Below are 72,089 nucleotides of genomic sequence, written 5' to 3'. Positions count from 1 at the left end.
TTCACACAAATACACGACCACATAATATCATTCCTATTCCTAGGATGCATGCGATGCAAGTTGACAAACAGAGCTTATCTCTAAGTCCATATCTCTTGTTTATGCAAGCCTAATCTTGCTCTTTCGAGTCCAGATTCTAACCTAGCTCTATCGAGACATTAGGTTCTTTCTTTAGATTCTCTCTTGAGTAACTCTAAAGGGGTAATTTGCACAACATAAAACAAGACAACCATAAGCAAAGAAATTCCTAGATCATGTTAGCTTAGTTCCTCTCAACCCATTCAACTAGTTTAGCTATTCATGCGTATTAAGAGAGTGAGCAGATGTAGAAATAGAACTTCCATTGAGTAGATATAAGATGAAGTACAGAATAACAATGCAAATATAATAAAGAGCCTGAAGCAATTTCTTGCTGACAGGCGTTACACTTTTTCTACTCGTGCTCTAAAGATATTCTCGCTTTCGCGAGAGTCAGCCCGCTCTCAGAACAGAGGCATGAACTTGTAAAGGTGATGAAGTAATCGACTGCTTAACCTCTTCTCTGAAGAATGCACTTGGTATTTATAGGGCATCAAAGGTGAAAGGTGGCTTCTCTCTCCTGGTTGTACAAATGGGACAACTTTAATTCCTGACTGACGCGCCGGTTAATTGTCACCGATAAAGCTGGATGTACTTTGTGACCGTTATCGGCTGTCAACTTAATTTGGATCCGACTGCCGTCAGCTTTCTGTCCCATTGATCTTGATTGTCCTTTCGGTCGGATGCGCCCACCATGTTGCGCCGACCAAGTTTCGGTGATTCTTCTTGGGTGGATGTTTGCGAGCACGATCAATGCAAAGTCTTGCGGTGAAGTTGCGCTCGACCAATGTATTCCTTTAATCACATTCTTTGCATTGCGTTAACGCATTATTCTGCACGAAAATATAAAGATCAACTGCTCTAATGTGTTGGATGCATGCAACCGCAATATTATAGAATTTATGCGTAATGGATGTAGTTTAACATATTCTATCAACGCAATCCAATATTGTTTAAGAACTTAGCACTATGATAACGTACATTTCTGCCCGTTAACACTACCACACGCAGGATAAACGGCCAATGCCGGTTGAAAAAGGAAAATGTGAATGCCCATCCTGTTTGCTATGGAAGAAGAAGGCTAAGGCCAAGGCAAAACAAGGTATATATGATTTACTAGTTTTGAAAACTTGTTTAGTGAAGAATGATGATTCTGCCTGGATTATAGACTATGGGGCCACTAATCATGTTTGTTCTACTTTTCAAGGGATTAGATTCTGGCGGTAGCTTGAGGCTGGTGAGATGACGATGTGACTAGGCACCGGGCACGTCGTCTCAACTGTGGTAGTGAGAGGGCTCTAGTGACTTTACAGAATAAAATTATCATTTTGAATGATGTATATGTTGTTCTTGAGTTAAAGCGGAACTTAATTTTTGTAAAGTGCTTGATTGAATGTAAATATACTCTCAACTTTTCGGTGAATAAAGTGTTTATTTAGGAAGATGGTGTTGAGATTTGTTCAGCAAAACTAGAAAACATTTTGTATGTGCTAAGGCCGTTAGCAACAAATTCCCTCCATAACATAGAGATGTTTAAAACTTCTGTAACTCAAAATAAATGAATTAGGGTTTCTCCTAAGGAAAATTTCCAACTTTAGCACCTTCGATTAGGGCACATCAACCTCAATAGGATTGAGAGGTTGGTGAAGAATGGACTTCTAAGAGAGTTAGAGGAAAATTCTTTACTTGTGTGTGAGTCATGCCTTGAAGGCAAGATGACTAGAAGGCCTTTTACTGGAAAAGGTTATCGAGCCAAAGAGCCTCTAGAGTTAGTACATTTAGACATTTGTGGTCCGATAAATGTGCAAGCCAGGGGAGGCTACGAGTATTTCATCACTTTTACTGATGATTACTCCTGGTATGGGTATGTTTATTTGATGCAATGAAAGTTAGAATCCTTTGAAAAATTCAAAGAGTTCAAGGCTGAAGTTGAAAACGCATTGGATAAACGAATTAAAACACTCCTATCACATTGGGGTGGAGAGTTTTTAGATTTTGAGTTCTAGAACTATATGATAGAACATGGAATCGTTTCCCACCTCTCAGTACATGGTACACCTCAGCAGAATGGTGTATCGGAGAGGAGAAACAGAACCCTATTGGACATGGTTTGTTTGATGGTGAGTTACACTTCCATACCAGACTCGTTTTGGGGTTTTGCATTGGAGACTGAAACTTATATCCTCAATTGTGTTCCTTCCAAGAGTGTTGCCAGAACACCTTTAGAGTTGTGGAATGGGCGTAAAGCTAGTTTCGTCACTTCTGCATCTAGGGTTGCCCAGAACATGTGCTTGAGGCTAATCCTAAGAAACTGGAACCATGTTCGAGGCTGTGCCTATTTGTAGGCTACCCCAAAGGGACACGAGGGGGTTACTTTTTTTATCCTAAGAAAAACAAGGTGTTTGTGTCGGCAAAAGCTACCTTCCTTGAGGAGGATCGTATGAGGGAGCACAGTCCACGAAATAAAATCATGTTGCATGAACTTTCCAATGAAACTATTGAAACTTCAACAAGAGTTGTTGAAGAGCCTGCTACATCAATAAGAATTGTTGATGGAAGTTCATTTAGTATGTCCAATCCATCTTAATATTTGAGGGAACCTCGATGTAGTGGGAGGGTTGCAAACCCACTTGTTCGTTATATGGGTTTCACTAAAATCCTGGCTATGGTAGCTGATGGCGAGGTTGAGGATCCGTTGTCTTATAAGAAGGCAATGAAGGATGTTGACCGGAATGAATGGGTCAAAGCCATAGATCTCGAGATGGAGTCTATGTACTTCAACTCATTATGGGATCTTGTACATAAACCTGATGGGGTTAAACCTAGAGGTTGTAAATGGATCTACAAGAGGAAACGGGGTGCTAATGGGAAGGTGCAAACCTTCAAGGCTAGACTTGTAGCAAAGGGTTATACCCAAGTGGAGGGAGTAGACTATGAGGAGACTTTCTCACCTGTTTCCATGCTTAAGTCTATCCGCATCCTCCTATCCATTGCCTCATATTATGACTATGAGATATTGCAAATGGATATCAAGACTGCCTTTCTGAATGGTAATCTTCAGGAGACCATTTATATGGCGCAGCTCGAGGGATTCATAGCCTAAGGTCAAGAACAAAAGGTTTGTAAACTGAATCAGTCCATTTATGGGCTGAAATAGGCGTCTCGATTTTGGAACATAAGGTTTGATCTTGCAATCAAATCTTACGACTTTGACCAAAAAATTGATGAGCCTTGTGTCTACAAGAAAATCATCAATAATTCAGTAGTTTTCCTAGTGTTGTATGTAGACGATATCCTACTAATTGGGAATGATATAGGTTTACCAACTTTAGTTAAGAACTAGCTAGCGAACCAATTCCAAATGAAATAATTGGGAGAGGCTCAGTTTGTTCTTGGTATTCAGATCTTTCAGGATCGAAAGAACAAAGTGCTAGCACTGTTTCATTCATCGTACATTGACAAGATGTTGATCAAGTACTCGATGCAGAACTCCAAAAGGAGCCTACTGCCTTTTCGGCATGGAGTTACATTGTCTAAGGAGCAGTGTCCTAAGACACCTTAAGAAGTTGAGGAAATGAGATGGGTCCCCTATGCATCTGTCATTGGAAGTTTGATGTATGCGATGTTATTTACTAGACTTGAAATCTGTTATGCTGTGGGGATAGTCAGTAGGTATCAGTCTAATCCAGGACAGGATCACTGGACTGCCATAAAGAACGTTCTCAAGTATCTTTGGAGAACGAGGGACTACATTCGTGTATGGATTTAAGGATTTGATCCTTACTGAATACACGAACTATGATTTTCAGACTAATAAGGATTCTTAGAAATCGACTTCAGGATTAGTGTTCACTCTTAACGAAGGAGCTATAGTATGGCGGAGCACTAAGCGAGGGTACATCGTTGACTCCACGATGGAGGCTGAGTATATAGCAGCTTATGAAGCTGTTAAAGAGGCTGTTTGGTTCAAGAAGTTCCTGACTGATCTAAAAGTTGTTCCAGACATATCTACGCTCATCACCCTTTATTGTAATAATATGGTGCTGTGGCGAACTCTAGGGAGTCTAGAAGTCACAAGCGTGACAAACATATAAAGCGGAAGTATCATCTCGAGATTGTGCATCGAGGGGATGTGATAGTCACGAAAATCACTTCGAAGCACAACGTTGCTGACCTATGTATGAAGGCTCTCACAGCTACAGTTTTTTAGGGTCCCAGAGTATGGGTCTATGGGACCTTCTGCGGCTGGAATAGGGCAAGTGGGAGTAAATACTGGGCCTTAGTGCCCTACTTTATTGTTTTGTACTTGTTTTTATCTTGTACACCCACTTGCATTAGGATAAGTGAGAGATTGTTGGGGTTGATGCCCTAAATCTAGTAGGGTCTTGTAGTTTGTAAACACCTATATGAAAAACACTTGTGATGTAATATGAGATATGGTTGAGTGATGGCACCAACCTAGTTACCTTATTCGAACCTCTTAGTCATGGCACCAACCTAGTCTCATCGTATGGTTGCAAGCTTTCCAACGCCTATCCCTTTTATTGTTCACATCGTTGGCCAACACTCAACCATCGCTTGGCCTATTGTCTACGCATGACACCATCGCATGCCAAGCCTTAGGTTAAGTTAGGTCTCAAGCTAATGCCTCATTGTTTGTCTTACCATTGCCTAGCCTCTTGCATCGCCTAAACCCTTCTCAGCCAACACTTAGCTAACCTGACCTCTAAAGTAAGGCCAACACCTATCATCTCCTTGTTGCTCGCCAACAACCATAGTCGCGTGCACAAGACCAACGTATACCTAATCTCCCAAGCCACTTGTGTGCCACAAGCCCCATCAATGCATAGACACTATAGTATACGACCATCATAGCTTGACTTATCTTATAGCTTCATCGTGTAGCTCTTTCGCGCATTGCATGCTCATCGTCACATGTCTCAACGTACGCTGCCTCGCTCCATCGCATAGCTCTAGCGCGCATAGAATAGCCAGTGCCTTGCACTCATTGCCATACACTGGACAACACACGCGTCAGCCTCAATCATTTAACTTTGCGCTTATCGTCTAGTGCCTATGCTCATTGTCTAGCGCTATCATCTGGCATTATTGTGCATCCTCGCAAGCAGCTATTCGATCATCCTCATGCAACGCCCCAATGCTCAGTACCTACACTTGTGCGCAACTGAACGTATCTTGCTCGCGCCTGGACCATTCTTATTACTCGATGGCTCTTTCTTGCTGCGTGATCATGCAACCTCTTGTCATCCCAATGCATAAGTAGCCCTTTTCATGTTAATGCTTGGCCATCATGCGTCCATCATGGTTTGACCCATCGCTTGGTATCTTGGCCACACACCCTATACCAATGCATGGTCTTTCATGCGTCCACCACTTTAGCCAACATGACACCCTCCAATTTCAAGACCGATGCATAGCCAACTTTCACCATGCGCCCATGCTTCACAAGCCTCAACGCATGGTTGTCCTAGGCTTCAACACTTAGCCAAATTTCCACCTGTTCAGCTCCAGCTCTAAGCTACTTAAACGTTTACTCCAATACTCACAATTTTTCTTCCCTTCAAAATAAGATTTAACTTATACTTGGTTAATTTCCTTAATTACTTGCTTAAGTGGAGAAAATAGGATTTGAGTTTCAGAATTACCTCCCCCTTAAGAAAATTTCATCCCTGAAATTTGCTTGGACTTACTCTGGTTTAAGGTTTCACAGCAACCTGTGTCACAAACCTTTATAACCTTGTCTATTACTATGCTTCCACTGCACTACTTTGATATTAACTTCCTTGGTTTGTCCAATGGTACTTCTTCTAGCCGTCTCTTAGCTAGTCATTGAACCAAAATATCTACAAATAACTTTCCTATCTTAAATTCTAATTGAGAATAACTTAATTCATTCTTACCTTCCTCGAAGGATCTTCAGGTAACGTTGTGAGTTATAGCGCAGGTTGTCTGCTAGGTCTGCCACTTTCGCTATTCCTCTAGTTTCACTTCGACTAATTTCCAGGTTCTCCTTAAACCTATCGAATCTACTTTACCACACAACCCTCTGGTTTTCCTGAACACAAACCTTAGGTTTTCCCAGAAACTTATGCTCTGATACCAACTTATCAACCCCTTTCGAGCATACCTCTTGAACCTGAGAGAAGGCGTGAGGACGACAGATACTGCCCTTTTATGATACCTCCTGCTCATCTGAACCTCATTCCCTCATTAAACTTTATGCCAAGGGAATAAGCAACAACTGTTGGCTAAACTTATTTTATTACAAACAGTATAACGTTTTTACAACTCCCAGAGTTAACTACAAAGTTTACAACAACTTAAAACTGGAAGTGTGGTTGTAGCGTAGCAGACCTTGACCTTATCAGCACCCTGGAACTCTTCCTCTTTCGCTACTTGGGAAGAAAAACATGAAAGAAAAGAATGAGCTTCAAGAAGCTCAGTGAGCGGTAACTACTTAACAAGTCTCTTTCAACTTATAGCAATTAAAACATATCACAACTATGAGGTTAACATTTAAACCTCAGCCTTGAATGAGTTTGTTCTCAACCATACCTGCACACACGATAGATAGTTAAAACTAAACCATATCACAATCACTTACTCTCCTATGTTCCGTATGTGCACATAGATCCCCGCTTATGGGCTGAAATCTGGGCCCATCAACCCTCTGACCATCCTATACGAGGTTCCTCTCACAGGCTCAGGAACTAGGTCTAATGGCCCCTTGACCATCCTGTAAGATTCTGTTCCGGGCTCAGGAACTAGGTCTATTGACCCCCTGACCATCCCGGCCACATATTCTCATTCTTGTTCCGGCTACTCATTCACAACATAAACATATATCATACAAGATATGCTTTAAGACCTTTAAAGAATACCACTCACCTTGATTGGCAGGAACCTATCTCTCTTTCCAAGTTCCTTAGTCTCCACTGGCTTCATTTTGAATCCTAATTTCCAAATTCATTTTGAAGCTCAGATTGCTCATCATTCCAGACCTTATTTTGAGACAATTTCTTCTACAAACATGTTCTAATTGTCTCATGAGGCTTAGCTTAAAATCTCAGCTCAGAATTCCTCATGATTTGGTTGGAAACTTCAAATCATTAAGACTGGCCCAAGCTCATCCGAGAGCTCGAACCTTCTATCTTTTCTTCACTCTCCAGCCTAATGCGTCTAAGCTTCTTCTTTAGAATCCCTGCCTTGAAAACTAGACACTCAGAGTTTTCAAGTGGCTTTGAAATCACTAAAAATGCACGAGTAGTTTGGGAGAACTTTTTGTTTGAACTCAGGTTACAATCTGTTCCCAATGCCTGGATAGAACCTACACCTTTTACCTTCTTGATCAATGCATGCTCTTCATGATCAACACAAAGCTTCTTCCAAATATGCCCTTAGACACTCTTCCTAATGTCCTTTGAAGAGAGTTTGTGTTATGAACTGAAAATAAGCCTTGTGGTGGTATTTATAGGCCTTTAGCAATCGATCCTCATCATCTCTTAAGGCTCCAAAACATGACACCTCCTACTTAGGAACTTTTGGAGTCTCTTCACCTTGCTTTTCCACCACCTACTTCCATGCCACTTCCTACTTGCATGAAGTTGCGTTGTCCTCTTCATGCACAAGTCCTCTTTGCATGCCTTAATATTCATCCACCTCTTCAAAACTTAAACTCAAACTCCGCTCAGTGTAGCCACTTGTCAAGATGAATTGCTAACACAACCTTGCTCTCCAAGTTTCTTCACCTCAACACATACTTTCCATTTTGGTCGCATAGCATTCCTTGCACATCTACCTTGTCAACGCATGACTCTTACCTATATACTCGCTGATTTACCCTATTCGAACCTCCTAGTCATGACACCAACCTAGTCTCTTCGCATGGTTGCAAGCTTTCCAATGCCTATCCCCTTTTATTGTCTGCATCTTTGGCCATCACTCAACCATCACTTGGCCTATTGTCCACACATGACACCATCGCATGCCAAGCCTTGGTTAAGGTAGGTCTCAAGCAAATGCCTCATGGTTTTTCTTACCATCGCCTAGCCTCTTGTCATCGCCTAAGCCCTTCTCGGCCAACACTTAGTTTACCTAACCTCCAAAGCAAGGCCAATGCCTATCATCTCCTTGTTGGTTGTCAACATCCATAGTCGCATGCATAAGACGAACGCCTACCTAACCTCCCAAGCCACTTGTGTGCCGCAAGCCCTATCAATGCATAGACACTACATTATGCACCCATCATGGCTTGGCCCATCACATAGCTTCATCGTGTAGCTCATGCATGCACCGCATGCCCATGGTCGCATACCCAAACGCACGCTGCCTCATTCTATCGCATAGCTCTAGTGCACATCGTGTAGCCAACGCCTTGTGTTCATTGTCACACACTAGACAATACATGCGTTAGCCTCAATCATTTAGCTTTGCGCTCATCGTCTAGCGCTATCGTGTAACCTCACAAGAAGCTATATGATTGTCCTTGTGCAATGCCCCAATGCCCAACACCCACACTCGTACGCAACTGAATTCATCTTGCTCACGCCTAGCCTTTCCTCGCTACTTGATCACACAGCCTCTTGTCATCCTGATGCATGAGCAGCCCTTGTCATGCCAAGGCTTCGCCAACATGTGTCCATCATGGTTTGACCCATCGCTTTGTGTCTCGGCCGCACACCCTATACCAACACATGGTTCTTCATGCATCCACCACTTTAGCCAACATGACACCCTCCAATGTCAAGACCGACGCATAGCCAACTTACACCATGTGCCCATGCCTCACAAGCCTCAACGCATTGTTGTCTTAGGCTTCAACACTTAGTCAAATTTCCACATGTTAAACTCCAACTCTAAACTACTCAAATATTTACTCCAATACATAGAATTTTTCTTCCCTTCAACATAAGATTTAACTTATACTTGGTTAATTTCCTTAATTACTTGCTTAAGTGGAGAAAATAGGATTCAGGTTTCACAGATGAAGAGCTAAGCACGCGCGCGAGTGAGTGTCGATCCCCAACATTGTGCTTCTGTCCCTAACGCTTCTGATCGATTGCTTCAGCATTACAATGCTAATTCAAGCATTGCGACGCTATTCTTTTTTTTCTATAAATAATCTCCTTCGATTTTAGGTCAATTTATGTTGAAAATTGTATTGAAATTCAATGGAGGCTGAGAAGAGTCTGAGACTTCTTTTTCCTTTATGTTTTTATGAAGTGAATTATGGATGATATGTGGTGATGAAATTGCGTTGAGCACTCAAGTTTCCTCAACGGAATCCAAGTGTAAACTCCACCGAGTTTCCTGGTAAGTCCAGGGTTGAACTCAGGGACTTGTGAAAACAGGTTACGTTGGTAATTTTTAGGAAACATTGCGGTAACTGATAACTCAATTAATTGTTGGTTTGTTGTTGATTGCATTAATGAAAAATAAACAAATGTGGCGGATTTGAGAAAAGTCAATTGTGTGATAGATGCACTGAGTATGCAGATGAACAGGTTGAGAAGGTCTTTAGCTAGCGTTACTTGGGAATGCATTAGACTATGTGATCATGCTACAACCATGCACAGCAAGTCACTTTCCAATGCAAATGCGATGCTCCTAAGTCTAGGACGCATGTGTTGAATGCAAAAATGTCCATAGAGCTTATTCCTAAGTCTCTACTTTTTTTCCTATGTGATGATGAAAAATGCATAAAGGCAAGGTGACCGCACACAATCATATCTTATCTCTAGGATGCATGCGATGCATTAATATCAAATAGTGCTTATTCCTAAGCTTCTATCTCTTGATTATGCGTTCTAATCTGACTGTCCTGAGCCTAGATTCTGACCTGACCTTCCTAAGCCTAGATCCTATCCTTAGACTACCCTCCCAAGTATCTCTAATTAACGAATGAAGCATACATAATACAAGATAATCGCATAGAATGAAGATTCCCTAGTTGTGCTAGCTAAATGCTTCTCAACCCATTCAATAGATTTAGCTACTCATGCGTAAATAACAGAGAGTGAATAGATATAGAGAAATAAATTCCATTTCGATAAATGAGTTGAGTACAAAATAACAATGGAAGATGAAAGTATAAAGAGCCTGGTAGTAATTCCTTGCTGACCGAGGCTTTTACACTGTCAATCTCTATTCGGTTCAGAAGATATTCCTACTTCCTCATAAGATCCAAGTATAAGGCTCACTAGGTTTCCTGGTAAGTCTAGGGTCGAACACAGGGATTACTGAGTTAATATGCGACAACTAATTTTTTATTCCTTTGCTGTGGCGAAAACAAATAAGTTGGATGGTGTTTTGTTTTAAGTATATTTCCTATACGCACGGAGTCCGGATAAAGAGTTGATGAAATCGAGAATTTCAATGAGTATGCGATGAATGGGTTGAGAAGGGGTTTAGCTAACACTTCCTAAGATTGCGTTCAAATTATGCGATCATGCTACACACAAACAACAACATGTCATCTCTCAATGCAAATTCCATAATTCCTATTTCTAGGACGCATGCGATGTATACGAAAATGTTGATAGGACATAAGTCTAAGTCTCTATTATTGTCTATGCGATGATGAATGATGCACACATACACAAGGTGACCACATACTATCATATCCTATCTCTAGGGTGCAAGCGATGCGTAATAGCAAACAGAAGTTATGTCTAAGTTTCTATCTCTTGCTTATGCGGTTCTAATTTGACTCTCTCAAGCCTAGATTCTAATATGACTCTCTCAAGTTTAGATTCTTTCTTTAGACTACTCTCTCACGTATCTCTAAAGGGTGAATGATGCATACATAAGACAAGATGATTGCATAAAGTGTAACTCTTAGGTCATGCTAGCTAAGTACTTCTCAACCTATTCAGAAATTTAGCTACTCATGCGAAGTATGGAGAGATTGAATATAAGTTGAAATGAGATTTCCATTTTCTATAAAGTAAATGCATAATATAGAATAACAATAGAATGTAGAGATAAGAAGCTCGGTAGCAATGTCTTGCTTGCCGTGGTCTTTTACATTGTCTTTTCACTCCAACTCTGCCCAGATGAATATCCTGCTTTCGCAAGTGTTGGCCCTCTCTCCTTTTGTAGCGCTTTTTGGCAGTCTTTCGAGCTATCCGGGAATGATCTCTCAGCGTCTTCTTCTCTTTTCTCATCTCCGTCTTCTAAGTATAAGAATGAACAGACTAACGGCTATCTATATTCTATATATGGCGGAGATATATCTCTTTTTCAATGGTAGCCTCCGGTATTTATAGAGCTCAAGGTGAAGAAGCTTTTCTTTCTAATGATTGCAATGATGGGCAATCATTAAAACTTCTGCTCTGATGCACCGATTAATGGTCACCGAAAGTTGAGTGTACTTGCTATAGTGTGGTCTTAACAGATTGTCAACTAAATTCGGATTCAATCGTCATCAGCTTTCCGTCCCATCATGATTTATTATGTTGTCACCTTGATGCGCAGTATTTATGCGACCACCTTCTTGAGCAACTTCTCACGATCACATACGATTTCAAGACTTTACGATTGAAATCTTTCAATACGTGCGAATGCCAAATTCCTTGGATCATAATTTTACTTGCGCCAATGCATTTTTCCTACACAAAATAAGTAAATGAGCTACTTTTATGCGATGGGCGCATGCGATCGCAATTTTCTCGGTTTAACGCTTTTGGACATGATATTGTATATTTTTACCGTTGCATTCCCTAATTATTTTACTTATTTACACTGTAATAATGTGCATTTCTACTCGTTATCAAGGAGCTGTAGTGTGGCGAAGGATCAAGCAAGGATGCATCGCGGACTCCACTATGGAATCCGAATACATAGTCGCTTGTGAAGCAACTAAGTATGTTTTTTGGCTAAGGAAATTCCTTATAGATTTGAAAGTTGTTCCAAATATGTCTTTGCCGATCACACTCTATTGTGATAGCAGCGGGGCTGTGGCAAATTCATAGGAACCTCAGAGTCATCGTAGAGGCAAGCACATAGAACAGAAATATCATTTGATCTGGGAGATTGTGCATCGCGGTGATGTGATAGTCACGAAGATCGCGTCGGAGTACAACGTTGCTGATATGCTTACAAAGGCTCTCACGACTAAAGTGTTCGAGGGTTATTTGGAGAGTCTGGGTCTACGGGACATGTAACATCTTGTTTAGGACAAGTGGGAGATGATACTGAGGTATAGAGTATGTCGAAGGTTATTGTATATTGTACTTGTATTTTTCATGTATTGTACATTAGTCTCCCGAGGCATTAGGACAACTGGGAGATTATTGAGATTGGTGTCCTAATTCTCCCAAAGTCTCGTAGTTTGTAAACATTGTACACATTGTACACATTGTTATGAATAAAATAAGAGTTATTTTATTTTGCATTTACTCATATTCAATAAACAAAGATCTGTGGTTATTGTATGTAAACTTAATCATGTATATGTGATATACAAGTGGATCATGCCTTAAGTAATAACCTAAAAAGGTTTGTAGTATAAGGATAAAGGAGGGATACCTTATCCTGGTGACTACAAATACGACCCACTTTGTAGAGGTTTACAAGTGTTGTAAACTACTATAGATGGTTGATCTTGACCATTCATGTGGAAACATGCAAGCGGAGGTGTCCTATACAACGAGTTTGTATAAGACCAAACCATGAGATGTTTAATCTCTTTTTATAACGCTATTGATACTTGAGACTTACAAGTGTTGTTGTGGACGTTGTTAGATTGATCGAGGGAGTCTGAAGAATGAGCCTTCAAAGGTATGCATACTCTATCTCTTGATTATCTTGTCAGCATGCTGTAATTTTTAGTTGTATATGACCTTTAATTTTCGTTTATTGACGGTAATTGTTAGTGTTCAATTTCGAATGGAATTTGGAATGATCTTTCTGCTACTCATGGAAATCCCCATGTCTGATTTCCTTCAGTAACATGTTATCAGTAGTAGCTTCTATCAATTGTAGCCATTGAACACCTTTTTGCCCCTTTCTTGTCCTTCCCAAACATTTATAAGTCCCTTTTCTTTTCAATGATAGCTTCTATCAACAATAAACATGCTATTAGTGATAACTTCTAGGCATTCCACATATATTTTATTCTATTAGTGATAACATGATAGATTGCTATTAGTGGCTATTAACTATGAAAATGTAATCAAAGATTAAGCTATCAATGATAGAAAATATTAGTGGCTATCACTGATAGACTTTCATTTGCTATTTATATTTATTATTTGTTATAATTATCAAACTTAATGATTGGCTTGTTGGTGTTAAGTCACTTATGAGTTGAGTACTTTCAAGTCTTTTTAAAAATAAGAGAAAGAGAAGAAGCAAAAACTGAAGAAAGGAAAGAAAATTGAATAGAAAAAAAGGAAGCAAAAACCAGAGAAATGAAAGAAAAATTAAAAAAAGAAAAGAAAAAGAAAGATAAGAAGCAAAAAATCGAAGAAAGAAAAGAAAATAAAATAATAAAAAAAGAAAAGGGAAGAAGCAAAACTCGGAGAAAATAAAGAAAGAAAATAAAAATTAAAAAAAGGAATAAGCAAGACTAAAAAAAAGGTGTGCAACAATACAAGACAAGGGGGGACGAAATTGGAAATTAAAAAAATCAAAGATTGACTAATTAACTCATCCATATTTACAAATATTTTAAAGATGTAATATATTTTTAGATTTTTTTCTCTTATTCTATTATATATTACAAATATCCTAAAAATAATTTTTTACCCAAATTTAGTTACACTACATATTTTTTTTAAAAAAAAAATCTTTATGGATCTAAATCTATATATATGATAGTTTTCAAAATCCCTTCATTCTCAATTTTTTTTTCTTGTCTTGCTCTCCTCCATTCCGTCTTCTTCCCCATCATAACTAACACGACGTCGATCGTTAAATTGAGACCCACTACTATAGGCAATACTGACAACTGCATTTTTACCTTCAGATTCGGGCACCTCAAGTTTTGTTCCCCAATTTCTCTCTAAACTCATACCTCATTGCTTATTGTTTATCTTCAATTTCCTATAGAGTTTTCTTAATTTCTCTTCCAGATTGTTGACTAAAAGTTTGAGATTTTTTTTTATAATTTTTTTGTCGTTTAATCTTGTGATTTTGTTTCGACATGAACATTAGCCAGTTCCAAAAGCCCATGATTTTTTCCCTCTTTTGTTTCCAAGAAAATACTTTAAAATTATGCATCTTTTTTGGAGTTTATAATATTTCAGAATCATAAATGGTTGGTTCAAAAATCTTATAATTTTATTTCCGCATTTATGTGCTCTTTTTGAATACACATTAAGTTGTAATATATTTTTAAAATATAGTTTAGGATTTTTTTTCTGAAAATGTCTTAGATTATATTTTTTTTATTATTATGTAAGGATTCCAAATAGGTGCCATGTGTAAAGATCATGCTTGTCAAGGCGTGTTGCCATGGCTGCATACCCAATCCAACCTCTTTTTATCATGCTTTCATGTTATGTATTTCATTAGTTAAGTTAGTTAGCTTTGCTTGTACTTTTTGTTGTAAGTGACCGCTCGCCCTCTTGCATCAAGGGTGCTAGTTGACCTTTTGTTTAGAATGCACTATATGGGGATAAGACTAGTCATCATATCTTTATACTCAGAATCGTATGGTATAAAGTTGTTATTGCATATTGTTTTCTAGCCTACTACAATCTTTCTTTACTTAAATCTTGCTTTCAAACGTTTGTTATAAAGTCGTCGTTGTTGCTCATTTGCATAGCAACGTATCAACTTTCTCCATGATGTGATCGAATGCGGGTGAATAGGGATGGAAGAGGAGAAACTTGCTACCATCTGAGATTGGAAGGTGCTGACCTCTGTTACTGAATTTCGATCCTTCCTCGAATTTTCCAATTGCTATCGACAGTTGGTGGAAGGGTTCTCTAAACAAGTGGGACTACTGACGGAATTGTTGAAGAAAGAGACGAGATGAAGGTGGACTCCAAAGTGTCAAACTACTTTTGAAGGCTTGAAGAAAGTCATGATACAGAGTCGGTGCATCAGACTTTGCTTTGGAGGGAGGGGGTTCTTCTATAGGATGGGCAATCCTTTGCGTATGAGAGTCATAAGTTGAATGACGTTGAGAAGCAGTATGCCGCTTCTGAGAAAGAATTGCTAATAGTTGTTCATTGTTTAAGGGCCTGCAGACAAAAGTTTGTGGTCAAGATAGACAATAGCGCAATACGCCATTTTTGCAACCAACCCAAGTTATCATCAAAACAGGCATGATTACAAGAATGTTGGGCCAAATTTGACTTTCAGTTTGAACATAGGCTGTATAAGGCCAACCAAGCAGTAGATGCTCTCAGTCGAAAGAGCGAGCATACAACCCTGTGCATGCTCGTCCATCTAAAAGCTAACAGTTTGAATGGGAGTATTCGAGAAACGATTAAGGCACACCCCACAAATGATAAAGGGGTATAGGCAATTGTACAACTAACGGAAGAAGGGAATGTTGGGTTGTCTTGTTGGGTTATCTGCCCTAAACTTGCAGTTTGTAATATCATTTATGTTGGGATGGTTGGAGGATTTTGTTGGCTAATAATTGATTTTTTTTTTTTTTTTTTTAAAAAAAGGATGTGTTGGATTCATAAGTCTAGAATGTTAAGTTATGTAATTTGTTAGTTTGGTTTGGTTTCAATGGATTTCTAAATGATTTGTGCAATTAATTCAATAGGTTTCTTTTCTTATGTTTGTTTATTTAATATGTATCTATGTTATTTGTTCAATAGGTATCCATCAAAAGGTACAAATCAACTTTCAAAAGAAATGTCCATTGGGAGATCCATAGAATCTTAGGAATTACAAGTAAACAAAGAAGGCTTGTAAAATATTTTATTTACTTGAAAAAATAAACATAAAAGATACATTACTTTATTTTGTATCATTTGTATACTTTGTTCTACGAAAGGACTATATTATTTTTTTTCTTGTAATGTTAATAGAATTATAAAATTTTAATTATGAATGAAAGTCATGGTATTTAATGTGTTATGAAATATTTAATGTGTGGATTGAGCTTGAGACACGAGTTTACTTTTAACACAAATATTCAGAATGATATATAAATTATTATTGTCAAGAAAAAAAATTGTACCTTTTATAGTCATGAGCAAAGCTATAACAAAATTTATAGAGTGAAAAAGAACTGCTATCAAAAGATTATTATAGTAATTATAGCTATTAGAAAAGACTAAATAACTTTACTATAACATAAGATTAAAGTTATAAATACTATATTATAGCGTTTAAAAAGTGTTATTATAAGCTAAAGATAGCATATTATTTTAGCTACATAAACATACTATCGCTTTAATAAAAGACGCTATTAAATGTTTTTATAGCAAAGTAAATAAGCTATACTTTCATACTTTATTCTAGAATCCAATATAGATATGCAAAAATGCTATAAAAAGTCGTAGACTTTTAATAACATGGGCTGTCAAGACCTTCAAAAAATGTTATAAAAGAACTTTTATAGCTTTTTATGTTAGCCATCGTATCCATTATTTCTTGTAGGGATATCATGTTTTCTCTTCAAAGCTTCTTGTCGATTCGCAACTTTCAAATTTTTGGAGATATTTTCCTTACTTACATAGGTTCTAAAAAGAAATCTATTTTGGAAAGTTTATGACCACAATAAACTTCCCATACATTCTAAAAGCTAAAAAAGTAAATTGGGTAATTTTTTGTGTTAAATAATAGCTCATTAGACTAAAATTGTATAATTAGGTATATTTATTTAAGTTCTATACATAGAAAGCCCTAATTCAATTTAACATGTTCATTATCTCCGTGGGTCAAACTAGAACTCAAATTTTATGATTTTTTTTATTCTTCAAATATATTTTGATTAAGAAAAATTATAATTTTTCGATAGTCGAATTTAAGACTAAAATATTTGTTTGTTTCAACTTGAAGTTAGCATGTGACGGTAAAAAAATTATTCATTTTCAAATTAGTTAAAATTACAAAAGTTTATGAAGTTCTATCTCAAGGGAATAAAAATACCAAATTATTAAAACAATAAATTAAATAGAATTATAAATTTAGTCAATCTCTATTTCAAAATTTAAAAATAAAACAAAACAAAACAAAACAAACAAATAAACAAATATTTTTCTAAATTTTTTAGTTTATTTTAAACTTAACAATATTAAAATCATGAATATTACAAGTTTGAACTAATCTAAAAGCTAAACTTTCAAAACTCAAGATTTATTAATCTGCACTTCATTTCCAGGCTTAGGCTTCTTAAACTTAAACTTTCAAAATCAATATTCCAAACACACTCGAGACTAAACATTCCAAACCTGCGCTCCAAACGCTCTCATAGTGATCCAATTTTCTTTATTCCACTCTCATCCATGGTAAACCGATACAATGAAATTTTAGGGTTTTCTACACATAATAACCTAATTAAATAGATCCAATTACAAAAATGTCTAAAAGTCCCTATTTTTTCATGAATGGTCTAATGTTCCAAAAGCAAATACAATAAAGAAACACCCATATGCAGAAGCAATTAGATACACTCATAGTTCATCTGAATCTCTAAATGGCATCGGGATCTGATGAGGGTGTTGAAGATTTGTCTAACTTAGTTGACATGTCTCGGTGCACTTTTTGATCCCTATCCGGCTATCTCTTGTAGCTTGTTAAAAATAAATAAAAAAAAATTCTTCGAGGGTGTTGAAGATTTGTCTAACTTAGTTGACATTTCTCAATGCACCTTTTGATCCCTATCCGATCGTTAAACCGAGACCCACCATCGTAGGTGGTACCGATGGCTGCGTTTTTACCTTCAGATTCCGATGCCTCAGTTTTTGTTCCCCGGTTTCTCTTTAAACTCATATCTCATTACTTACCATTTTTTTCAATTTTCTATATATTTTTCTTAATTTCTCTTCTAGATTGTTGACTAAAATTTTGAGATTTTTCAATTTTTCTGTCCTTTAATCTTGTGATTTTGTTTCAACATGAACATTAGCTAGTTTCAGAAGCCCATGATTTTTTCCTCTTCTTTCATATTTCAATTTTCCAAGAAAATACTTTATAATTATGCATCCTTTTTAGGATATTATAATATTTCAAAATCATAAATGATTGGTTTGAATATCCAAAAAATTTGTAATTTTAAAGCTTTTATTTTCATTTTTTGAATATACGTTAAGTTGTAATATACTTTTAGAGTATAGTTTAGGAATTTAGGAATTTCTTTTTCTTTTTCTTTTTTTTTTCCAGATAAATCTAGTTTACTATAAAGAGTATTTTTTTAAGCATTTGGAATATAACTACTGTGAAACCCAAATTTCAATTTTCCTACTTAAGCAGGTAATTAAGGAAATTTACTAAATGTAAGTTAAATCCTATGTTGAAGAAAAGAAAAAATTCTAAGTGTTTGAATAAGTTTGTTGAGTAACATGGAGCTAAGCCTTAACTAGTGAAATTTGGCTAAGTTTGTAGAAGTCATTAAGCCTTGAACCCAAGTGTGGTCGAGTGAAGAAAATTCATGTGTTGGGATGATAAGAGACTGCATGAACGAGAGCGAGAGGGCTAGACAATGAGCATAAGATGTTGGGCGTTGAAGTGTTAAACGCACGAACGATCGTGTAGCTGCATGTGGCGCTAAACAATGTGTTAGACAATAGCATTACATGATAAAAAAAAAGCGCTAAACAATAAGCATAGACGCTAGACGATGCATTAGGCACGAGAGCTAGGTGATAGCCACAAGCACTAGACGATGGCACTACACGATAAGCGGACGCACTAGATGATGGGTGTGATGTGTTAGACGATAGACGTCAGCGCTACACGATGAACAACAGTGAGAGATTACTAAACGATGAGCTATGCGATAGGCTATGCATCGAACGATGAGCTAGAGCGAGATCGTTAGGTGATCAGCGACAGCGAGAAATCACTAGACGATGGAGTTAGCGATGAGGCGTAAGTGCTATTTAATAGGCAGGCGTTACACGATGAGTAACAGCGAGATTGTTGGGTGATGAATGACAACGAGAGTTTTCTAAACGATAAGTCATGCGGTAACGTCAGAGTTATATGATGTACTACGAGCCAAGGATATCTGAGGGCTGTGGATTGAAAATAACTAACCGGATATATGGCAATCAAAGGGGATGCCTGAAGAGTATGCAATTTGAGCTGGGCGTAGAAGAAAACTTGCAAATCGGTTAGGTTGAGCTGGAGGAAGAAGAGGTAGACACTTCAAGCTAGTAGTGGCAAGGTTGGGTGTTGGTAGCCTGAAAAGGGAACGCTTGGGCATGCTGCTGGCTGGAAGTGTCAAGACAAGGTGAAGGACGAACACCTATAACTAGGCAAGGGGCTTTACTTCATTTCACAAAAACAATTTCCATTTTGAGAGATCACCTAAGAGAAGTAGTTGAGAGTAATTAAGAAGAAACCTTGCGTTGAATAGAGGAAGAGTGCATTGATCCAAGTGGTGATCAAAGCAAGGACGTTGGGCAGTGCAGACTGTATGGACAAACGTCAGTGCTAAGTTCAAACGAGGAATTCTTCCAAACTACTTACGCAAATCAGGTGATTCTTGAACCAAAAGCTTTTAAATTAAATGTAATTTCAGTATGAGGGATGCTATGAGAAAATTATAAGTTTAAGGCTATCAAATTTAAAGGGAACCAAGAGGTGCTCACCAATAAGGAGACAGCCGGGCCAAGTAGAGAAAACTTAAGATTCCGAACTCTCTTGAGAAAATCTTATGGCAAAACTTTAAGGTAAGCTATTAAGACATTTCTAAACATATTTATAGAAGGAAATGTCTTGGGATATGGTCTGGAATTATGAATAATCTAAGCTTGAAATTGAATCTAAAATAGGATTCAACAGAAGGCCAAGGGAAATCGGGTGAACTGAGAAGGAAGAGCAACCCCAACAGATCACTGTGAGTGGTTTATTATTTTAGTCTTTTAGCATATTCTAAATTAATATGCTATTTTTAAGAATAAATGCTCGTTACCATGAGGAGAGCATGGGATAAGGATAGTCAGGGGGTCAATGAACCTAGTTCCTGAGCCCGAGATAGAATCTCACAGGATGGTCAAGGGATCAAGAAGTCTAGTTCCTGAGCCTGTGGAAGGAACCTTGCATGTGATGGTTAAAGGGTCGATGGACCTAGCTTCTGAGCCCATAAGAGGGAGAATTATGTGCACATAAGTTTATAAATGTTATAAATGTGAAATGTTAACTATCTACCGTGTGCGTAGATAGGTTTGTGAAAAGCTTCATTCAAGATGGAGGCTTGCGTAGTAACCTCATGTTATGATGTTTATAAGTTAAAATAGACTTATAGAATTATGATTCCACTCACTAGGCTTCAAAGCTCATGCTTTATTTTCATGTTTTCCTTGCAGGTAGCAGAAGAGTCCGGGTTGCAGGAAGTGGTCGAGGTTTACCACAAGATAGAATAATTACTAGAGTAAAGTGTGTAGTCGGGATGGAGCTACTATTGTAAAACATAGTTTAAAACATGTGAACTGGTTTCCTAAACAAAGTTGCAATTTCGTTTATTTTATTAGGTTTTCTACTATGAAATTAATTGTTTTAAAGGATATTGCAATAAGTGTAATGAAAGAGTGATATTTGTTGTCTTCCTACCTCCTTTTAGGTAAGAGATGAAACTCAAGAGGGGGTGTAACAACTACATTGTATTTCTTATATTCTTTAGAGTTTGCGATATTTCTACATTGTTTTTTTTATATTTTGTTTCTAATATTTTCGAGAGTTTGCAATGTTCCTACATTGTATTTGTTATATTTTATAGAGTTTTCAATATAACTATATTATATTTCTTATCAGGTAATTGTGTTTTTAAAAATAGTCACTTGCAAATTATATGCAAATACTTTGAATACCCATTAGTTTTGTGAATTTAAGTTAGAAGCATACATCTCTTTTTTTAAAAAAAAAAAAAGGAAAAAAAGGGAAAAAAAAAGAAAAAATTGTGAATTTCTATTTCTTGCCTACTAGTAGATGGTGAACATGATCAGTTTAGAATTTCTATTAATTGAGCTAAATGATTTTTAAATATTATGTATGTTTTTATTTTTTCCATCTAGCTTGTTAGAATTTTAATTTTATCTCCTAAGTTGAATTATTAGTAGGTAAGATTTGATAGAGTTATTTTGGTCTATTGAAAATTTGAAATTATTCACTCAGAAAATCTGTTTATCATTATCTAATTTCAAAACTTTTTCTTGCCATTTATTAAAATGAAATTTCCTATTTTTCTATTTTTCTTGTTAGTCTTTGGTGTTTTTTTTTTTTTTTTTTATTTAGTTTTTGAAAATTAAGTCTATAAACACCAATTTTTTCACCTCTAATGTTTTTTTATCTACTTCTTACCAATATTTTAAAAAATTCAAGTCAATTTTAAAAATTTAAAAAAGTAGATTTTTTTTTAATATACTTTTGAAATTTGGAATTGATGAAAGATGTAAAATAAAAGAAATTTCGCTAATTTTTAGAAAAACAAATATGAAGTTAGATAGTTTAATGCATTGAATTCACAGCAAAATTTCCCAAGGGTGACTTCATTATTATTCAACTACCAATGATACTGCCATACCAAAAAGCATAAAGAGCTGTGTGTGTACAATAACTCAACATATATTAATTATGAAAATAAAATTATCATTCTTCTTTGGAGGGAAAAAAAAAATCTAACAAGAATAATGAAAGAGAGTTAAAAGGGAAAGCAAGTACAAGAGGTTGGTACCATTCTTTATTGTTTTTAGTTTTAAAAAATTAAACTTGTAAATACTATCCTCACGCATGATTTTCATAATTTGTTATTCATTTTCTACTCATGTTTTCAAAATCCAAGTTAGATTTTGAAATTAAAAAATAAATAAATAATTTGTTCTTGTTTTAAAATGTTCACTAGAAATTCAATTATTTATTTAAGAAGTAGACAAAAAAAAAAAAAAAATAGAAGAGACAAAGCATGAATTTCAAATTCAAAAAATCAAAAACAAAATTTATATTAAACGAAGCAAAACTGTCTATCATTTGATACACAATTCAACTGTTCTATCATTTATTCTTTAGAGCTCAGTAAGTTGGTTATAGTGTTTTGTCAATAAATAGAAAATTATTTTATTCTATATATAATAACTAAAATAAACCTGCTATTAACATTTGTTTTTTGATATAATTTATATTTTTTTAAATAATTGTTTGAAATTGTTTTTATTTTTTTATTTTTTTTTTATTTTTTTTTTTATTGTTGCTCTAGAATAATGGTAAAGTATTAAGGAAAAAAACTGTAGGTTTTTTTTTTTTTTTTAAAAAAAAAACCAAGATGGTACGTTTTGGAAAAAAAATTGATTACATTCAACTTATGAAAAACTGGGAGATAAATTTTGGTTATCTAAGAAAGATACTATATATATATATATAAATATTAATATTGAAGGATAAAATTAAAAAGTGAAAATTGATTTTATAATAATCTAAAACTGGTAGAGAACTGATTTAAGAAATTTTTCGGTTTAGTTTTGTAGGGATTGGGATGAGATTCTCCATAGAAACATTCTCCGTCAATTGTGTTTTAGTTTATACATTTTTTTTAAACACATTTTTAATTTATTCTCAACCAAAATAAAACTTTCAAAGTTCTAATATTAAATGGGTCATTTTCGGTACCATTTTTATTTAAATAAAATATTATTAAATTTTGTATTAAAAAGATAATATTCAATGTGTAAAGACATAATTAAAATAATTCTAAAAATTTATTTAAATATTATAAGAACATATTCTAGTCTTCAACTTAATATAATATATATTTAATATAATTTAAACGTCATTTGACGAGAATTAACTGTATTTGAAATAAGAAAGTCTAAATTTGGACGATTGAAAAAACAAGAAGGAAAATAAAATGAAATATAGTGATCAGAACCTTATTTTAATCTACCTCTTTTAATTAAGAGAAATATTTTGGTGTTGCTTGAAGTGCACTTATCTTTATGTAATCCATTAGTTGTCAAGATTTGCTGGACTCACACTCTCTCCCAAACACTCTAGGCCTACTTCTGCATCAACTCACCCAACGTAACAAAGAATCTCCCAAACACTCTAGGCTTACTTCTGCATCAACTCCCCCAACATAATAAAACAAATATTTTCTAGATCAATATAATTGGAACTACTGGAGCAATATTATTGGAGCTACGCTTTGGACTTTGTGGCTGAAGCGAAATAGGAAAAATTTTCAAGATATTGAAAAATTGACCTATGACATTTGGGAGGACATCATCACTTTGGCCAGCTTTTGGTGTAAATTCCCCTTTATTTACTAGTTATGATGCTTCATCTATTGTGTTAAAGTGGAAGGCTTTTCTCTAGCTTCTCCAATAGCTTCTTTAGTCTCCTAACTCTCTTGTATAATTTGCTTTTTGTATTAATGCATTCTATTTGGGATTGGATATGATGAGAATGCTAAGAATGTGTCAACTTAGTTAAAATTTTTCAGATCCCGTTAAATTTGTATTTTGTTAAAAAAAAAACTAGTAAACACTATTAAAACCCATGGGTTACCCCTCCTTTTTTTTTTAGTTTAATCCAGGAAGTATGTCGGCCAACCTTCGAACACCACCTTGGTAACCACTGCGGCCAATTCCAGCCGCCTCCCTTAGGCGACTATCGTCGGCCAACACAATTCTCTTCTTTTGCATACGTGATGGCATTTTTAGATGCTACAAACTCCATTCTCATACCATTGATTTGAGTTTTTATTATTGTGTATTGTATTCAGATGTTATCAAACGTTTATAAAATGTATCTATTCGAAATACTTTACCCTCTACTTTTCTGTTTTTACCTATTATATTCAGCTTTGTTTTCCCATTTAATTCTTTAACAATAATTTAATTTTTTAATGAAGATAAAACCTAAAATTATCGTTTAGAAAATTAAGAAGAGAAAGTTAATGTTAATTGAAGCATAAATAAAAATCATTTAATTCGAAACTAAATTGTTATCAAGCAATTTTTTTTAGACTTAAATAAAAGACAGATGGAGATGGAGATGGAAGAAGGTACAAAACAGAAAAAACAATTGTGATAAAATCCCAAGATAATTGTAGTTGATAGAATACTTAGGTTAATAAGTGTATAATATCATTTAAAAAAAATAGCAAAATCTATCAACCATATACTTCTATTTAGAATAGACGAATGGTCTATTACTTTCATATTTATAATTTTTTTACATTATACCATCTAATTTTGTCCTTGAGTCCAAAACCATTGAATTCCCCTTCCCAAAGAAATGTACCTTTCAACATACCTTTATGAGTGAAAAAGAGATCAACCTTCCAAAATATGAAACCATTTAATTTTCTTCGTATGCCCTTGCTACTTAATTCTATCATTTTATTTGTCTTTTATATATGTAAACTAGTCTATTTTCTCTCTGTCAATTCAGTGTGTGTTTTTTCTCCCTTCTTGTTTGTTTTAGGTTTTAAATGTTTTTAATTTTATTTTAGTATAATACTTAAATAAAAAATAAACGCACACATATAAAATATAATCGTAAATTTGATGCGAAAAATTCAAATCCAACATCCAAATTAAATAGATACAAATTAGAAGTTCAAAGGGAAGAACAAACACAGATGATGTTAACAATTAAAAAAACTAAATATGGGCATGTAGCAACAAAACAATTCCATATTAAAAAAAGTTAAAGCAAAAGAATGAAAAATTGAAAATTGAAAATTGAAAACAAAAACGAAAAAAGAAGAAGAAAATGAATAGATACGTAATGGTATACAATATTTTATTCTATCTATTTATAAATGAAATTAGATTTCAAATAGTAATTTGATTTTATTTTGAACAAAATCTTTTGAATTTGTTAATGTAATTGTTGTCAAAAGAAAAAAATATATTAATACGAGATTAAAAATAAATCCAAAAATGATTAAAAATAATAAAAATCAAGACTTTTAAATCAAAGATAATAGATGGTTGTTAGGTGTATCAATTATTCTTAATTAAAGTAAAATTATCTTCCATAGCAATATAACCATATAAAAATAAAATAATATTTTATTTAATCAAAATTATTAGATAAAATTATTTTTTTTTAACAAAAAGTTTTTTAATCAAAATTAGATAAAATGATTTCTTTTAAAAAAACTGTTATTTTGTCGTTATGTGATGTAGAATTAGACAAAAATGTTTTTAAAAGAATGTCTTATTATTTAACATGAGCTAGAATTAGATAATATATATATATAATTTTGAATTTGTTATGAAATTACATCATATAATCGTATGATCAACAACGAAAAGAGATAAAGAGAAAAACAATAGTATTTCCCTTCCCTATAGCCTTTTTAGATAAGATAGAATGTTGTTATTATTATTATTATTATTTTCCATTTTTTATAATAAAACTAATTAAAGACACAAATCCCTAAAATCGTAATTAAAAGATCCCAACAAGTTATCCATACCAAAATAAAAAAAAAGGCAATAACATTAATTGTACATTATATACTTTATTTATTATTATTATTATTTAGATGCTAAAAATGTAACTTCCTCCTCTATGGTTAAATTATTTTTTAAAAATTAATATAACAAGCCACTACAAAGTCGTTAATATTATTTTGATAATTCATATTATCTCAAAAGCTTTCTAGTTCGTATAATTGAAGTTGTAAACAATGCAAATGGTAATCATAAAAGCATTTGGGGCCAACACAAAGAAAGAAGGAAAAAGGAAAAAATAAATTATGAATTATGATTTTAGAAAAAAGGAAAAAAAAATCATTTGGGAGATTCTTAGTTAAAAGCAATAAATAAAAAAGGAAAAAAAATGCTTCCTTCCATTCCAGTTCTCCCTTTTTCTTTTTATTTCTTCTTCCGTCCTGCCATCACCGCATCTGTGCACCATTTTCTCTTCCCTGTTCCCCTCTTCTCCAGGCTCCAAGATTGGTGAGTTCTAATTGTTTCTTCTCTGCATATCTTTTTTTGAGAACAGTATGTTGAGTTTGGATTTTATTTGAATCTCTCTATTTGTTTTTCTGAGTTAGGGTTTATAGGGTTTTGATGTTTGTTTGTGAGTTGTTAGTTTGAATTAGGTGAAATCGTTTGTATTGACGATGGCTGCTTCTTCGTCGTCTTTCAAACCCTGCCGCCTGCCTATCTCGGAGTTTCATCCATCAGACGAATCCCGGATGACCCTAACTGGGAGTCTGAAACTACGTTAGAGTTCGAGGACGACGATGAACCCTGGGAAGGTGAAAGTGAGGTCATCATTTTTATTTTAAATTCTGGGATTGGGATTTTTTGGGAATACTACTAATAATTAATAATGGGGGCAGGGGTTCGATATTCCTTCACTTCCTGATAATGGTATGTGTGGTGGACTTGAACGGGTTTCCAGACGCTGCCTATCTAGCGATTATCTTCGAGAATGTGCTGAAGTTGGCATCAAAGATTTCAACTCTCAGAATGTGTACTCCATCTCTCTAATCTAATCTTACAGATTTTGAAAGGGTACCGACTTTGAGTTTGTGGAGATTGAAAAGGCTTGCAGTCAGGTTGTGTGTGGTTGTATGTTCTATCTCACTCTCAAGGTTAGGCCTCAGGGGATGCCTTCTGATTACCCAACCACTTCCCTTCAGGCCAAAGTTCTGTACGGAATTGGGGAAAACAATATTACTACTGAATTCTGCAGATATACAACTGGTAATTATCATTGGTTTTCTATGTTATTTGATTAACCAATCCCTTTTACTACTTGTAAGCATCATTGGCCATTGAGACGTTAACCCCATAACTTGGATTTTTGATCTTCACCCACAAGGTGATATGACATATATATTATTAAACGCCTATATGTTAACTGTTTTCTTAGGTTTTAAATCTTTATTCTTCAACTTCAACACGCCCTTCCCTGTCTATCTCATACTCCTGGTATATATTAACTCATGTTCTCCTACCTAGTCTTCAAATTTATCTTTCCCATCATAAATTTGTTGGAAATATCTATCTACTATTGTTTGTGAATCTTTTGAACTTCTATCAAGGCCAAATAATAATAATAAAACTACAAGTGATCGATTGCACAAGCAGCCTCCTTCTCATGTTATTTTATTAACCAACCCCTTTATTACTTCTTTAGCATTGGTCATTGAGTTGTTCAACCCACAAATGTTCATTTATTTTTCAGAAGGAAAGTGACGCCTCTTGCTCTTCATCTTGCTGCGGCTGCTGCTGGTTTCTGATCCTCACTCACATGATGATGGCTTTATATAAGTATTCTCAGACTACTATGTTTAATATCTGACTTCTATGTTTAATGTTTTTTTATCGTTTAAATCTTCACTCTCGAAGCTGGCCTTGTTCTCTCACTTTTAAGCTTATAATAACGATCATGTAGCAAATGCTACACGATCGTGTAGCATTTGCTACAAGATTGCACAATAAGTTTGCTACACAATCACTGCAGAGAGTTTGTTGAAGGGCGGTTCAAGGCCTAGTTCAGTGGATGACTCTTATGCTAGTAGCCTTTTAACTTTTTATTTAAGGTGTTTTATCTGTTAGAAAAAAAAACGTGGAGGACAAATATGAAAAATGAGAGATATATTTTTCATTCAACTAAGCATGTCTGTATATAGGCTTACAAACATAACCATAGGAATGCCAATAGTTTAAAGCTATAAATATCATCAAATGCTCATAACTCACATAACTCCTATAACTCAAAAATCACTATTGGTTACAAAAAAGTAAAAGTCACTAAACCCAAAAGTCACACTAAATGCCACAAATAAAGTTTAATAATGACAAACTTTTCGACACCCCCTAAACTTGATTTGTTACACCAAGTAATCTCCTCGTGAAAATGTCCACCGCTTGGTCTTGTGACTTGATATATTTGACTTGTACTTCTTTCTTCGTAATACAATCCCGAATGTAGTGAAATCGTGTATCAATGTGCTTGCTCCTCCCATGAAATACCGGATTTTTGGGACCTTCCATTTGAAACTTTAACGCATTCACTAAGTTTCTTAGCCAAATTGCATGACATAGACATGAAGTTGCTGCGACGTACTCTGCCTCGGATGTTGATAATGTGACTATGGGTTGCTTTTTTGACATCCATGTGAATGCCATTTCACCAATAAAAAACACAAACCCTATAGTGCTCTTTCGATCATCCAAATCACTATAATCACTATCACAATGACCAATAATATCAAAATTTCCAGAAGAGACATAAGAAAGATCATACCTAATCGTCCCTTTGATGTAGCGAAGTATCTTTTTTCCATTTTGCAATGTGTTGTTGTTGGTTCCTCCATAAATCGACTAATAATTCCAACCGAATAAAGAATATCCGGTCTTGTACATGTCAAGTATCTCAAACTTTCAACAAAGCTTTTGAAATATGTAGAATTTACCTTCTCTTCTCAATCTTGCTTGGTAATTTTGACTCCACATTCCATCAGTATTCCAACTGGATTAACATCATTCTTATTGAACTTTTTGAGCACTTCTTTTAGGATATAAAAATCCCATCTTCAGCTTGTTTGACCTCGATCCCAAGATAGTAACTCATGAGACCAATGCCCGTCATTTCAAACTCCTATGCCATATCTCTTTTGAACTCATCAAACATGCTAGGATTGTTTCCGGTAACTACTAAATCATCAACATATAAACAAATGATTAATATGCTTTCACCTTGCATTTTGATGTAGAGGGCCTGCTCATAAGGACACTTCATATATTTCTTCTCTTGAAAGTACTTGTCAATCTTCGAATTCCATGCTCTTGGTGCTTGCTTTAAACCATAAAGTTCATTCTTCAATCGAAGCATATTATCTTCTTCACCTTTGACTTCATAATTTCAGACTCTTTGACTTACGACTCTTCATCGGAACTCACTGCCCATCTCTTAGCTGGTCTGGTCGAACCCTTTTTTGTTTGATGACAATCGGGAAGACCTTGCTAGCGAAGTAAGCAAGAACCCAATGGTTATTCCACATAGACCTCTTCCTCAAGAATTCCGTTAAAAAATGTTGATTTGACATCCATTTGATGTATCTTCCAATGATTATGGGCTGCCAAAGCAATAATCAAACAAATAGTTTCAAGGCGAACAATAGGGGCAAATACCTCATCATAGTCGATTCCATGTTGTTGGCTATACCCTTTCACCACTAGTCTCGCCTTGTGCCTCTCAACATCGCCATTGACTTTTCTCTTTGTCTTGTATACCCACTTCACTCCGATCGGTCTATGCCCTTTTGGAAGCTTGGTCAACTCCCATGTGTCATTTTTCTCCATCGCTCGAATTTCTTCATCCATTGCATCCTTCCATTTCTTGCTTGCGGTGGCTTCTTGGAAACTAATAGACTCACTATCACAAAAAAGACAATAGAGAATTATGTCATTTTGATTTTTATTTACCTCATTAAGTTCCTGTAGACTTTGAGTTCCTCTTGGGCAAATTTTGTTCTCCGAATTACTGGATGAACCTTTAGATGATGATCGATCGGTCGAATGAGATGGCACTATAATGGGCAAACCTTCACCCATTTCATCCATGGTCGGCTCATTTTCATCGTCTTCTTCAAAATATGGAAGGAAATCATACTCCTCCTCTTGTATATTCCAATTCCAAGAGGGTTTCTCATAAAAAACAACATCACGACTAATAATTACCTTCCCATTCAAAGGATTTTAAAGACGATAACCCTTTGAACTTGCATCATAGCCGATGAAGATGTGTTTCTCGCTTTGATCATCGAGGTTGGTCCTTTTTTCTTCCGACACATGAGCATATACAATACTTCCAAACACCTTGAAGTGACCAATCTCGGGCTTTCTTCTGTTCTATGCTTCTTGAGGCGTCTTGTCAAGCACACTTTTGGCTGGTGCTCGATTTTTCAAATAAATTGCACGAGCCCAAAATTTCCTCCGCATCTTCTTTGTCTTTAGCATGCTTCTTGCCATGTTCAAGATTGTCCAATTCTTCCTCTCCACCATGCCATTTTTTTGCGGTGTCCTTGGGACTGTTAACGGATGTCAGATGCCTTTTTCATCACAAAATTGTTTAAACTCATTTGATGTGAATTTACCACCTCGATCGGTTCTCATGGCCTTGATTATAAGGTTGCTTTCATTCTCCACACGTGTCTTAAATCTCTTGAAGATTTCAAATACTTCTGATTTTTCCTTCAAAAAGTACACCCATGTTTTTCAAATACTTCTGATTTTTCCACCATGGCCTCGACCACCATGACCTCTTCTACGTCCATGATTATTCTACTCCTTGATTTTGAGTTGGAGAAGTTGTTGAGGCCATGGTCATGGACGTGGAAGAGGTTGTGGACGTCCACGACTATTCTCCTCCTTGATTTTGACTCCATAGTCGTGGACGTGGAAGAGGTCGTGGTGGTCGAGGCCATGGTGGAACAGGTGAAGCCAATACCGATGTTTCTCAAAACTCGTCTGAATCCTCAAGAGGAAGAGGAGGTCGAGGTCGTGGAAGATGTGGTGGAAGGTCCGGGAGAGATAAATCTCAGGTAAAATGTCATAATTGTAACCAGTATGGACATTATGCGAATGAGTGTTACTCATCTCAAACAGAGTCGATTGATCGAAAGCATCAGGACCGATCAACCGCTAGCACATCAAAAGCTCATCAAAGGAAATCCAATTATGCAGAGAAGAATAGAACCTTATTTATGGTTTCAAAGGGAGAAGAAGAAAGTCAAGATAGTATGTGGTATCTTGACACAGGAGCCTCGAATCACATGTGTGGAAAATGCGAGATGTATGTGGAATTGAACGAGATGGAGAAAGGTAATATTGCCTTTGGAGATAATTCTTTGGCCGCCATCAAAGGAATAGATAAAATTCTCATTCGGTTAAAAAATAGAGAAAATCAATATATCACAAATGTTTATTACATTTCCAATGTAAAAAATAATATATTGAGTATAGGAAACTTGTTAGAGAAAGGTTTTGAAGTTCAAATGAAAAAAAATTGTTTGTATTTGAGGGATAATTATGAGAGACTTATTGCTAAAGTCTCCATGACCAAAAACCGAATGTTTCCTTTGAATATATGAAATGATGTTCCAAAATGCTTGAAGACGTGTTATGAATATCTCGCTTGGCTATGGCATCTACAGTTCGGGCACCTCAATTTTGGAAGTCTAGAAGATTTGTCGAAGAAGAAGATAGTGCAAGGTTTACCACACATTCACAAGCCAAACCAAGTGTGTGAAGGGTGTTTGCTTGGAAAACATCATTGAAGTAGTTTTCCAAAGGAGTCTATGACAAGGGCAAAGAAGCCTTTAGAACTCATCCATGCCGATGTGTGTGGAATGATCTAACCAGAGTCTCATGGTAAAAGTAAATATTTCCTTCTTTTTATTGAAGATTTTTCTAGAAAAACATGGGTGTACTTTTTGAAGGAAAAATCAGAAGTATTTGAAATCTTCAAGAGATTTAAGGTACGTGTGGAGAATGAAAGCAACCTTACAATTAAGGCCATGAGAACCGATTGAGGTGGTGAATTCACATCAAATGAGTTCAAACAATTTTGTGATGAAAAAGGCATCCGACGTTCGTTAACAGTCCCAAGGACACCGCAACTAATGGGTGGTGGAGAGGAAGAATCGGACAATCTTGAACATGGCAAGAAGCATGCTAAAGACAAAGAAGATGTTGAGGGAATTTTGGGCGGAGGCCGTAGCTTGTGCAGTTTATTTGGAAAATCGAGCACCAACCAAAAGTGTGCTTGACAAGATGCCTCAAGAAGCATAGAATAGAAGAAAGCCTCGAATTGGTCACTTCAAGGTGTTTGGGAGTATTGCATATGCTCATGTGTCGAAAGAAAAAAGGACCAAGCTCGATGATGCTTTAAAGTGATAACCTAAATGGTCTGTAGTATATGGATAAAGGAGGAATACCTTATCCTAGTGACACTACAAGTGTGGCTCGCTTTATAGGTGTTACAAACGTTGTAAAGTGCTACAAATGATCTGATCTTGATCATTTATGTATTAGACATGTGAGTGGAGATACTCTATACAAAGGAGTTTGCGTAAGACCAGATTACGAAATGTTTAGTCTCGTTATATAATGCCATTCGTGACAGAGACTTTAATTTTACTAGGATGACCATAGGTAACATGACCTTAATCTTGAGTGAGTTGTCAACTCTTGCCTATGAGGGCGGTTATTTGATTTGCATGGGTGCGAGTGGCCAGATTGTCGACTGAAACTTACCACTTTGGGGATTCGTCTGATTAGGGAGCTGAGAACTCAACTATACAAGATGGAATTCACTCCTTCCCCAAAGCAGGGTAAGTAGATAAATTACTCCTTTAAGGGCTAATTTCGGGGCTTGAACAATGCGGCGCCACATCTTCTCTTGGCTCGAAATGAGTTTAGTTATAGTGAGACTATGATGTATTGTTCATTAGAGGGATCAGTGGTACTTAAGGAGTTAGATGTAACTATAGGGGCAAAACGGTAGATTGGCCTAGCTGTACTTATGAGAGATTTGTGAAAGGTCGTCGTACTGTTGATTGGTTATATCTGATGGACACAGAAATATATCTGTGAAGAATGCAGCTGTTGGTCTTTAGTGAATGCTCGGCAGTTAACGGATAGTGGATATAATGATTAAAGAGTTTAGTCAATTATTCACATATCGTTGGAGCTTTTAGCTATAGGTCCATAAGATCCCATTGGTAGCTCATTATCGCTGGCCCAATGCAGCCTTTGTGGTAGTGTCGACTTCCTTTCGAGGGTTGGGGATCGAGTTTTACTCGATTGTCATCGAGGATTTTCCAATTCGTGTTGTTTACTGGTTTGCTCATTGCATTCGTGCTGATCAACGCGTTCGAGTTTGATCGAGGGAATACGTGAAGAAAATAAATCTTCAAAGGTATTGTCTTACTCGATCCTTTTGTATTTAACTTTGAAGTATGTTGTAATTTAGAACCGATTCATAACTGTCCTGTTTGATTGTAAATGTTCATGTTCTTTCACAATGGGATTTGCAACAATCTGCTTCCGCTTACTGGTTCTTTACATTTAGATTCCTTCAATTAGTATCAGAGCCAGGTTTTTCTGATATTCCAAATTAAATGGATGTATTGATTTATATTTACAGTCTTGGTGGGTTTTAAGCCTTTTACAATGCGTTTAAATGTTAGATATAGTTGTGGATGTGAATTGATGGATGTTTCAGAATGATTGCCTCTGTTTAAGCTTTCTTTTACATTTACTAAGTTAATTTGTAAGGGTCTCTGGTGACCAAAAATTAATTACCAAGTCGTCAAAGAGTTGATGACTAAAATTAGGTGAACGCAATATTGGATGCATGTCTTAAGGGTATGCGTTGATTATCATGCGTCGGTGGTCATGTGTTGGAATGAAACTATGCGTTAACGAATGTATGCGATGACCATGCGTTCCTGTCACAAGTTTTCTTACACTTACACCAAGTATAACGTGAATGCAAGTTTCTCGGATTCTGAGGTCGAACTCAGGGACTTGTAGCTAGACGTATGCAGTAATGTGTTTGCGGCGGTTGAATAAAAGAATGATGGAGGGTATAAGCTAACACTACTCCTACTCCTAACTAATAGACAATGCAATGAGAAGTATGAATGAGAGGTAAAGACACGACAACTGTTGACACGTAGTAAACGGATGGGAAAATAGATAAAATGTGAAGATGTCTTCATCGCAACCCTTAAGAGTGAACGCAAGGCAACCTCAACCAACACAAGCTATGCGATCATGCTACACACACTAGAGCCTAATTCTAGGACGCATGCGATTTGTATGCAAAAGGGTCGAGATGAACGCATACAGCCACCGTATCCTACTTCTTGGACGCAGCCATTGTCCTCTCCGTAGGGTGCATATGCTGTGTAATAACAAACGAAGCTTATTCCTAAGTTCCTCCTTCTTGCTTATGCAAAACCTAATCTAACTCTCTCGAGCATCGATTCTAACCTAGCTCTCTCAAGTCTTAGGTTCTTTCTTTTGACTTTCTCTCGAGTAGCTCTAAAGGTGTGATGGATGCATACATAAGACAAGATAACCACATAAACTTGGCTGGCGCAAGATTATTCCTATCTCTAGTGAATACATGCTTACATTGCTTAATGCGACCAACCACTTACCCTCCCGGGCAGTTGGTTGTCGCTGACTTTACTCATAGACAAGCATTGCATCTTCCTGTAGACAGGCGTTGCTATAGCTTCACACTAAGCAAATAAGGTTTTCTCACACACTCACGGAGCGCACACCTCCCGGTGGTTTGCTACATGTTTCATATCTCTAATCCATATGACTAAGTATGCGATACTCTAGCAATCTCACTAAGTGATGCAATGAAAGTTAAGGATGCTAAGTAAAGAAAGATGGAGGTGGAATCGAAGGAAACATAGAAATGCATTGAACACATAATGTATTAATTCCTTAATCCAAAATGTAATACAATACAATATAAGAAAAGAAGAGAAAAATGAAAAGACCAGCTGGAAGCAATGTCTTGCTTCCAGCGGATGTGTGTCAAGGCTGCTGCTGGTGCCATGGAAGAGCGGTGGAGCTTGATGGAAAAAGCGGCATGCGCAGCGAAAATGAGAATCGATTTTACTCTAATTTCCCAAATTAAATATGCAACCCAAATGAATTAATTAGGGTTATTTTGAAATAATACCTTTAAAGCTCCCGAAACTCATCTATCTCCGCTCGAACACGAACCAAACAACCGCTAGAGCTGATCTACTATCCTCTGGACTCAGAACAAGGTTGTGGGACCCGATGGATTAAAAACCCGAGAGAGAGAAAAAAAGATGGAAATAGTAGAATGAAATTTGGGTTGGGTTTGGATTTTTTTAGCCCAATTTTTACAAACTAATTTTCTAAAATTTCCAAAAGTCTTTAATAATCCAAAATGACAAACCCATATTTATAGAAAAGGGCTATGCAAAATTGCATGAAATAAAATCATAAAAACCCAACACCTAGAATCCACTATCTAAGTGGGCTTAATGTCTCCACTATGAGCCGACACCTAGCCCACTATTTTGTTAGTGGTATTATCCAACAAAAGTTTGGATTTTCTCACTAATTTTAGTCAAAGGGCAAAATAGTCATTTGGTCAAAGTCAAACTTTGACCAAAAAGTCAACATTTTGACTTTTTATGATTTTTTCCGTGTTGACTAATTTTGACCTCTCGAGCATGAATCTACTTTCATTTTCTCGAAATTCAAATCACATTTGAATATAAGGTTCGTTAAAGTTTGACTTTTAAAATTAAAAGTCAACTCTTTGACTTTTTACATCTTTGACCATTTCGATTATTTTCGAGCTTCTGAATATGAACGTATTCATATTCTTGTTATTTAAATCACATTTAAATATTAAAGCTGTAACACTAAACGAAAAAACCGACCACTATATCACATATGCTTGTCTGTTTCTCTCTCTTCACCTAATTCGAACAATTCGAATTATTCTATCATACCGCTCTAAGTTTATTCCATATGAGCTAGTAGGGGAACCTAATGGGCCTATAGATCATGGACTCTTTAGATGGAGCTAATCAACATTCGTTAACTCATGGGTCATTCCACTATAGTCCCATAGTTGCACTCCCCTCACTATAGATATATTTGTGTCTATATGATATAACCATGATTAGTAAGCTAATCCTTCACAGGTTGTTCGTAATCTCGACTGGGTCATAAAAACCGTTTTACCCCGAGACCACATCTTATTCCTTAAGTTCCACTGATCCTTTAATGAACAATTGGTTTAAGGTCCAACCTATAAATCGAACCCCTCTCGGGCCAATGAGAGGGTGGGCCCCTTGTTCAAGACATGGATTTAGTACGAAAGGGAATAACCTATCTACTATCCCTATAACGGGTAAGAGTGAATTTCGTCTTGCACCCTATGTTCTTAATTATCCACCTGATCTTACCCTTGAAATGGGAGGCTTATTGGGCCAGCGATAATGAGCTGCCCTCACCTATACAGATCTGAGGATAATTCCGAGTGAACAGGAGTTCATAGTTAGCTCAAGATTAAGATTAAGTTACTTAGGTCATCAATTAACGAAATATAGGACCATAAGAAAAACTATAGGACTTTTCCCATGCCATCTTCATGTCATTCTTTTCTTGACTCATTGAACTAACATTATATAAAACTTTGGTCTTAAAATTATTTGTCGATTCTTGTGAATTTTCTAGTTTTTGAAGATGTAGTGTGAATGCCTCTTGAATCTTCTTTTCCTTGCTTCTTGTAATTGGTCCTTTAAGTACATGCAATGGTTCAATGGTTGAAGTCATATCACTACCGCAAACTGAATGCGGCGACAAAGAAGGGTCATTTCCCTTTGCCTTTTATCGACCAGATGCTAGACCATCTAGCAGGAAATGATTACTACTACTTCTTGGATGGATATGCTGGCTACAACCAGATCATGATTGCTACTGAGGATCAAGAGAAAACCATATTCACCTGCCCTTACGAAACATTTTCGTTTCGACGCATGCCGTTCGACCTATGCAATGCGCCAAGCACATTCCAGAGGTGTATGATGACCATCTTTTCAGAGTATCTTGAAGATCCTGTAGAAATTTTCATGGACGACTTCTCGGTGTAGGGGCAATTATACGAAGTCTGTCTCAACAATCTAGAGAAGATACTGAAGAGATGTGAAGAGACGAATCTTGTGCTGAACTGGGAGAAATGCCACTTCATGGTGAAGGAAGGTATTATGCTTGGGCACAAAGTCTCCGAGGACGGGATAAAGGTGGACAAGGCGAAGATTGAGGTGATTGAAAAGCTTCCACCTCCAGCGAATGTGAAGTCTGTCAAAACCTCCTTAGGACATGCTGGCTTTTATCGACGTTTTGTGAAATACTTTTCAAAGATTGCACGACCATTGAGTGCGTTGCTGGAGGCAGAAAGAGCATTTGACTTTTATGATGTTCATTCTCGGTCACTCACTGGGCGTAAGCTTACCCCGTTTTCAAAGATTTTGTTTTTCCCCCCCACAGGTAGTAGTCAAATCCTCTGAAGATAGCTCTGCGTCTGCTCTGCCACTAAAGGACCAAAAGACTTGTAACCGTTTGCAAGGTGGTTACGGTTAATATTGTCCACATGTTGCTATTATTCATATAGGGACTAGGGTTTATGAGTTTTGGGACTTGTAAATCTAGTGTTGTAATGACTCTAAACATATTATGTTTCTAAGTTAATAAATTGTGGGTCTAAAGACGTCCCGTTGCATATGAATTATAATTGGTATCAGAGTTATTCCGCAAGAGTTATTAGGCAGTAAGTGTCAGCCCAAGGGTTGGTAACTACTGTAGTCATGCCTTTCTCTAGGCTAAGAAGGTGGTCTGGGGTGGGGTGTGACAGTTTGGTATCAGAGCATAAGTTTTTGGGACAATTGAGGAATTAGTTTATACCAGCTTGGTATCCAGTATAAGTTTCTGGGAAGGTTAAAGAGTTAGCTGGTACCAGTTTGGTATCAGAACAAAGGTTTACGTAAAACCCGGGAAAAGGTCGAGTGTAAAGTCTAAGTTGATACCAGCTTGGTATTAAAGGATGGGTTATACGTAAGTTTGGGAAAGATTTAAGCTAGCTTAGTACTAAAACATAAGACTTTGGGTGAAAGAGAGAGTTCATGCATTAGATTAATGTCCCATAGATAAGTCCCTAACATGTGTACTTAATAACTAGGAAAAGATGATGAGGAAAAGAGACAGACCGAGCAAGATGACTGAGAAGAGGAATATTGACCCTACCAGTGGAGGTCCTGAGGTCTCGTCAGACCCAGATCCGAAGGGGAAAAGAGTTAGAGACTCAGTAGAATAGGAGGCAACTTCTGAAAACGAGTTTAGTACACCAAAAGTAGGTGTACCTTCGACTGAAAGCAAACTGAAACGAAAGGACGACAAGGAGGTATTTGGGAATATTTTGAGAAATTTAGAAAGAGAGGGGGGTTACCGAAAGCAGGAGTAGTGAACCAGCCCCTGCCGTCAAAGGAGGAGTTGGCGGTGGCTTCACTGAGAATGGCCCTGGCCGTTTTGGTTCCTAAGGAGACTGTCCCAACAGACTCGAATGAGGGATCCATCAGGGCAGTTTTGGAGGTTGTAGAGGCGAAGAAGCAGCCGGGGACGACGGAAGAGAAGGAGAAGAGAAAAAGTAAAGAAAAATGGGCGGAAGAAGATGAAGTCGCCCGGCTGAAGAAGGAGAAGAAAGAAAAGAAGAGAAGTGAAAGAAAACAACGCAGGCGGGAAGAGAAACGCCTAAAGAAAGAGGAGGAAAGAAGGAAGACGGCGGAAAGTTTAGACGTCGTCGGAGAATCAACCACCGCAAGGGTGGAAGAGGGGATGTCAGCAACTACAAGCTTCATTGCCGCATACCAAATTAGTTGTGTCTGAAGACAGAGAAGACCTTGACATCACCCCTCTAATGAAGCGTCACAAGGATAATGCATCGCAAGGGTCCACAAGTGACCCAACATTCTTTCAACGCATAGCAGAGGAGAAGGAGAAAAGGAAAAGAGAATTAGAGGAGAAGAAAGAAAAAATGTCACGTGCGCGCCAAATCATCGTAGCAGGCGATTTGGCCAGAAAACTTCACAATGAGGAGTTTCACGTGACAATGCAAAGGTGGAAGAAGAAGAAAGAAGAAAGCTTGAGGATGAGCAGTACATTGCGCTCGCCTCGGAACAATTTGAAAGAGAAATGAGAGAAGAAGAAGAAGCATAGAAGAAGGAAAATAAGGAGAAGGAAGGACGCCACAAAGCAAATGTGCAGTGCGTCAGAGAGAGGAAGAGAAAAGAAGTGGAAGAATGGGAAAGGGAAAAAGAAGAGCAACGCAAGGTGAGAGAACTCACCTAAAGATAGAAAGCCCGCCTTGCGTCTACTCAAGAAAAGGGCAAAGCTAAAGTGGAGAGCAGCGAGCTTGCGTCGACCAGAAGGCGCCCAATAACTGAGAAAGAAAATGATGACTTATGAATGGAAATGGGATTCTTTCCTGCGTCTGTGCCACTACTGGATCTCATCACCAGCGTTGTGGTGGAACAAGTGTGGGAAACCTTCTGCCAATGCCCGGTAGTGAGGGCCTTCTACCACGGCTAGCTCCATCACACCAAAGATGCAGTGATCATCGAAGGGAGGTTAGTGTCGTTTAGCACAAAGGACATCAATGAACTCTATCAGTTGAAGAATCTCCTAGAAGCACCGGGTAACAAGTTGATTGATGATCCTGAAGAAGAGCATATGGAGGATGTGCTGAAAGTATTAATGCAACCGGGCACCAAGTGGACGGTGTCCCTAACAGGCACAAGAACCCTCGCCTCTAACCGGCTGCTACCAGAAGCGCGCCTTTGGGTCTACTTGGTGAAAAGGCGACTCATCCCAACAATGCATGAGAAAACAATTTCAAGGGATCTAGTTGTGGTCGTATATTGCATAGCGCGCGACATTCCAATCGATGTGGGCCAACTCATTGCAAAGAAGATTTGAGGTTTTATTGGCCATGTGAGAGGTCAGTACTTCTTCACATGGACAATTTCGAGCCTATGATTATCTGTAGGTGAGGGCATTGACGAAGAGCCCATGCCAGAAGTTCACAGCATCATCAACACGAAGATCCTGAGAATGCTTCTCAAGGATTCACCGCATTGCCCCGAGCTTCCACCGAAAAGGCCCCTCATTGATCTAAATGCGCCATAACCGCCAAGACCAAAGAAGCAGCGCCATAATGACAAAGGAAAGGAAATCGTCCAAGAAAGTTCACCGCAGAAGAAAACTAGTTTACCCTTAGACCCTTTGCCTTTATTCATTCGCCCACCAAGCCCTCCAAATGAACCATTTTGCCCTTTTCCCGAACAATTCACAAACCTCCTCCTTGCCGCTGACTCCAACCCCGCATCTTCAGCAGCGTCCCCCTGCCATCCATCTCCACCTCACCTTGCACTACCAACATCGCCGCATGTTGAGGACCAACACGGTTTGGGAGCAGGCCCTTCCGCTCAACCCCAAACTAATGCTGTTGAAACATCGACGACGCAACCGTCCACCGCATCCCTTGCTGCTGCATTAAAGAATATGCAGGTCTTCTTATCTCAAGAGCTACCTTCTTCCACCATGCATTAACGGAGTTGCGAGAGAGCAATGCAGAGTTGCGAGACAATAATGCAATGTTGCGACAGGCGATGGTCAATATTCAATGCAACATTTTATCATTCGCTTGAATCAACGACAGATGGCCGAGCGCAACCATGAGTACTTCAATTTTTTAACTGCATATCTACATGGTCCCATGGTGCCTCCACATCTACAGAAACCTCCACAACATCTTCCTCACCAAGAGTCCCCATCGCAACTCTAAATTTGGGGGTGTACCACCTTCTCCACAATTTTGCATTTTTTTTCGCGGCCATTCATTTTTTTATAGATAGCTATACCTTGTATTCTTTTGTATATGCTTACAATTCTATATAGTGATAATTATAATTCTTTGTATACTTAGACAAATTTTTATACAACTGATTATTCTTTCCTTATGTGTTGGCCTCTTTACTTTTATCATCCTTTGTCAATTTATTGTGGCAATTATTTTCTTTTCTTTTGCATTCTTTATTTGCGCTGCCATGATGAGCAGTATGCGTAACCTTAGCGAAATTTTTTTATACATTGCATTTTCTGCCTAACACTTAGATAATTCATCATAATAGCTCTACTTTACCTTCTCTATTACAAGACTCTGCTCAAACCTTCTTTTCAAAATTTTGACTAAGTGTTTTGTCTTTTCTGTCCAAAACAACGCAATGAGGACCTTGCGCATCTTTAAATTTGGGGTTGGGGAAGGTCTGAGCAGATGTGATCAAGCGGATGTGGTTATATCAGGCAAATGCGGTCATCATCATTGTCAAAAAAAAAAAAAAAAACTCTGCTGTCAGTGCAAGGGAAAATACCAACCTAATAAGAGTTGAGTCGTGAAAGGAACCTGCTCGTAGGTTGATGTTCGCATGACACCCATGGGATCAAGCCAAAATGAAGTTAGTTTACCAAGATCGACGCAATACAAAAAAAAAAAAAAGAAAGAAAATAAGAATAAAAGAGACAACTCCACTAACCAGCAAAAGTAAAACTTGGCTGAGGATTAAGAGTTGAAGTTGAGTTTGGTACACAATCGTAGTTGAATGCTCGCATGACACTGTTACGCGTATTTTTTAGCATGATGCAAGTCCATGCCATAAGCTTGATGACATAGATTTTATGCGATGATATGTGATACTACTTCTAGATATGCGTTATTAATGAATGTTTTTGTAGTATACTGTGTATTGTCACAAGTTTCCTTACGTTGAAACCAAGTATAATTTCACTGCAAGTTTCTCGGTGTGATCCGAGGTCGAGCACAGGGACTGTTTGATGTTATTGCATTATGTTTGTGATGTATGCGACCAGGGGTTTTTCAATTTATAAAAGAGTTTGTGTACAAGTAATTAAACATGCGATAAAGTAAAGTAAAGCGGTAAAAATGCGATAATAACATAAATTGCGTTAAAGTAAATTGCGATAAAGTAAATCTAAGCTAAGTTGATACAAGATACTGAGGTCAAGGCTGGCTATGAAGATTATATGAAGATCGTGTAATGCGGTGACAAGTCTTATGTGTGAAGCAGAAACAGAGAAGATGATTTCTCTTTGACATATTCCCCGTTCTCTCACATCTGTCACATTGCACAACATGGGCTTGGGCATCCTTGAATAGTGTTGGTTAGAAATAGCCACACTGTAGAACCTTTGCGGCATTCCGCTGCCCCCCAATGTGTCCTTCGTAAGGGGACTCGTGACACATCTCCAGAATTTGCTTGACTTCGTGCTTAGGAACGCATCGATGTAATATATGATCAGGACCAAGTCGATATAGGAATGGGTCGTCCCAGAAATAAAATTTGACATCATGTCTTAGCTTCTTCTTCTGCTGGTAAGTATAGTCATCTGGTATTTGACCACAAACAATGAAATTCACGATGTCCGCATACCAGGGAACATTAATGCCTACTACCATCAGCAGCTCATCGGGGAATCTTTCTTTAATATCTTTTTCTTTACCTTGAACCTCGCAATTCTCCAATCTTGACAAATGATCCGCGACTTGGTTCTCGGTGCCCTTTCGATCTTTGATCTCTAGGTCAAACTCTTGCAGTAGCAACACCCACTGTATAAGCCTTGGTTTTGCATCCTTCTTTGTCATCAAATACCTAATCGCAGAGTAATCCATTTACACCACAACGTTTGTTGCGATTAAGTATTATCAGAATTTTTCCAGAGAAAATACCACTGCGAGCATTTCCTTCTCTGTGATTGTATAGTTCTCCTGCGCATCATTCAATGTTTTACTCGCATAATAAATAGGATGCAATACCTTGTCCTTGCGCTGACTTAATACTGCACTCACAGCATATCCGCTCGCGTCACACATCAATGCAAATGGTTGTTGTAAAGTGATTTGTATGTATGATATTTAATGCTTATGATGATGCGATACTACTACTATTTATGCGTTAATTAGAGTTCTCAAGTAATACGCCCTGTGTTGTCACAAGTTTCCTTACGATGGAACCAAGTGTAATTCCACCGCAAGTTTCTCGGTGTGATCCGAGGTCAAACATGGGGAAGTGGTGCCGGTTATTGTGGTATGTTCATGGTATATGCGACCGGGTTTTTCAATTCTTTATAAAAGTGTGTACTGTATGTAAATTACAGTAAAATAAAGGAAAGCAGTAAGATGCAATAAAACATGAAAATACAATAAACCTAAAATAAATGTTACAAGATACAGGGTTTATGTGCAAGATTCAAGGATTAAGGCTGGTTGTGAAGGTTGTGCAAAGACGTGGAATGCGACGACAAGTCTTGTGAACAGATTAGAAAGAGAATGACAAGTATTACAAACAACGCAAGTTCTTAATCGAATTGAAGGTACAAATACTATTCCGCTCTTCTCTTGGCATACACCTTTCAGTGATCGGTCGTGTTTCCCACATGTCTGTGGTAAAACAGAGTCTAACGTAATGAATGCAAGGTTTCTTCCATGTTTAGAAGTACTGCTTGCTTTAGTTAATGCACTCTTCTGACCTTCTCTCGATAGAGCAGAATGACATCTTCACTTCTGCTCTCATAGGTGAAGATGTCGTCTAGCATGCTTTAGCTAAACGTATTTGATAACTTGAATACATATTAAGATCTTGGTGATTCATATTGAGCATCAAGAGATTAAGAAAACATCATGGAGAAAGTGACTAATGGGTGAACAGAAATAGACAGAGAATGGTAAATGAAATCTATCGAAACATTTAATATTTCTACTAAGTGTTTGATACATGATGTGTGAATGTAGAGATAAAGAAAACATGGAATACAGTGAAAGGGAGATAGAACAGATACAATCAGGTGCCAATGTCTTAGCACAAATTCAATGGAGATCTGCTTGCCAGATAGGATGGTTTTTATGGCAGGAAGAGCTTCCCTCTCAGGCTTGCTCCACCAGTAGCAGGGGTCTCTGCACAGCGCTTCGATTGAGTATACAGCTGGTCGGATATAATATTTACCTCTCGGCCTTATCTTTTTCTCTTCCCGGTTTTCTTCTTTTCAGCATTCAGCTCAGCCTTTTTCTCTTGAAAATCTTACAACACTTAGCTTAGTATCAAATAGCATAATTTTCTCTGAATTCGTTGGGGTATTTATAGGAACAGATCCTTTGACTATAGCCATATGGTCCCCACTTGATGGTTATGGTAATTCTGCAGATGGACGGATATTATTCCTTATGTTTTGCAATCAGACCATCAATTCTGCACAACCGTTAGTTGTACATGTGTCTCAATCCTCTTCTTTCGCGTTGCTCAGTTGCATCTTTCGATCGTAGGTTTGCATGCGGTGTTTGTTTTTATTACTGCATGCGGTCGAAGCATAGCTCTGGACGGACTAACGCATTGCGCCGTTACTTCGGTAATTTTCTCTTCAAGGTTGATCAATGGGCGCAATGTGATAGAGATATGTTGATTAGTTTCTCATGAGCCTTGAGCACAAGTGGTGACTTGGTCTCCTGCAAAACAGAGTAAAGTTTGGCTTGTCTTCCATCTTTTTTGTGTTACTTGGTGTAATTGCAAACATTTATAATTAATTCCACCAGAATGAGTGTAGTGATGAGCGCATCTTTCAATGTATTGAATGCTTTGGTACACGCATCATCAAAATTATATTCTCGATCAACTTCAAGGAGCGCACTTAGGGGCCTTGCGATCTGGGAGAAGTTTCGAATAAATCTTCTATAAAACCCAGCGTGTCCCAGAAAGCTCCTAAGTGTTTTCACGTTCACTGGTAGGGGTAACTTGGAAATTGCGTCAATTTTTGCCTGATCAACTTCCAATCCCACTTTAGAGATTTTGTGACCCAGAACTATTCCTTCTTCCACCATAAAGTGACATTTTTCCCAGTTCAAAACAAGATTTATTGCTACGCATCACTTCAAGACCTTTTCAAGGTTAGATAGACAGGAGTCGTAATTATTGCGAAAGACTGAAAAATCATCCATGAATACCTCGACTGACTCCTCCAAGTAATCTAAGAATATTGCCATCATGCATCGTTGGAAAGTGGACTGACGCATTGCAGAGTCCAAATGGCATGCATCGAAATGCAAACGTACCAAATGGGCACATGAATGTTGTCTTATCCTAATCTTCCAGCGCAATTGCTATTTGATTGTACCCTAAATAGCCATCAAGAAAACAGAAAAATTCATTCCCCGCAAGTCTATCTAGCATGTGATCAATGAACGGGAGTAGAAAGTGGTCCTTTTTAGTGGCCAAATTTAACATGCGATAATCCATGCAAATTCTCCACCCCGTAGTTGTTCTTGTGGGAATTAATTCATTCTTGTCATTAGTGACAACTGTCATCCCCCCTTTCTTTGGAACACACTGCACTGGGCTCACTCAGCTGCTATCAGATATTGGGTAGATGACTCCTGCATCCAGCCACATCACTATTTCCTTCTTTACGACCTCCCTCATAGTCGGGTTCAAGCGGCGTTGCCTTTCTATCGATCCTTTCTTTCCTTCTTCCAGACGAATCTTGTGCATACAATACGAGGGACTGATTCCTCGAATGTCTGCCGAGGTCCATCCTAAGGCCTTTGCGTTATTTCTTAGGATCTGTATGAGCACATCTTCTTTCTCCTTACTCAGCAATGTGGAAATGATAACTAGTAGCATGTTGTTACTCCTAAGTAAGCATACTTAAGGTGCACGACAACGGCTTTAACACTAGCACAGGTGGCTCTTCCAAAGATGGCTTAATGTGTTGTGAGGTCCGTTCAGATAACTTGAGCGGTTCAAAATTTGATTCAGTATGAATCGCGGCGCAGTCCTCCTCCAATATTGCGCAGATTCCAAGATCTTCTTCCTCCAGCTCCTTCAGGGGTTCGTGCCAATGTTCTTCTCGCAGTTCCTTAATATATGGGCAGTTTTCTATGTCACCTGGGTACTTCAACGCATTGTACACGTTGAATTTAACTTCCTGATTGTCGACCCCGATGGTCAATTCCCCTTTTTGCACATCGATCAGTGCTCGCCCTGTTGCGAGAAATGGGCGACCCAAGATGATAGGGACTTCTCTATCAGATTCGTAATCCAATATGAAAAAATCTGCCGGAAAGATAAACTTGACCACTTGCACGAATACATCCTCTATCTTGCCCACAGGATGCTTAATTGATCTATCGGCCAACTGTAATGTGATCGTAGTTGGTCTTGTGTTGTCGACATCCAGCTTCTTAAAAATTGACAAGAGCATTAGATTTATGCTTGCCCCTAAATCGCACAGCGTGTTCCCGACCATCTTCCTCTTATCGTGCAGGGCAATGTAAAACTCCCAGGGTCTTGCATTTTTGTGGGGATATTGTTTTGAAATAGTGTGCTGCATTCATATGTTAGCGCAACTATTTCATTTTCCCCGATCTTTCTTTTATTTGCAAGGATATCCTTGAGAAATTTTACATAACTCGACATCTGCTCTAGTGCTTCTATTAAAGGGATGTTAATGTGTAGCTGTCAGATAACATCCAAGAACCTCTGAAATTGCTTACTATCGTCTTTCTTCTTCAGCCTAGACGGGAAAGGTGGAGGATCCCGCCTTACTTCTTGTTGTGTTTGTTGTCTGTTTAGGTCCTGTTCTTGCTATGTTTCATTATCTGGAGGTTACATTGATTGAGAATTCACGTCTTGAGGAGCTTTATCTTTTGTAGGTGAACTTGCTTCTGAACTGGTACTTTTCCACTATGTTGAGGTAGTGTTACGTTAGTAGAAATACCGTGCGCCTGATCCTCCAGAAATGCATTTAGTTAAGGGGTGTCCTGCGGGGATGCATGCGTTGTTGCCCGTCCTCTGCAAAGAGGCATTTACATTGATGAACTCATTGCGTTAAATCTTTACCTTGCGTCCATTTGAATAAAACATTAAAGAAAATTATTTTTGCAAAATTGAGAAGTCCAATCGTTTCATATTCCAATGAAATGATGAGTATGCAAACGAAAGGACGTTTACTCTGAAACCTCATAAATGAGGGGAGTTCAAATGACGGGTGTTTTAAGTGTCTCGAGGCCTACCACCGCAAAAATAGTGTTAGGCCCACTAAGGCCCAACCTATAAAAGGGAACTTCCCCCATCTGTGAGCACACTTTACCTTTTTTGCAATCTGAAAACCCTAGCACCCTGCATACAGAGCTTTCTTCTTCCCCGAAACCTTAGCGACCTATCCAGTTTTCTTTCACCTAAGCATCCATGGCCAACCAAACCTCCCAACCCTCTGCTTCACCCTCAACACCTTCCACTAAAAGAGAAAAGAAGAGACGAGATGACAAGGAGGTATTCGGAAACATTCTGAGTAACTTGGAGGAAGGAGGAAGATTGCCTGAGGCAGGGGTTGTAAACCAACCATTGTTTACGGAGGAGGTGACAGTGGCGGTGATCGAAGAAGTGGTGGTGACGAAGGAAGTGGTAGAAGAGGAGACAAGAAGAGGCACTCTGACATTAGAGGATCCTGAGGAGATTGCAAATGCAGAAACCTATGATGGACCCTCCAGAGTTGCAGTGGAGGGAGTTACGGCGGTGAAGCAACCAGAGGTGGTTGAGGTGAAAAAGAAGAAAAAGAAGAGCAAAGGAAAAAAGGTTGAAGAAGGCGAGCCCTCTCATCATCGCAAGCAGAAAAATAATAAAGAAAAGAAGGATGAAAAAGACGAGGAGACCAAGAAGAAGAGGAGGAAGGAAAAAGAAGAAAGGAAAGGGTGGAGGCGTGAGGAAAGGCGTCTGAGGAAGGAAGAAGAAAAGAAGAAGAGGGCTACAAGCCCAGAGATGGATGGAGAATCCACCTCCGTGAAGGAGGAGAGGGGGAACCAGCGTAACTAAGGGAACCGACGCAACCTGAAACAATGCAGTTGGTTGCGACCGATGAAGGCGAAGAAGGAGAAGATACCCCCCTGATGTGGTGTCGCAAGGAGAATGCGCCGCAAGGGTCTACCATTGACCCTTCAATTTTGATCAACGCATTAGAAGAGGAAAGGAGGAGAAAGGAAGAGGAAGAGAGGTAGGAAAAAATGGCACGGGCCTACCTCATCATCACAGAAGGTGACCAAAGGAGAAGATTGCATGATGAGGAGGTGCACCGCAATAATGAAAAATCGAGAGTTGAAGAAATAAGGTGGCTCGAAGAGGAACAACAACTTTTGTTGGCCTCCGAGCAGTTTGTAGAAGAGTTTGAAAGAGAAGTAAGGGAAGAGAAAGAAGAACAAAAGAAAAAGAAGGCAGAAGAAGAGAGGAGAATGAGAGAAGAGAAGGAAAGGAAGCGTAAAGCCAACATGCAGTGCTTGAAAAAGAAGAAGGGTAAAGAACTCAATGAAAGCGAGAAGGAGGAACAATGCAAAGAGTGGGAAAAGAAGCAGAGACAAGCAGTCCGTCTTGCATTGACCAAAGATAAGGGTAAAGCAATTGCGGAGAGTAGCGAGCCCGCGTTGGCAAAGAGGCATCCATAAAAGAGAATAGAAAATGATGACATGTTGATAGAGATGGGCTTCTTCCCTGCGCCAACGCCACTACCGGACCTTGTCACGAGCGTGATGGTGGAACATGGTTGGGACACGTTTTTTCAGTGCCCAGCCATTGTGGTTCCAGGGGTAGTGAGGGACTTCTACCGTGGACGGTTACATGGCACCAAGGATGTGGTGACCATAAAAGGGGAGATGGTGTCCTTTAGCGCAAGGGACATCAATGAGCTATACCAGATGAAGGATAACCCGGATGCACTAGGCAACAAAATCATTGATGATCCCACTGAACAGCAAATGGAAGATGTGCTGCGAGTCTTAATGCAACTGGGCACGAAGTGGACAGTTTATTTGAAAGGCATCTGCACCCTGGCGTCCAAATCATTGCTCCCAGAGGGAAGGCTTTTGGTTTATTTGGTCAAGAAGCGGCTGATCCCAACAATGCATGACAAAATAGTATCGAGGGATCGAGTCATGGCCGCATACTGCATTGCGCATGGCATTCCAACCGATGTACGGCAGTTGATCGCAAGACAGCTCAGAGCATTGGTGAGGCACATTAGAGGACAATACTTCTTTCCATGGACTATCTCAAGTTTGTGCCTGTCAATGGGCGTAAGCATTGATGAAGAGCCCATGCACAAAGTCCACGGCCTCATCAATATCAAAATCCTGAGGTTCCTCCTCAAAGACTCCCCACATTGCCAGAGCTACCTTTAAAGAGGCCCGCAATAGATCTCAATGCGCCGCAAGAACCCAGACCAAAGGACAACGCAGAGATGATAAAGGAAAAGAAAAGGTCCAGGAATTACCATCGCAAGAAACAGAACCTTTGGACCCTTTACCCTTAGTAATCCCCCTCCAAGCCCTTTGAGCCCACCTGCACAACCTTCTTCTCCACTTCATGAGCACCTTACAAGCCTTCTCCTCGCCCCAAATTCTCTAATTGCATACCCAACAGCCTCACCCTCACCTTCAGCATCATCACTGCAACATTCCCTTCCACCACCGCATGTTGATGACCCATACGATTTGGGTGAAGGCACTTCTGCCCAACCCCAAAATGTTGCTGGCGAGACGTCGCAGGCACCACCCACTTTCACCTCCTTAGCTGTTGAGTTAGCAAAAATGTTGTCCCTCTTCTCCAAACAACAAAAACTCTTTTGCTCAGTAACAAGCCTTCTTCAACCAGAGATTTGATGTGGTAATGGAGCAAGTCGACGATATACAGTGCAATGCTGCCACGACAAGAGAGGTATTGATTAATATTCAACACAATATTTATAAGGTCCATCGACACCAAAAACAGCTTGGGAGCGCAACCATGAGTACTTTAATTTTCTAACAGCATATCTTCATGGTCCCATACTGCCTCTGCATCTCAGGCAGCATCTGGTTTTCAAAGAGACTCCACCCGTACCGCATCAGAATCCTCCTCCAAACCCTCTGGCTCCTCAACAATAATCTTTAGATTTTTATGCGGCCATTCTGTATTTTTATTCAATTCATTATTTTTTCTAAATTAATCTAAATTCTTTGATTCTTTGTATAGGTCAACAATTTTTGTATTGCGTTAATTTTTAATTATTTGTATATTTAGTTAATATTCAATACAATTTAGTACATATTTCCTCTATTTGCCTGTGCCTTTTTCTTTATCATCCTTTGTCCATATTTACGATGTTCTTGATCTTTTATTTTTGCGTTCTTCATTGCGTTGCCATGATGTATAATATGTTTATATTTAGAAACATTTCCCACACTTTGTAATTTCTGACTAACACTTAGTTAATTTTTAGCTTTAGCAGTACTTTACCTTTTATCTTTCAAAGTTCTGCTCAAACCTTCTTTTTGAAATTTTTTTCTTCGTGTTTGTCTAGTCTATCCAAACAATGTAATGAAGACCTTGCGCATCTCTAAATTTAGGGGTGGGGAAGGTCTGAGCAGATGGGATCAAGAATATGTGGTCTTTAAGAAAATGCGTTTGTTTTCTGTAAAAAAAAGTCATACAAAACTCCAATGTCAGCGCAAGGGAAAACTCAAAAATAATCCCAATCTGATATGAGTAAGTTGTGAAAGGAAACTGCTTGTAGTTGGATGTTCGCATGACACCCATGGGAGCAAGCCAAAACGAAGGTGGGTTTCCAAGAACAACGCAGTATGAAAATGAAAAGAAAAACTTTTTGAAAAAAAATAAAAGAAAAATAAAAGAGTGCAAGAGACAACTCCTCTGAATATCATGAGTTACAGTTGAATTGGCACACAACCATGGTTGGATGTTCGCATGACACCCATGGGAACAAGCCAAAACGAAGGATGTAACCATGATCAACGGTCTTTAATAAATGACGCAAGATTTGACCACCGCCTATGGACACAGCAAGTTGTTTTGATAAAGAAGAGGTAAACATTCTATTTTAAAACTAGAAAAGCATTTTTGAGCAAAAATTTGTTATATAGAAGAATAAAGTAGGGCTTTGTTAGGAATTAGCAAGGATAGGAGGAAATTGCATTGTCAAGAAATGTGCCTAAGTGTAACATTTGGAGCAACCAATCGACGCAAAAATATAGGACTTGAATTGAGCATTATTGCCTTAGTCAAAGATATGCTTGAGGACAAGCATATATCTAAATTTGGGGGTGTGATAACTTGTGAAATACAAGTTATTTATACTGCCTTATTCAGATATTGCGCCCAAAAGAGAGAAAATATGCGTCGATTGTATGAAAATTAGCTAAGAAATACAATAATTATAAATTATCATCAATACACGCACTAACACCATCAAGATGGTAGAAAAGGATATTTCTAGTCTGTTTTACAAGAAAATAAGTCACCGCTTATGATCAAGGCTCAAAGAGGAACTGAACAACGCATCTTCGTCGAATTGCACCCGTCAATCAATTCTGAAGAGACGATCAATGCAATGAAGGCGCATGCGACAGTCGATCCAAAGCTCAACTTCAACCGCATGCGGTAATAAAAACAACACCATATGCGGACACATGATCGAAAGATGCAAATGAGCAACACAATTGCGGAGTATTTTGACACGTGTACAACCAACCGTTGTGCATTTTCGACGGATTGATTGCATAACAGAAGGAATATTTATTCCACCATTTTCGGAATTTCCATAAAAATAAAGTGGGGACTACAAGTCAGAGAGTCAAAGCTTTCATCTATAAATACCTTCAAAGAATTCACTTTAAAATATACTTGATATGGGGGATAATGATACGAGGCTATTGAGATAGAGGTTGAGCTGAGTGCTGATTGGAGAAGATTCAGGAAGAAAAGAGACAAGGCTGAGAGGTGAGTCTCAGGGCGAACCTCCAAATCCCCACCGAGAAGCTCTATACTTAGATCCTTGCTACTGGACGAGCAAGCTTGAGAGGGAAGCTCATCCTTCCGTTCACTCCATCTACGCCGACAAGTGATTTCTCCATCTAGATTTGTGTCAAGACGTTGGCACTCATTTTTATTTGTTTCTAACTATTATTCATTAATTGTACTTCATTTTCTTAATCTCTTGATTCACAATCATATATTAGACGCTAAATAGTATTATTGAATGTCACGATCATTGTCATCTCCATCTTTCTGTCTATTTCCATTCCTCCATGAATCATTTTCTACACTATGTTTTCTTAATCCCTTAGTAATTAAGGTGAAGTAAACAAGTTACTTAATATGTTTTAAAGAAATAAAGATGTTTAGCTAAAGCATGCTAGATGACATCTTCACCTGTGAAAGCAGAAGTGAAGATGTCATTCTCATCTGTCGAGAGAAGATTAGAAGAATGTGCTAACTAAAGCGAGAAGTACTTCCAGAGACGGAAGCAACCTTGGGTTCATTACGTTCATCCCTGTTTCCCCACAGAGATGTGAGAACGTGGCTGATCATTGTAACGCTGATTTTGATAGGTATGATTGATGATGTTCTATGCTCGAAATGATGTGATACTACCGCTAGATATGCATTAATGATGGGTGTTCACGTAGTATGCCATGCGTTGTCACAAGTTTTCTTACTATAGAACCAAGTGTAATTCCACCGCAAGTTTCTCAGTGTGATCCGAGGTCGAACACGGGGACTGATTTAGGTTATTGTGGTATGTTCATAATATATGCGACCAGGTTTTCAATCTTAAAAAATGTGTTTGTACAGGTATATAAATTGCAATAAAATAAAGTAAAGCAGTAAAGATGTGATAATAAAATGAAATACAATAAACCTAAGCTAGATAATACAAGATACAGGCTTCATGTTACAAGGTGTTGGGGTCAAGGCTGGTTGTGAAAGTTGTGCAAAGACGTGGAATGCAGTGGCAAGTCTTATGAACAGAATAGAAAGACAAAGACAAAGAATAAAACAACGCAAGTTCTCAATTGCGTTGAAGCTACAAATTTTGTTCCGTTCTTCTCTTGGCGTACACCTTTCAGTGATCGACCGTGCTCCCACATGCCTGTGGTGAAACAGAGACTAACATAATGAATGCAAGGTTGCTTCCATGTCTGGAAGTATTACTCGCTTTAGTTAACGTATTCTTCTGACCTTCTCTCGATAGTTCGGAATGGCATCTTCACTTCTGCTCTTATAGGTGAAGACGCCGTCTAGCATGCCTTAGCAAAATACATTTTATATCTTTAGCACAGACTAAGTACTTGGTTAATTCATATTGCTTATCAGGGAATTAGGAAGACATCATGTAGAAAATGATTAATGGAGGAATAGAAATAGACAGAGAATTGTATATGAAAGCTATCGAAACATTTAATATGTCTATTATGCCTTTGATACATGATGTGTGAATGAAAAGAGAATGAGAAAGTGAAATACAACGATGAAAGAAATAGAATAGATACAAGCAAGTGCCAATGCCTTGGCACTGATTCGATGGAGATCTGCTTGCCGGATAGGATGGATTTGATGGTAGGAAGAGCTTCCCTTTCAGGCTTACTGCACCGGTACTAAGGATCTTTGCATAGAGCTTTCAATCGGGTGTTTGGCAGATTAGTTCTAAGATTCACCTCTCGACCTTATATCGTCTTCTTCCCGGATTTCTTTACTTAAGCGCTCAGCTTAGCATTTTCTCTCAATAGTTTTGCAGCTCTTACCCCGTATCCGGTAGCATTCGTTTTCTCTTAAATCTATGGTTTATTTATTGATGCAGGTTTTTGACTTCGGCCTTGTGGTCCCCACTGATGGTTATGGTAATTCCAAAGATGGAGGGGATATTATTCCTTCCGTTATGCAATCAGACCGTCAATTCTGCACAACCGTTAGTTGTACACGTGTCTCAATCCTCCGCTTTCGCGTTGCTCAACTGCATCTTTCAATCATGGATTCGCATGCGGTGTTGTTTTTATTATCGCATGCGGTTGCACACAGCTCTAGATCGACTGTCGCATTGCACCGTCATTGCGGTTATTGTCATTGTGGTTATCGTCACTTCAATGAGACAAATATGCGTTGATCAGTTGCTCGTGAGCCTTGAGTGGAAGCGGTGACTTAGTCTCCTGCATAACAGAGTAAAATTCGGCTTGTCTTCCATCTTTATGGTGTTAGTGGGTGTAATTGCAAACATTTATAATTATTGTAATACTAGGCTAATTTTCATACAATCGGCGTATATTTACTAAATTTTTGGCCGCAATATCTAGATAAGGTGGCATAAATAACTTGTATTTCTACAAGTTATCACACCCCCAAATTTAGATATATGCTTATCCTTAAGCATATCATCTACTAAGGCAACCATGCTCAATTCCTATCCTCTATTTTTGCAACGATTGGCTGCTCCGAATGCTACACTTAGGCTCATTACTTTACATCATAATTTCCTTCTATCCGTGCTATCTTAGCAAGTCCTACTTTATTCTTCTATATGACAAAATTCTGCTCAAATATGCTTTCTCATTTTCAAAATAGAATGTTTATCTCTTCTTTGTCAAAACAACTTGATGTATCTATATGCGGTGAGCAAAAAAATTTGCGTCATTCCTTTATTTAGAGGCTGTTGGTCATGGTTATACTCTTCATTCTGGCTTATCCCCACGGGTGTCATGTGGACATCCAACTACGGTTGTGTGCCAAATTCAACTTCAACTCATGAGGATCAGAGGAGTTGTCTCTTGCATTTAATTATTATTATTTTTTTTCTTTTTTTTTCTATTTCATATTGCATTGTTCTTGGAAACCCACCTTCGTTTTGGCTTGCTCCTACGAGTGTCATACGAACATCCAACTACGAGCAGGCTTCTTTCACAACTAAACTCTTATCAGGTTGGGAATATTTTTAAGGTTTTCCCTTACGCTGACATTGGAGTTTTGCATAATTTTTTTTAAAAATGAAAATGGACACATTTTCTTAACTACAACATAATCTTGATCTCATCTGCTTAGACCTTTCCTACCCCCAAATTCAAAGATGAGCAAGGTCCTTATTGCATTGTTTGGAGAGACTAGACAAACACTTAGAAGAAAATTTCAAAAAGAATGTTTGAGCAGAACTTTGAAAGATAAAAGGTAAAGTACTGCTAAACTAAGAATTAACTAAGTGTTAGTCAGAATTTACTAAGTATGGAAAATGTTTCTAAGTACAAACATGTAATACATCATAGCAACGCAATGAAGATCGTAAAAATAAGAGATTTAGAATATTACAAAAATTGACAAAGGAAGATAAAGAAAAAGGCACAGGAAAAAAGTGGAGTGAATATATCCTCTGATTGTATTGACTATTAACAAAGTATACAAATAAATTACAAATGAACGCATTACAAAATTTTCTATTTCTTGTACAAGAGTCAAAGAATTTGATTACTTTACAAATTTGATTCAGAAATGTGTATGATTCAAAATTCACACATACTTCCAATAAATGCAGATACATTATTATCGAGGACGGGCAACATGCATACATCCCCACAACACATCCCTTAACTAAATACATTTCTAGAGGCTACCTCAACATGGTGCATTTAACTAAGGGCGGGCAAAAGACATATACGTACGCAACACACCCCTCACCGCAATGCATTTGGTTGTACTGGATGCACAGTGTCGCTTACTTACTACACCCATCCTCTCATAGTTTACTTTCCTGTCCTCTTAATTCATCAAAAACACCAGTTGAAAAGACCTTGCGGTGATTTATCCAATCATTCACAACAGTTATATGACCGGTGCTACTTAATTTAAGATATGGAGAAACGTGAGAAATTAAATTGGAAGGAAATACAAAAATATTAAAGACTGATTCTACTAGACAGTAATTGACGAAATTTAGAAAACAGTAAAAGAAAGTTGTAAAGAAAACGACTAAACATAGATAGAAAGGTTGATTGAAAGAAGTTCTTAGAGTTACCGCAATCGCTTTCCCTACAAGCGGTTTAATCCTACTTGCCCAAGTCAATGGTGTCCATGCGTCGATCGAAGTCGCCTCCATAGTACGGCTTAATCCGTGGACCATTGACTTTGAATGCACTGTTCCCATCTAAAGTTGTTAGTTCCACTACGCCATGAGTAAATATTGTCTTGATTCGAAATGGCCCAGACCAACGAGACTTCAACTTTCCTAGAACCAATCGCAAATGCGCGTTGAATAATAATACCTGCTGACATTCGATGAATGTCCGGTCGTGTATGCGGTCATCATGCCATTTCTTTGCCTTCTTCTTGTATATCTTAGCATTTTCATAGGCATCCCTTCGCCATTCGACCAATTGATTCAATTGCAGCTTCCGAACTTTCCCCATACTGGGTAAATCAAAGTTTAGCTTCTTGCATGCCCACATCGCCTTATGTTCCAACTCAAGTGGCAGATGAAAATATTTTCTGAAGACCAGAGCGTATGAAGACATGCCAATTGGAGTTTTGTAGGCGGTTCTATAAGCCCATAGTGCTTCATCAAGCTTGGGTGACCAATCCCTCCTAGCAGTATTAACTACCTTTTCCAAGATAGTTTTGATCTCTCTGTTAGAAATCTTTACCTACCCATTAGTCTGCGGGTGATAAGCAGTTGCAACTCGATGGCTGTTGTTCAATTTAATCAATAGGTTGGCAATTATGCAGTTGATAAAGTGAGAGCCCTCATCGTTGATTAAGGCCCAAGGCGTCCCATATGGAGCAAAAATGTTCTTCTTCAGAAAATTTGCCACAGTGGCCGCGTCATTCTTGGCACATGCGATGGCCTCAACCCATTTCGATACAGAATCAACCGCAACCAGAATATATTGATGACCTTCTGATGGTGGAAACGGGCCCATGAAGTCAATTCCCCAAACATCAAATAATTCAACTTCTAAGATTGATGTCAATGGTATTTCATTTCTTTTAGACATATTCCCCGTCCTTTGACACCTGTCACATTGCACAACATGGCATGGGCATCCTTAAACAGTGTTGGCCAAAAGTAGCCGCATTGTAAGACTTTTGTTGCGATCCTTTGCCCCCCAAAATGTCCTCTATATGGGGACTCATGACAGAGCTCTAAAATGTGCTTGGCTTCACGCTCAGGAACACATCGACGTATTATATGATCAAGTTCTTGTCGATATAGGAAGGGATCGTCCCAGAAATAAAATTTGGCATCATGTCTTAGCTTCTTCTTCTGCTGGTATGTATAACCATCCGGTAGTTGACTGCAAACTATGAAGTTTACTATGTCTGCATACCAGGGAGCATCAATGTCTACTGCCATCAGCAGCTCATCGAGGAATCTTTTCTCGATATCTTTTTCTGTCCCTTGAACCTTGCAGTTTTCCAATCTTGAAAAATGATATGCGACTTGGTTCTCGGTGCCTTTTCGATCTTTGATTTCTATGTCGAACTCTTGCAGGAGCAACACCCACCGTATCAGCCTCGGTTTTGCATCCTTCTTCGTCATTAAATACTTAATCGCAGAGTGATCCGTATACACCACCACGTTCATTCCGATTAAGTACTATCGGAACTTCTCCAGTGCAAATACCCCTGCGAGCATTTCCTTTTTTGTGGTCGTATAGTTCTCCTGCGTGTCGTTCAGTGTTTTGCTCGCATAATAAATAGGATGCAACACCTTATCCTTGCGTTGACTCAAAACTGCGCCCACAGCATATCCGATGGCATCCACATCAGGGCGAATGGTTGCATCCAATTAGGCACAATCAAAATGGGTGTGGAGATGAGTGCATCTTTCGATATGTTAAATGCTTTGGTGCAGGCGTCATCAAAATTATACTCGCAGTCAGCTTCAAGAAGTGCACTTAGGGGTCTTGTGATTTGGGAGAAGTTGTGAATAAATCTTCTATAAAACCCCGCGTGTCCCAGAAAGCTCCTAAGTGTTTTTACGTTCATAGGTGGGGGTAATTTGGAAATTGCGTCGATTTTTTCCTAGTCAACTTCCAATCCTACCTTGGAGATTTGACCCAAAACTATTCCTTCTTCCACCATAAAGTGGCATTTTTCCCATTTCAAAACAAGATTTGTTGCCACATATCTTTCAAAACTTTTTCAAGGTTAGACAAACAGGAGTCATAATTACTCCTAAAGACTGAGAAATCATCCATTAATACCTCGACTAACTCCTCCAAGTAGTTTGAGAATATTGCCATCATGCATCGTTGAAAAGTGCCTAGTGCATTACAGAGTCTAAATGGCATGCATCGGAATGCAAACGTACCAAATGGGCACGTGAAGGTTGTCTTGTCTTGGTCCTCCGGCGAAATTGCTATTTGGTTATACCCTGAATAGCCATCAAGAAAGCAGAAAAATTCATTCCTTGCAAGTCTGTCTAACATCTGATCAATGAACGGGAGTGGAAAGTGGTCCTTTTTAGTGGCCAAATTCAGCTTGCGATAATCCATGCAGATTCTCCACCCCGTAGTTGTCCTTGTGGGATCCAATTCATTCTTGTCATTAGTGATGACTGTCATCCCTCCTTTCTTCGGAACACATTGCACTGGTCTCACCTAACTGCTATCAGATATCGGGTAGATGATACCTACATCCAGCCACTTTACTATTTCCTTCTTTACAACCTTCTTCATGGCAGGGTTCAAATGGCGTTGCCTTTCTACTGATCCATTCTTTCCTTCTTCCAGGCGGATCTTGTGCATACAATATGAGGGACTGATTCCTCGAATGTCTGCCAAGGTCCATCCTAATGCTTTTTCGTTATTTCTTAGGATCCGTATGAGAGCATTTTCTTTCTCCTTACTCAGTGATACAGAAATGATAACCAATAACGTGTCGTTACTTCCTAAGTAAGCATACTTGAGGTTTACTGGCAGCGACTTTAACTCTAACATAGGTGGCTCTTCTAAAGATGGCTTAATTCGTTGCGATGTTCGTTCAGATAACTTGAGCGGTTCAAAATTAGATTCAACATGAATTGCGGCACAGCCTTCCTCTAACATTACGTCGACTTAAAAATCCTCCTCCTCCATTTCCTTCAAGGGTTCGTGTCACTGTTCTCCCTGCAGCTCCTCGATATATTGGCAGTTCTCTGTCTCCTGGGTACTTCAACGCATTGAGTACATTGAATTTTACTTCTTGATCATCGACTCAGATGGTCAATTCTCCTTTCTGCACATCGATTAATGCTCGCCCTGTGGCGAGAAATGGGCTTCCTAGGATGATAGGAATCTCTCTATCAGCCTCATAATCCAATATGACAAAGTCAGCTGGGAAGATAAACTTGTCCACTTGCACGAGAACATCTTCTATCTTGCCCTCAGGAAGCTTTATCAATCTATCGGCTAGCTGTAATGTGATCGTGATTGGCCTTGCTTCGCCGATGTCTAGCTTTTTAAAAATTGACAAAGGCATTAAATTTATGCTTGCTCTTAAATCACACAGCGCGTTTCCGATCATCTTCCCTCCTATGGTGCAGGGCAATGTAAAAGTCCCAGGGTCCTTCATTTTAGTAGGGAGAGTATTTTGAAACAGAGCGCTACACTCATATTTTAGTAGGGAGAGTATTTTCCCCAATCTTTCTCTTTTTGGCGAGAATATACTTGAGAAATTTCACATAACTCGGCATCTGCTCTAATGCTTCTATAAGAGGAATATTAATGTGTAGTTGTCGAAGAACACCCAGAAACCTCTAAAATTGCTTGCTGTCGTCTTTCTTTTTCAGCCTGGATGGGAAAGGGGGAGGATCCCACCGTGTTTCTTGTTCAGTTTGTTGTTGGGTGAGGTCTTGTACTTGTTGTAATGCAGTTTTTGATAGATATGATTGATGATGTTCTATGCTCGAAATGATGCGATACTATCGCTAGATATGCGTTAATAATGGGTGTTCACGTAGTATGCCATGCGTTGTCACAAGTTTCCTTACGATAGAACCAAGTGTAATTCCATCGCAAGTTTCTCGGTGTGATTCGAGGTCGAACACGGGGACTGATTTAGGTTATTGTGGTATGTTCATGATATATGCGACCAGGTTTTCAATATTTAAAAATGTGTTTGTATACGTATATAAATTGCGATAAAATAAAGTAAAGCAGTAAAAATGTGATAATAAAATGAAATACAATAAACCTAAGCTAGATGATACAAGATATAGGCTTCATGTACAAGATGCTGGGGTCAAGGCTGGTTGTGAAAGTTGTGCAAAGACGTGGAATGCGACGTCAAGTCTTATGAATAGAATAGAAAGAGAAAGACAAATAATATAAACAACGCAAGTTTTCAATTGCGTTGAAGCTACAAATGTTGTTCCGCTCTTCTCTTGGCATACACCTTTCAGTGATCGGCTGCGTTCCCACATGTATGTGGTGAAACAGAGACTAACGTAATGAACATAAGGTTGCTTCCATTTTTGGAAGTACTACTCGCTTTAGTTAACGCATTCTTTTGACCTTTTCTCGATAGATCAGACTGGCATCTTCACTTCTGCTCTCACAGGTGAAGATGTCGTCTAGCATGCCTTAGCTAAACACATTTTATATCTTTAACATAGATTAAATACTTAGTTAATTCATATTGCTTATCAGGGAATTAAGAAGACATCATGAAGAAAGTGATTGACGGATGAACGGAAATAGACAGAAAATGATAAATGAATACTATCGAAACATTTAATATCTCTATTAAGCGTTTGATACATACTGTGTCAATGAAAAGATAAAGGAAACATGAAATACAATGATGAAAGAGATAGAATAGATACAAAAAAGTGCCAATGTCTTGGCACTGATGTGATGGAGAATTGCTTGCCAGAGAGGATGGATTTGATGGTAGGAAGAGCTTCCCTCTCAGGCTTGCCCCACCGGTAGCAGGGATCTTTGCACAGAGCTTTCAATTGAGTGTTTGGTAGGTTAGATCTAAGATTCACCTCTCAGCCTTATCTCGTCTTCTTCCTGGATTTCTTCACTTAAGCACTCAGCTCAACCTTTTCTCTCAACAGTTTTGCAGCATTTACCCCGTATCCCGTAGCATACTTTTTCTCTAAAATCAATGGGGTATTCATAGCTGCAGGTCTTTGACTTCGGCCTTGTGGTCCCCATTGATGGTTATGGTAATTCAAAAGATGGAGGGATATTATTCCTTCTGTTATGCAATCAGATCGTCAATTCTGCACAACCGTTAGTTGTACACATGTCTCAATCTTTCGCTTTTGCGTTGCTCAGCTGCATCTTTCGATCATGGATTCGTATGCGGTGTTGTTTTTACCGCATGCAGTTGAAACACAGCTCTAGATCGACTATCGCATTACGCCCTTATTGCGGTAATCGTCTCTTCATTGTTGATTGACGGGCGCAATGTAACAGAGATGCGTTGATCAGTTTCTCGTAAGCCTTGAGTGCAAGCGATGACTTGCTCTCCTGCAAAACAGAGTAAAATTCTTCTTGTCTTCCATCTTTATGATGTTAGTGGGTGTAATTGCAAACATTTATAATTATTGTAATACTAGGCTAATTTTCATACAATCGGTGCATATTTACTAACTTTTGGCCACAATATTTAGATAAGGTGGCATAAATAACTTGTATTTCTACAAGTTATCACACCCCAAAATTTAGATATATGTTTGTCCCCAAGCATATCTTCTAATAAGGCAATCATGCTCAATTCCTATCCTCTATTTTTGCTACGATTGGTTGCTCTGAATGTTACACTCAGGCACATTACTTGACATCGCATTTTCCTTCTATCCTTGCTAATTCTTAGCAACCCTACTTTATTCTTCTATATGACAAAATTCTGCTCAAAGATGCTTTTCTAGTTTTCAAAATAGAATGTTTATCTCTTCTTTGTCAAAACAACTTGATGTGTCTATATGCAGTGAGAAAAACTTTGCGTCATTTATTCACTTAGAGACTGTTGATCATGGTTACACTCTTTGTTTTGGCTTGTCTCCACGGGTGTCATGCGGACATCCAACTACGGTTTGGTGTCAATTTCAACTTCAACTCATGAGGATCAGAGGAGTTGTCTCTTGCATTCTTTTATACTGCGTTGTTCTTGGAAACCCAACTTTTCTTAGCTTGCTCCTACGGGTGTCATACGAATTTCTAACTACGAGCAGGCTTCTTTACAAACTAAACTCTTATCAGATTGGGACAGTTTTGAGGTTTTCCCTTGCGCTGACTGTGAACCCCAAATCCAATTTTACACTTAAGTGTGTTTTCTTATTTAAATTGTCTGAATTTTCCACTTAATTATGTGTCCCTATTTAAATTTGTATAATAAGTATGTTGATGAGAAAGTTAGTGCGGAATGGTGAAAAAAGAATGGGGATTTGAAAAGAAAAATATGGAATTGAGTTGGGAAAGTTGGGGAAAAATAATAAGTAGGTTGAGCTAGTGTGGAATAATATGGAAATTAAGTTCGGAAAATTTGGGGAAATTTCGGCTTAGTATAGAGAAGTTATGTGAAATGCGTTATGGCTGAAGGACCGAGAAAAATATGGAAGTTATGTGTAATGCGTGTTGTGCACAAAGTACTGGAAGGCAAGTGACTTATGGCACAATCGTGTAGAAATTGCACGGAGACGAACAATTCGCAGTAGCTAAGAGCGAGATCATTGAGATCGAGACCAGCGAGATCATTGAGAGCAAGATTTTGAGAGAGAAAGTTGGAGAGAGCAAGAGTAGAGAGAGCGAGAAAGTGGGAGAGAGCGAGAGTGGAGTAAAGTTGGAGAGAAAGTTGGAGAGAGCGAGAGAGAGCGAGATTGGAGAAAGCAAGACTAGCGAGAAAGCTGGAGAGAGCGGGAGTGGAGAGAGCAAGACCAGTGAGAAAGCTGGAGAGAGCAAGACCAGTGAGAAAGCTGGAGAGAGCGGGAGTGGAGACCAACGAGAAAGCTGGAGAGAGCGAAAGTGGAGACCAGCGAGAAAGCTAGAGAGAGCGAGAGTGGAGAGAAAAGTTGGAGAGAAACTGGGAGAGAGCGAGATTGGAGAGAAAATGGGAGAGAAAGTTGGAGAGAGTGACACTGCCGAGAGTGGAGAGAGCGACACTGCCAATAGCGGAAAGATCGAGAGCGCCTATGCATTAGCCTTGCTTTGTCTGATTCGAACGTCACGCCCACGCCTTGCTTATGCATTGAATGGCCAAGCAAGCTTCTGGGCAATGTATTTGGACGCGTTGAGGTGGATTATGCATTTAAAAACCCTAATTTGAATACAAACAAAGCTTGAAGATGTAAAGGCAAACGTCAATTAAAATTTAGGAGTCTGATTAAGAGAAATTCTTAAACCTATGAAATTGTGTTGGATACGTTTGGGAGGAACACATTGAACCAAGGTGAAGTCAACTTACGTTGATAAAGGGAGGATTAAACATTTGGCCATGCAGCCAAGTAGGTGCTGTCAATCCCACGAGCAATTTGAATGCCTATAAATAGGGAGTTGGGATTTCATTTTCAAATCACATAAAAATCATAAATTTCGTAGAGAAAGTAGAGGGCAGTGAGGGTTTAGAGGAATATGTTAACTTTGGACGAGGAGATATTCCAATATACTCGTGAGTTTGGAGTGATTTTAAAGCCGTTTAAAAGCTCTAGAAGTCTAGTTTTCAGAGTAGGTCGGAGGAAAAGACTCAAAGGAATTGGGCTGGAGATTGAGAAGAAGGCAGAAGGGTCAAACTGTCAGATCAGTCTGGGCCAGTCTTGAAGATTTTGAGATTCCGGCCAAATCACGAGGATTTATGAGCTGAAAGTTTAGGGTAAGATTCCTAAGACATTTTAGAAGGAAGTATTTCCATGTAAGGTTCGGAACTATGAGTAATCTAAGTTGTAAGTTGAATCTGGATTCTAGGGGTGAAAAAAGGACCCGAGGAGCTACTAGAGTGAAAAGTTCCTAAGAGTTCGAGGTTAGTGGCTAAAATATTTTTGAACTAAAACGTTTTTAAAATGTTTTGATTACAAGCATTTTACAGAAAGCATGTTTGCGAAAATAATTCTCATGCCTACTAGTTTTATAAAGTGGTTTCCAAGCAAGATCTGAATTGTGTTGTGAACGCATGCCTATTGTTGAAAAACTATTTACATATGTTGATTTTATCTAGCATGCATTACCATGTGTAAAGTCATGTTGTATATGTGTTATATTGTACATGCTTTAAAGAGAAAAGTTGTTTATAAATAATTTTGGTAAAATGCGATGCCGAAGTACAAGGAGAAGGCATCCACCCAACTAGATAATGAAGTACAAGAAGAAGATATCTATTGGTATTGAAGTACATTTGAGAAGGTACCAAGCCAATGGGATGCTAAAGTACATTGGAGAAGGTATCCTAGTAGCTCGATATTGAAGTACAAGGAGAAGGTATCTGAGCAGTAGTACCTAATGTGGCCACAGGTGAATAAAGTTAGAGATTGAGCAAAAGGGTTCTCTCTGGACTAGTAGTTGGTATTGGGATTATTTTACCAGTTATAAAGTACTTTGATTTGAGAAATGTTTTTATTGTTTTATGTTTAAAACAGCTTTACATGTTTTATGCTTGGAAAACGTTTATGCTGCAGTACAAGTACTGTAAAAGTTTATCTTTCAGTTAAAAACTCATTACTGAAATTATGCATGAGAATTTACTATGTTTTCTCGGTCACTCACTGGCCGTAAGCTCACCCCGTTTTCAAATGTTTTTGTTCCCCCCCCCACCAGGTAGCGGTCAAATCGTCTAAAGATAGCTCAGTATCTGCTCCGCCACTAAAGGACCAAAAGACTTGTAACTGTTTGCTAGGTGGTTACAGTTAATATTGTACACATGTTGCTATTGTTTATATAGGGATTAGGGTTCGTGGGTTTTGGGACTTGTAAATCTAATGTTGTAAAGACTCTAAACATATTAAGTTTTTAAGTTAATACAATTGTGGGCCTACAGCCGTCCCGTTGCATATAATTTGTATTTGGTGTCAGAGTTATTCCGCAAGAGTTTTTAGGCAGTAAGTGTCAGCCTAAGGGTTGATAACTGCTGTAGTCACACCTAGGCTAAGAGGGTGATCTGGGGTGGGGTGTGACACTGACATTGGAGTTTTGCATAAGTATATATATATATATATATATCAAATGAAAATGGACACGTTTTCTTAACTACAGCATAATCTTGATCTCATCTGCTCAGACCTTCCCCACCCCCAAATTTAAAGATGAGCAAGATCCTCATTGTGTTGTTCGGAGAGACTAGAAAAACACTTAGAAGAAAATTTCAAAAAGAAGGTTTGAGCAGAACTTTGAAAGATAAAAGGTAAAGTACTGCTAAACTAAGAATTCACTAAGTCTTAGTCATAGTGAGGTGGTGCAGGAGGCGCTTCCAACGCAGTACTGCTAAAAAAATCATATTGGAAGAAAGTATAGATATTAAGGTTGAGAAGCAGGGGGATCAAGCAGATTTTGAGGTGGTGCAGGAGGCGCTTCTTCAAAATTTAAGTGCTTCCGAAGATGTAGAGGCACCATTGGACCATGAAGATATGCAGTAAGAAAGTTGAAGTACTCTTGATTACGCTCCGCAATCATTCTCTGGTGCATATGGACTTTATAGATGTTGCACTGCATGTTGATCAGCGCCTCTCTTGATGTGGCAGCACTGCGTTGAATCTCATCAATACGCTCCATTACTACCTTAAATCGTTGATTGAAGAAGTGTTGCTGTAGAGAGAAGAGTTATTGTTGTTGGGAGAGGAGGGATCTCATTTCTACTAACTCAGCAGCCATGGAGGTGATGGAGGTTTGTGCCTATGATGTCTCACCAACATCGTTTTGGGCTTAGGCAGAGCTGCCCTCACCCAAACCATGTGGGTCATTAACTTGCAGCGATGGAATGGTGGGTTGCAATGATGATGCTAATGGTGAAGGTGGGGCTGCTGGGTAAACAGAAGAGTTGGGGACGAGAAGAAGGTTTGTAAAATGCTCATGTAAGGAGGAAAAGGGTTGCACTAGTGGGCTCGGAGGGCTTGAAGGTCGAATGACTAAAGGGAGAGGGTCCATAGGTTCAAAATTTTGCGTTGGTGGCTCCTGGACCTTCTCTTTTCCCTTATCCTCTCTTCGTCTTCTTTTTGGTCTGAGTTCTAGCGACGCAGTCAAATCGGTTGTAGACCTCTTTGCTGGCAGCTCAGGGCAGTGTGGAGAATCTTTGAGGAGCATCCTCAAGATTTTTATGTTGATGAGGCTGTGGACTTCTGGCATGGGTTCCTCATCAACGCTTACACCCATAGGCAGGCATAGACTTGAAACGATCCACGGAAGAAGTACTGCCCCCGAACATGCCCCACTAATGCTCTAATCTGCCTTGCGATCAACTGCCCTATGTCGATAGGAATCCCACAGGCTATGCACTATGCGGCCATGATCCGATCCCTTGATACAGTTATGTCGTGCGTTGTCAGGATCAGCCGCTTCTTGACCAAATAAACCCAGAGTCTTTCCTCTGGCACCAAGGACTTGGACTCTAAGGTATGGATGCCTTTGAGCGAGACCGACCACTTCGTGCTCGGTTGAGTTAGTAACTTCAATACTTCCTCCATCTGCTCTTCTGTGGGATCATCAATAATCTTATTCCCTAGCGCATTAGGTTTGTCCTTCATTTGATGAATTTTGTTGAGGTCCCTTGCGTTGAAGGATACTGTCTCTCCCTTAAAGGTCACCGCATCCCTATTTTCATGTAAATGCCCACGGTAAAAGCTTCGCACTACCTGAGGCACTATGATGGATGGGCACTAGCATAATGTGTCCCACCCATGCTCCACAATTACACTCGTGATGAGCTCAGGTAGTGGATTTGGTTCAGGAAAGAAGTCCATCTCGATCAACAAATCATCGTTCTCCTTTTTCTTTGATGGTCGCTTCTTGGCTACCACGGGTTTGCTGTTTTCTGCTATGACCTTTCCTTTTGCCAATGCAAGGCGGGTTGCTTGTCGTTCTCTCTTTTCCCACTCTCTACGTTGCTCTTCTTTCTCATGCTCAGCGAGCTCTTTGCCCTTGGTCTTGAATAAGCACTTCTTATTGGCTTCGAGCTTTTTCCTCTTCTCCTCTAACAACAATCTGTCCTCTTCTTTCTTCTTTCTTCTTTCTTCTTCCTCTTATTCTTTTTCTTCTCTCGCAAACTCTTCTTTGAATTGCTCAGAGGCCAGCAACAGGTGCTGTTCCTCCTCGCGCTTCTGGATCCCTTCAAGTCTGGCAAGTTCATTGTTGCATTGCATTTTTTCAAACTCCGATCTTCTTCTTCTATCTCCCTCTACGATGATGAGCTTTCCCCTCTCCATATTTTCTTGCTTCTCCTCCTCTTCTTTTCTTTTTCTCTCTCTCTCTTCGAATGCCAAAATTAATCTTTAAGGGTCAATTGTGGACCCTTGCGGCGCATTCTCCTCACGATGCCGCATTAGGGGGGTTCCCTCTGCTTCTTTTCCTTCTTCGTTCGCAAGTATTTACGTTAGTATGAGTTGCGCCGATTCCATTAACTGTGTCGTTTCCCACTCTTCTCCCTTACGGAGGTTGATTCTCCACCTTCTCAGGGCTCCCAACCCTCTGTCTTGCTTCTTCTTCTTCTCTCAAGCGCCTCTTCTCACGTCGACGCAATCTTCTCTTCTCTTTCTCCTTCTTCTTCCTCTTCTTCTTGGCCTCTTCATCTTCATCATCATCCTTTTTCTCTTTGTTCTTTCTTGCCTTGCGATGATGTGAAGACTTCGCCTCTCCAGCCTTCTTTCCCTTCTTCTTCTTCTTCTTATCTTCCTTCTCAGCCTCTTCTTGATGTTTCTTTCTCTTCTTATCTTCCTTCTCGGCCTTTTCTGGCGGCGCATCCCCTACAACCTCATCCATCGCAATGTCAGGGGTCACTAATACAACCTCCGCTTCCTTGGCCTCCTCGACTGCGATCTCTTCTTCTTCTCTTCTTGGAGGTTCGTCATAAATTTCTGCGATGAAAGTTGCCTCTTGAGTCTCTGGGACCAGAACATCATTCCCTTTTTCTTCTTCTTCAACCACCACTTCTTCCACCACCACTACTCCATCCTTCACTGGTTCATTCGCCACTACCGCTGCCCCCTCCTCTGTAGGCAGTGGTTGGTTTACAACCCCTACTTCGGGTTGTCTACCTTCTTGCTCCAAGGTACTTAGGATGTTGCCAAACACTTTCGTCATCTTATCTCTTCCTTTCGCTTCTAGTGGGGACGGCAAGTGTTGGCATAGGCATGCTCTCTTTGTTTCCTCCTCTCTTGAACATAGGAAGCCTACTAGCCAAAGGATTTCTCCGGGCTCTTCCGGTAAGTCTGGGGACAGTGTGGGCTTGGGCGGCAAGCCTGCGGCTGGCAGCCAGGAATACTGCCTCTCGCATGGCTACTTGATCAGGGGTGGAAGGTGAAGCGGATTGGTTTAGGGTTTGATCAGCCATGGATACGAGCTTGGAAAGGTCTGGTAAATACTTAAGTGCTGGGGAGAAAGAAAGTTTTGGGATGCAAGACGCTTAGGGTTTCTGGTTTGCCAAAGTGAGGTAAAGGGTTTCCAATGAAGGAGGAGGTCGTACTTATAGGTTGGGCCATGGTGGGGCCCAACACGATTTTTGCGGCGACTGGCCTCGAGCAGCTCAACAGGCGCGTCGTTCCACCTCCCTCATTTATGGAATTTCAGAAAAAGTGTCCTTTCGTCTGCCAAGTAATAATTGCTTGGGGATACAAATCGATTGGACTTTTTCCCAAATTTCCAAACGATTTTTTCTTTAATATTTTATTTGAATGGACGCATGAAATAGAATAGTGCATTGTGCTCACCAACGCAACTGTATCTTTGTAGAGGACAGGCAACAACACATATATCCCTGCAACATACCACTTAACTAACGCATTTCTGGAGGATACCTCAACATAGTGCATTTGGCTAAGGACGGGCAAAGGACACATGCGAGCGCAACACACCCCTCAACTCAATACAGTTGAGTTAGGTGAATGCAAAGCATTCCTAATTAGGTTGGGATGCGTCCATTATCGCCTTGTTTTCTTGTTGTTAATTGTTTTATTATTTTCTTTTTTATTATATCTTTTTTCATCAACGCAAGTGCTGTGGCTTGTGGCAATAGAGCACAACACATTGATTACAAAAAAAGTCAAAGAATTAAAAATGAGACAGAATTAAATCCAGAAAAGTGAATGAGGAAATAAATTCATAAAGTAAAAATTGAATTAAATGAAGAATTGAAGACAGCATTCAGAATTTAAAGAGACAGAAATTCAATAAAGCAATAAACATAGTATTGAGATATGGACCGAAAATTGTATTGTCCTGGGAGACCGCAATCCATATCTCCGCAGGCGGTCAGGCTTGCCTGCTCAATGTCTTAAGGATATTGCTCCTTCCCTGTAGATCTCGTGGCTTCTGAATTGCTGGGCAATGTTCTCGATGTTCGACTTCTTAGCTCAGAGGCCAGCTGGCCCACTTGGATCTCCAGATTCCTTATAGAGGACGCTTGTGCTTGCATCACTGAATCATTTTTATCCATATGCTGCTTCAGCAGCGTCTCTAACGAGCCTCCCGAGGTGTTAGACGATGATTGTTTCTGGTTATGCGGTCTTGATTGCCCTTGGTTGTGGTGAAAAGACAGATTTCCTCTACTGCTCCCTTGATGGTTCACTGCCCCCCTAGATTGGTATTGCCTCCCCAACCGAAGTTAGGATGGCTCCTCTAGCCCAGATTTTAGGTGTTGCTGAAGGGGTTGTTCTGGATAGCACATATTTACTGAAGTTTCAATGGACACACATTAGCTCCGTGAGTTCCTCCACAATTGACACAACTGATTGCGACCACTTGAGCCAGTGCAGCGGGTTGCGCTGATTGTGCAGCAATGGCTCCTTGGTTGATTTCCATTGACTGAAGGATTGAAGTCAATGTGGCCATCTGCGTGGCCAACGTGGTCATTGTCTCCGAATGGCTATTTCAGTTTTCCTTTTACCGGTGCCTCGACCTCCATAACCATCATCGATCCAATCATCCATATTCCACGATATGCGGTTGAGGATGACTTTGGCCTCCGTATATGTCTTATCCATAAAGCCTCTTGCCGCGGAGGCATCAACAACAACCTGTGTTGCTCTGTTCAGGCCATTGTAAAATGTTTCTGTCAAGACACAATCGGGAATCCCGATATGCGAGCAGTTTTTCACCAGTCTCCTGAATCGCACCCAGGCATTGCTCAGGGTCTCATTCTCCTTCTGTTCAAAGTTCAACACATCTTTTTGTCGCCTTGCGTTGACGGCAGATGGGAAGAACTTCTTCGTGAACTGCTCCACCGATTACTCCCACGAAGTGATCTCATTTGGCTCCAGTGAGTAAGCCCACCTCTTAACCTTGTCCCTCAAGGTGTAAGGGAACAAATACAATCTTATAATTTTTAGGGTCATGCCAGGTAAGGAAAAATTGCCGCACATCTCGACAAAGCCAGTCAGATGGGCATGTGGGTCTTCACCTTGCAAACACCCGAACTGCCCGACATTTTGAATCATCTGTAACATGACCAGCTTAATCTCAAAACGCGCGTTCTCCTCCACAGTCGGCCTTGAGATTTCAGGCGAAAAATCATACAAATGGGTGCTGCATAATTACGCATCGGGATGTTACGATCAGCCGCCAAGAAGACAGGATCCTGAGCCGGTCTAACAGCCCCTTGGTTCACAACAGGCACCACATTATCATTATTGTCCGCCATGCTGGCTGCCTTCTTTCGCCTAATTCAGTTTAGACGTACCCTTGCACGAAAAGTTCGCTCAATCTCAGGGTCAATTACAAATTCCGGTTCAGCACCAGGACTCATAAACCGTTAGGCTGCTCTCCACGTTGAACAACTAGTACAATGAGATCTATCCTGCAAAATACCAAAAACACACTCAAATAATAAATTGTTAACCAAGTCCCCGACAATGGCGCCATAAACTTGTAATGCACTTTTTGATAGATATGATTGATGATGTTCTATGCTCGAATTCATGCGATACTACTGCTTGATATGCGTTAATAATGGGTGTTCACGTAGTATGCCATGCGTTGTCATAAGTTTCCTTATGATAGAATCAAGTGTAATTCCATCGCAAGTTTCTTGGTGTCATCCGAGGTCGAACATGGGGACTGATTTAGGTTATTGTGGTATGTTCATGATATATGCAACCAGGTTTTCAATCTTTAAAAATGTGTTTGTACAGGTATATAAATTGCAATAAAATAAAGTAAAGCAGTAAAGATGAGTTAATAAAATGAAATACAATAAACCTAAGCTAGATGATACAAGATACAGGCTTCATGTACAAGATGCTGGGGTCAAGGTTGGCTATGAAAGTTGTGCAAAGACGTGGAATGTGGTGGCAAGTCTTATGAACAGAATAGAAAGAGAAAGACAAATAATATAAACAACGCAAGTTCTCAATTGCATTGAAGCTACAAATGTTGTTTCGCTCTTCTAACCCCATTGCGATGGCGAAATGGAATGTCCAAGTCTTTGTTTTGCAGGAAATAGGTCACCACATGCATTAATTGCTGGAGGAAAAAATGTACAATGCATCTACACAATATGCGGCAATTGATCAAGAACGAAAAAAAGATGAACGCAATTGCAGCGCATGCGACGATCGATCATGGATTCAAGCGATCGACGCATTTCCACCGCATGCAGTAATCAACAAGAGATAAAAACAATTACACAGCATGTGGCGATCGATCGAAGATGTGAAGAGCAACGCATTCACAGGGACTCCTGACGATTGTACAGCTTTTCTGTTGTGCGGTTCTGAAAAATTTATCATGGAGCAGAGCGGACAATTCTATCATGGTAGGAATTATTAGAATTTCAAAGTGGGACCATTAATATAGAGAGCCAAGGTCTATAAATAGTTTCCTTGAATTCAATGTTGAGGAGGCTGGTCTGAAGAGACAATACAGAGAAAATCTGGGAGAACGACGAGACAAGGCTGAAAGGTAAGTCTCTAAGCAAGAAATTCTTTCCATTCCCAAAGAAGAAGCTCTGTGCAAGAGGTAACTTATACCTGAAAAGCAAGCCTAAGAAGGAAGCTTTCCACTCCATCTCATCCACACGCCAGCAAGCACAACGTCTCCAATCGAGATCTATGTCAAGACATTGACACCTTTTCCATATTTGTTCTTATTTTCCCCATTCATCTACTGTGTTCATCTTTCTTTAATCTTTCATTCACAGTCTGTATTAAACGCTGATCCTTAGAGTTAAATATCATTATCGTCATTATTATCATCTCTCTGTTCTTTTCCACACATTCATCATCCATTTTTCTCCATCATGTGTCACTAATCCCCTGGGTAAAGGGGGAGGATTA

General features: G+C 38.7%; 1 protein-coding gene across 8 annotated transcripts; it reads left to right on the top strand.

The window, feature by feature from the left end:
• The first annotated feature begins 25,861 nt into the window (after positions 1–25,861).
• LOC120080384 (uncharacterized) lies at positions 25,862–64,567 on the top strand. Of its 8 annotated transcripts, none has more exons than XR_016530365.1 (4): positions 25,923–26,141; positions 26,278–26,452; positions 26,531–26,897; positions 27,382–30,859. XR_016530365.1 is itself a non-coding variant. In XM_090315061.1 (3 exons), the coding sequence occupies exon 3, from the start codon at positions 47,081–47,083 to the stop codon at positions 47,702–47,704; it is 624 nt and encodes a 207-aa protein (XP_090171187.1). In that variant the 5' UTR covers positions 25,862–26,446; positions 26,531–26,897; positions 27,382–47,080; the 3' UTR covers positions 47,705–49,969. The 8 variants fall into 8 exon arrangements, 1 of the variants encoding a protein (XP_090171187.1); XR_016530366.1 differs by adding an exon at positions 64,432–64,567 and having other exon boundaries at positions 25,926–26,446; positions 27,382–27,467; XR_016530367.1 differs by having other exon boundaries at positions 25,926–26,141; positions 26,249–26,446.
• The last annotated feature ends 7,522 nt before the right edge of the window (positions 64,568–72,089 follow it).

This window comes from Benincasa hispida, chromosome 6 (assembly GCF_027475165.1).
Source record: "Benincasa hispida cultivar pf3 chromosome 6, pf3_genome.v1.1, whole genome shotgun sequence".
Classification (NCBI taxonomy): Eukaryota; Viridiplantae; Streptophyta; class Magnoliopsida; order Cucurbitales; family Cucurbitaceae; genus Benincasa; species Benincasa hispida.
This window is presented reverse-complemented; position numbering and strand designations above follow the sequence as displayed.

Excerpts from the sequence above, each read along its gene's own strand:
- LOC120080384 (XM_090315061.1), top strand. The coding sequence starts at position 47,081 with ATGGCCAACCAAACCTCCCAACCCTCTGCTTCACCCTCAACACCTTCC.